This window comes from Hyalella azteca, unplaced genomic scaffold (genome assembly GCF_000764305.2).
Source record: "Hyalella azteca isolate HAZT.00-mixed unplaced genomic scaffold, Hazt_2.0.2 contig9208, whole genome shotgun sequence".
NCBI lineage: Eukaryota > Metazoa > Arthropoda > Malacostraca > Amphipoda > Hyalellidae > Hyalella > Hyalella azteca.
The window spans coordinates 2,959-75,047 of NW_025939285.1; the positions used below are offsets into that span (position 1 = coordinate 2,959).

The 72,089-nt window shown below is 37.7% G+C and overlaps 1 protein-coding gene across 1 annotated transcript; it reads right to left on the reverse strand.

Moving 5' to 3' along the window:
* Positions 1–8,970: 8,970 nt before the first annotated feature.
* On the reverse strand, positions 8,971–37,609 carry LOC108677304. Its single transcript, XM_047881946.1, has 25 exons — positions 35,915–37,609; positions 27,629–27,748; positions 26,153–26,299; positions 25,106–25,274; positions 24,385–24,504; positions 23,721–23,966; positions 22,971–23,042; positions 22,752–22,775; positions 22,225–22,364; positions 21,364–21,586; positions 20,757–20,834; positions 20,341–20,448; positions 18,284–18,413; positions 17,279–17,486; positions 17,013–17,052; positions 16,382–16,470; positions 15,528–15,792; positions 14,628–14,780; positions 14,087–14,219; positions 13,412–13,743; positions 12,862–12,988; positions 12,346–12,479; positions 12,114–12,155; positions 10,804–11,835; positions 8,971–10,264 (listed from the first exon to the last, which is right to left on the reverse strand). The coding sequence occupies exons 1-25, from the start codon at positions 37,513–37,515 to the stop codon at positions 9,113–9,115; spliced, it is 6,885 nt and encodes a 2,294-aa protein (XP_047737902.1). The 5' UTR covers positions 37,516–37,609; the 3' UTR covers positions 8,971–9,112.
* Positions 37,610–72,089: the final 34,480 nt, after the last annotated feature.

A 72,089-nucleotide genomic window follows, 5' to 3' on the forward strand; every position in this document is an offset into this window, starting at 1 on the left:
ATCAAAATCAAGTTAAAATTAAGTTAAAAGTAAGAGTAAATAGTAGCAAATGAAGTGTCAAATAACCAAGCAGCGGTCACCCAACAACGATCAAATCAAAATCAAGTTAAAATTAAGTTAAAATTATAAGTAAATATTTCAGTCTTTGCAAACAGCTCCAACAACGATCAAATCAAAATCAAGTTAAAATTAGGAGTAAATAGTTCAGTCTTTGGCTTTGCGCTTAATTCTTAACGATATATATTTTCGGTATAGATACATCGGAAATTAAATGTATCAACTACATAGATTCGTTAGTTTTCAGCACTGAAAGAATTTGCTACACAAGCATAAATCATATTTATAGTAAGTTGTAGGTCCCGTTTTAACTTAAAAAATGATTTTAATTAAGGTAACTGAAAAACTGAAGAATAGTGAACATTAATTTTTTGTCATTTTTACTGAAAGCTCGAGTTTACCACATTGAACATCTTTTGACTAACTTGCATTAGAAGATTTTCATGTTCAGTGAGATTAGTTTTTTTTATTTTCTGTACATTATGTGACATTACTTTGAAGTTCTTTTTAGAATTAAGAACCACAACTTTTCATCAATGCCACACTTCATAGCTAATATTTATTTTTCATTCTGCCCATCACAAAACTTCAACCAAGAATGCGAACTATCACACTTGAACTCAAACAGAGGATAGAAAGTGTTGAATGTGAACTATCACACTTGAACTCAAACAGAGGATAGAAAGTGTCCTGTAGAGGACAGAAAGTTTCCTGTAGAGGACAGAAAGTGTCCTGTAGAGGACAGAAAGTGTCCTGTAGATGACAGAAAGTGTCCTGTAGAGTACAGAAAGTGTCCTTCTTCTCTAACAAATGAAAATGATGACCGTTGGTTGCAATTGCAGGGGAGCACAGCCAGGGCTTGAAGTTTCTCTACGAGTATGAATGGGAACGTCAAAACTCGAGCCATTACGCAGACTCTAATTTCAATTTGAGGATCGAAACTGTCCCTAAAGTGGAATGACTGCCAGTTTTTATTTCTGCTCCATGCCGGCCTGATATTGCACCTCTCATGACATGGCTTTCAATACGTGCTTGCTCGTGTCTGTCAAAGTTAATGGAATCAGTTTCGATGGAACAGACTGGTGACGGAACAGTTTATAATGTTCCATCTCGATTCGCAACTCACACGCAATTAGTAAATTTGTTCAAAGGAAAATATATATAAAATTAGCAGTTTATGCCAGGTGTAGATGATAATTGCTGAAAACCTGTGAGCATTCATCTTCATTGGAAAATGAGTTCGAGAAAGATCTGTCTCGTGCGTGGTCTGTTGCAAAGAATATGATAAAATAATCATGAATACGATAAAATAAACACGACTTATTAAGCACAAAGTTTTCATTGAGAACAGATGCAGTTATAGGTTTAAATGTAATTCTCAGCAAACAGGCATCCGAAAAAATTAGTGTTGGCGCTTTCGAAATGAGTTTCGCACAGACGTAAACGTCTCCGAACGAACAAATGTTCATGTCCGTCTGTCTCGCCCGAACAGAAAATGTATAAATCTATGCGGAAAATGCGTATGTTGCGCCTTCATCCAACAGTTACAAAAAAAAGGCCTCCCACACTCACCATTCCAAAAAAAAAACAGTTACAATCAAAAAGCACAACCACAGGGCAATGAAGGAAAATGCAATAGTCATAGAATTATTTATAGTATACCTCTCAACTTTCCTATTTGTTAAGTAATTCAATGGCGTTTAAGTTTCCCCACGAACATGTTCCCACTTGAATCTCAGTCAGAATTCTATTTTCCCGCTCCCCTGCAAACACTCAAGCAGCCGTCGTTGGCAATTGCATGATGTCAAACAGGCCGGGGCAAATCGTCAAGACTCGCACCATCACAATTTGCAGAGCTCTCAGCGGCCGCTTCTTTAGCGTTTTATCGCGCTGCTTGTCTCCAAGTCTCAAAGGGATTGTCTAGTACGTATAGTTCAAAAAATCGTCTGGATACTTTGCAGTAAGAGAGTAAATCTGGACTTAGAAACCTGTTAGTACATAGAGGTAATGTAACATCACTAGCTGAAGGCTAATCACTGTTTTGCTAGTATAGATGAAAGGGGCAAATACGTACCTTTATTCACTCGAAAATAAATATCATGACTTCACATGGATGCTAAGAAAAATTTGGTGGTCGAATTATGTAAATATGAACACTGTTGTCAATAAACAATAAATCTCCATTGGTGACTTCATAGATTAAAAGGTGGGTATGGTTCGTAGACAATTTGCAACTATAATACTGCCCAATAGTTAAAGATGGATACCAGAAATGATCGAACTCGTTGAAAAACATATCAGTTATTTTAAAATGTCAGTTTTAGCAAGTTATCGTTAAATTCGCGCATTGTTTACGTCGAAATTATTACATTGTGAGGCTGAACATTGCGTTGTATAAAGCCGTGACTGTGGCCAGTCTAATTGTTGGTCTGAGAAGTCGTTATGAAATAAATTCACTGCATATATATTTTTAAAGTTGATTAATTTTGGCTCATTCAATAACACTAGTAATTCAGTATTTATTTATTATAATATACATTTAATGATTTTTTGTTAACATTAAGAAGAAAGCCTAAAACCTAAAACTAGAGCTTGAGTTAAAAACCTAGGAGCCTAAACGCCGTATTTGTAAATGATTTTCATTAGTATGCCACCCCTGAATAACTAACTGAATTATGAATAAATTTAAAAGAAGTATCACTGACCAGAAAAGTGCTTATTCAAGACAATCTCTGGCCTATTTTGCCATTTGGTGCGAGGCTGCAGCAGGGAAGTTTAGCGGAGGTTTCTACTGAAAGCTTAAAGATTACATGATTCGTAATAGTTCGAGAATGGATTTCATTTTTAATCTCGTTTTATAATCCATAAGTTATAGCTATATTCTCATTAAATTCATAACAGAATAGAGAAAACTGAACGCCAGTTGTTACTTATGTGTTTAATTTTGTAAATAGATCCGTCTCATCGTTCCGTCTATTTCATCATACGAATGACGGGGAAACTCTAATCTCATGTTATTGAATTAATCAAATTTTTAGCAACATTGGATGTTCGATGTCAATTGTGTATTATTCAGGTCCATAACATAGCAAAGCAAAAAAATATATATATCCCAGACATTCCGAAATACACGGCAAAAATGCGCAACCTGGCAATGAAATCTTAGATCCTATTCCCTTTCTTCCAAATTTGTTTTTTGTCTTTTGCAAATCGAGAGGACCGGACGAGGCATGAGAATTGAAGCGCTGCACGGAGATCAATACACAGGCAGGTCATTTGAGAAGCTCGCGACGTCAATCTTTTGTACGTCTTCGGATTGGGAGAGCAATCTCCGCAATGCAGTCGTCATGGCTACTCCTGAGGTGATTTAATTATTCCACTTTCTGACAATGTATTATTTTTTAGAGACATGAATTTTATTCATGAATTTAGCAGAGACATGAATTTTATTCCCAATGAGGTTGTTTTCATAACACAGGTTTGGCTTGTCTTTAGTCTTGATGTGGAATTCATATAACAACTGCTTTTATAATTAAGTAAAATTATAAATAAATATAATGTTCATTTAACTGCCTGTGCATCCTCGTGTTTCACATTTATTAATTCCGCAACTCGGGTGCTCATGTTATGAATGTTTTCATCATGTTATAATATCCTTTTAGTCGACTTTGGGAATTTTTGGAGATTTTTTACTATAAAATAAATGTTGTATGCCCAAGACGAGACTACCATGCAAAAATTGCAGTAGTGAATAGCTAAAGCCAACTCTTATATGTTCCTTCGCGTTTTTTATGTCTAAAATTATTTTGGAAAATCACCCACAATTTACTGTTACATTGGCCGCATACTGTATGTATTTACGTCTGAAAGCCCACTTTAATAATCTAGAAATAATATTGAGAGCAAGCATGGTCGCTTTTCTGGGAGAATAATCAACACATCATTGTCTGCTATCTCAATACAAATGTCGATTCCTTTAGTCAAAAAATTAAAATTGTGTATTATTCACGGTCTGTCTCGATTAATAATATTCTCGATTTGTTTCGAACAAATAAGATTGCACCTATTACGCATACAAAGGATTATTATACCTAACAAAATTGCATCTATTGAACATACCAAGAATTTTCTCATGCCCCAATTAATAATGGGTGATTTTATTAAGTAAGCAATAATCAGTGAGTGCCCTCGAGGCTGCAGGAATATTGGCCGTCGCACTCGGACAGTGACAACAATAATAAATTAATAATAAATAATATATTAATATTTAATAATAATATAATAAATAATAATAAATAATATAATAAATTTCCCAAAGTGAAATTTATTCTGCCTATGTCAGCTACTCAATAATATCCTACTGAAGGTGGATTGTTAATATAGACGAAACTACGATAAAATGTCCGATTCCTTAGACTTAAATGCAGTCAAGAAAGATAGAAATATTAGATGTTATGCAAAAGACAAAAAATAAACAGAAAAGTGAGTAATATGATTAAATAAATTAACCTGCCTGCCTCACTCACCAAAACCTCAGCACATTTGATCCTCCGTACGTTTTCTTTCAATTTGAAGGAAGTGTAGACAGAAACCCTGAGGTTCCAGAAGCTTCAAATGGACATCACAGTTCAAAGGAGAGTTTTAATTAGTACTTTGACAATGAAATGCATTGTCGCTATCGCTTATTGCAAAATTTACCATCGGTTTCGCAAAAAAATTAATTTCATTTACTTACTCTCTAACTGCAACACACGAAACAATTATCCCGTTTATTATTTTGAATAAACTTTCAGAGCGACACTGGAAGCCAGCACCGCGGTGTGGCCACGACGTGCTTGCTCTGAAGCAGTTCAGCGACTGCGGACACTTGTTGCGCTGGGCTATACTTTCAAAACTCGCTAAGTGAACGTAAGTACCTACGCTCTATTTTCTTGTCTATGATTGGTGGATTTGGCGTGAAAGGCGGTCAATGATTGGCTGATGAACTTACGATCTCTTAACTTTTTTGGAAAGTATAGGCCCTGGACAGGTAGACTAGAGCAACGCATGCAACTTAAGCCTTGGTTCTACTTACCTTATTTTGCAAAAGGTTGCATAGTTATTCAAATGTAACGTTACTACATTTTTCCTTTTGTGAATTTGCCCCCAGTAAAAGAAAAAATCAAGGAATGACCTCTTGACTGGTGCACAATTAATGAACCAACTGAAATTAGGATCACAAATTCAGAAAATTCAAGATCTCTGAAATTTCAGAGAATTTTGCACGTTAAAAATTGAATGACTCAAGATCTTCTAAAGAATTCGCTGGCAGATGAGTTCGTGCTCACGGTCAAACCAAAATAAAAAAGTCAAGCCCTTAAAAAAATGGACGTACCAAAATTAATTCACTGGCAGCTACTCAATCATCAAATTGGACGACCCTAGTGCCCACACACTCCACATCAAAGTCAAAACTAAAGTTGAACCTCCATCTTCATATCGGAACAATGATATTTACCTCGACAAGTCCTCGGGTTTTTTGAGCAGTCACTCGTTTTCTTTAAAGACGAGTTCTGGTCTGTGACCAGCAACGCTGACAGCTTCTGCAACACACATACGCAGCGTCCACAGGAACACGGCTGTGACATCGTTCAATGTTTAGTGACGCTAGAATTAGGTGTTTCAGCTATAAGTTTTGCGTCTATCTCTTGTTTCTGTTTCGATGAGATAATGTAAAACGCTGAAAACTTCGGTGTAGTAAAGCAAAGTTGAATAACAACGAGAACTTTTTCGTATCGTTTCTAGAAAAACCATGGCCTTAAGAGTGATCATTGAAAGTGAAATTTCAGTACATTTGTTTAAAGGTTAATTAAGCTATTCGTAGCGCGTGCGCTTTATCTGACATGATTTTTGACGCGTGTACCTCATAGTTGAATTATCGTAATGTAATGTACATTTTTGAAAAAGAATCAGGGAGATACGAAGGTATTGCATAAACAATTTATCTAGAAATGACATGGCGGATTGTTCGGAAACATCATTCATATCAAATAAATGCAATATAATTTATTCAATGAAGCATCTATCAAACCCCCGGGAAATTTCTTGTTGTGATTTTTACCCAGTCTGATACGGTTCCGTTAATGCTGACACGTTGTCTTCTGCCTACTAGGAAATTCCTGATCCATTGGAGTACATTTCCCTCTATTCCCAGTTGAACCGGTTTTTGATTTGTTTGCTTCGGTGTAATAAAACAAAGTTGAACAAAAACGAGAACTTTTTTCAAATCTTTTCTCGAAAAACCATGGCCTAAGACTAAGAGTTTCAGTTGTGTCTGAAAGCGATATTTCAGTACGTTTGTTCACAACTTAAGCTATCCGTAGCGAGTGCGTCTCGGCTGACATGCTTTTTGACTTGTGCACCATATAGTTGAATTATCGTTATATAATGTACATTTTGAGAAAATTTCAGGGAGATAGTATGATATTGCATAAACAAACTATCTAGAAACGATCAGGCGGATTGTTGCAAAATATAATTCATAACAAATAAATGAAATGAAATTAACTCAATGAAGCATCTATCAAACCCCCGGGAAATTTCTTGTTATGACTTGGTAATTCAGAATTGACAATTAATTAGAGAACTGCCTGATGGTTGCTTCCACACTGGGCAAGCAAAATTTTCACACTGGAATAAACCCAAGAGCTCCCAATTTTGGTGTAAGCCTGAGCTAATTTTCGGCCCACAGTTCAATGAGAACTTCTTGCAGAAATTTCGCGATCTCTAGTACCACTAAGTTTCCAAAGTCTGAGTAAATTGTAGAAATTTCTAAAAAATCTGAGTAACAATTTCAAAAGGGTGTTGAAAACTTTCGAACTTTGAGGCTCGAATTTCACATTTCGAAAATTCCGATAAAAAATCAATTGAAACATAAGGAAAATGGCAAAGAGTTATCAAAATTTAATCTTGAAAATTTTGAGAAAAAATCTTCAAGCCGCTTCTGAAGCAGCTGTTCACCTGGAGGCCTACAATAAATATCCAGCAGTAGTTTTATGTTAACGCATTCGAGGACGGAGATTATTTTGATCCTTTAATAAAGGTGCTTGTACAAATGTACATGGGGAAAATAGTGGTGGCCCTTACCAAGTTTGAATGCTAACTATGACTAATTAGCAATTAGTGGTGGCTACTTTTCGAAAGTTATACTGGTCGCTACTGTTGTCGCCGTGGAAAAACACCTCAAACAATCGCAAATACGTTCCATCAATTCACCGTAAGGACAAGCAAACACATCTGAAAGATTATGAGCTGTACTTAATTTCTTTATCTCAAATCTATGTTTGGTATAACTAAAATATAAGGGCTCATGTATAGTAGTTCAAATTGATCTCAAAAGTGTAACAACGATAGAGTTAACGTCACTTCAAGGAGGACTAAAATAATAAAATCTCCTAAGAATACGACACCAAAAAAGTATAAATTACACATGGAAATGGTTTGGTTTCAAAATAATTGCACTCAATTGCAGAGCAATATTACATTAATCTCAACGCACAGCAGGCAGTTAACTCTAGAACTGACTTCACAAATGCGATTAAACACTTTAACTAACAACGAACAAAACATAATTGAGCGATAATCATTGTAAACATTACAAAGCGAGTCTTGGAATACCGTGTATCATTAAAATGATTAAAATATGCAGCTATTATTTGGTTCATGAATAATGCACCTGAAAATATTCGGCTTTGTATTGTAAAAAAATCATAAAGATACACAAAATTAAGTGACCGAACGAAATGTCATATGCTCCATATAAAAAAAACATCACGAGTTAAGTTAAACTGACTTTTTAATACATACGATTGCCTTGGGGACGAATTGATATCCTGCAATATGCTGCAATAAAAAGCGATTTCTTTCGACTGTATTTCCAGGGAAGAGATAACTTCCATTAATCCTCAGTTGAATTGAGATTCAGATGAATTGATTGAGATACAGTTGAATTGATTGAGATTCAGATGAATTTATTGAGACACAGTTGAATTGATATTCAGTTGAATTGAGGTGTACGTTGAATTCAGTTGAGTTGAGTTGTATGATTAAGTAAGGACTTTCCAGGTAGCAGAACCAATAGCAACGGAATGGAAATAATAAATGAAAATTTCAGCAATAGTTCATTATTGTGTCCAGCTCCTGAACGGTCATAATGCAGCTAATCACCCATTTCGAGCGGACCCCGAACACGCTTCAAAAATAGTCGATGAAATTTGAGATGGTATTTGCATCCTGATATAATCGTCAGCAATTCGATGAAAAAAATAAGTTTTTACTCCTACATTACACAATTTTTTCATTGGTAGATTTTTCTCGCTACATGATTATGATGAGAGGAAAATTAACCAACATAAGTACATGCCTGCACAAAACAATTTTAATCATGATATTTCACATGATTTTCACATATATTCGATGAAAAAAATAAAGTTTTTTACTCCTACATTACACAATTTTTTCATTGGTAGATTTTTCTCGCATTCAAGGAAAACACCCGTCGACACATGATTATGATGAGAGGAAAATTAACCAACATAAGTACATGCCTGCACAAGACAATTTTAATCATGATATTTCACATGATTTTCACATATATTAGGAATAACTGATATCATATGTCAGGAGTTATATTAGTACCGTATAAACACACACTCACACACGTCACTGATAGCCATGCCTGACAATCTACAGGATTATTAATTGGGCCAATATATTACTACCTTAAATTGATGTGCTCAACAAGCCTCAACGTCAATGGTGACTACCCGTCACGTCGACAACTCAATTTTACAACCATTTTTCCTGTTTCCATTTCTATTTTTTCTAGATTAAGTACTATGGATGGAGCTGGTCTCCGAAACGTTTTCTATAAAGATATGAATTTTTGTGGACTTTTCTTTGCTTTTAAATTCTTAGTAAGTACTACATTTTTCGTAATATGTGGTCACAGCTGTTCACAGGCTGTGTTTATCGGGTATACACACAAAGATAACCGCAATTGACACATAAAGGGAGTTTAAGAAGGACTAAAGACTCTGAGTGTTCGCATCAAGGCCGTCAATACCCCAGCCAGATTGGTGGCGTGTGTCATCAAGGAATTCATAGAAGGATGATCGAGTCCTCGTCCCGAAGCAGCAAGCGCTGCCCGCACCGTCGTATGATAAGTGCTTGAAACATCTCGCACTTTCACCACGACGTTCTGTGTCTGCAAGGGAGTAGCTGTGTGCTGGACAACTTGCTGAGTAACTTCCACCATGCGCTGTAGCAACGTTACGCAGTTGGACAGACACTGTAGCAGAGTCTCTTCAGATTCCGTGGCAGATTTCACAAACAATTTCGATGCAGTTACAAATTGTCGTGATTCGCTCGTTAGAACATCTTTCGCCGCCTGAAATTTGGATTCGTTCTTTTGAGCATTACCGGTTTTCTGGGCTTCTGCACAAATAGCCGCTAGTTTGGTTAGGCTTTTAATAGAAGATAATACTACAGAAGTCACTTGTTTAAAAGCTTCTCGTGATGCAGGAGCCATGGCCTCAATATCCTCAGACTCGTCCAAAGAATCTTGATCAAAGCTTCCCGAGTCTAAAGAATCATCTAAATCATTCGAATTTGACACTAATTTTCCGTTAGAAAGCTTGGATTTCGGCGAGAGCTTGGGACTCGATGTCTGCAAAGGCCCATTCGTATCGTTGACACCATTTCTAAGCACGGGGGAGTCTGGCTTGCTTCCGTTCACAGACAACACGCGATTAGAAGATCCATTTTCTATCCTGTTCGGCGAAGAGATAGGAGGTAAAGGTCGATTTAAGAAAGGATTCAATTTGGTTGGAGAATTTCTATCTGCAGAAGTCGAAGTGGGACTAGCGACAGTGGTTGTAGAAACTGGCGACGTTAGAGATGGTGGAGGAACGGGAGGTTTGTATCCAGGACTCTGAGATGGGGGTAGTGATCGGGTGGAAGTCCCGTTACTGGCGCAGGTCAACTGATCGGGGCGGGGAGGTGCGGGTCTCGTAGATCTAGACGGAAGCGCTGGTGGGGTTAGCTCTTCCTTACCAGCCCCGTCAGCATCGCTCTTTGTACGACTGCTACCAGATACGTGCAACATACGACGACGGGGAGAGGGTGAACGACCGCTTTTACTATTCAGTGGTTGTGGGCGTGGATTGTCCTGAGAACGACAGAATAGAAGTAAAATTAAAAAGAGTTAATGTTTGCGTTCAGACGATAGAACGCGGTTGAAAATTAGAATAATGTTTACGCTACCATAGAACATGAAACGTAGAAGTAGGTACAGAAAATACCATAATTAGCAATAATTAGGCAAAAAATAAAAGACAAAGGCACATGGCGTTTACACACTGCCACGAGCCCTTGTAAAACGTTCGATATAGCAATGCCAAAAATCTGCCGTTAACAAACAGCAACTCAAAAGCAACTACAACAGAACTCTGTGAAGCCAGTTCAGGCAGAGAACGTTATGCGCTACAACGAATGATTGGTTTGACCTTAACCGAATAAAAGAATCAATAGTAAAGAGCATCTACGAAAATTCTGATTTATTACAATAATTTCTCAAAAAATTTATTGTTGAGTATTTTCCATCAGAAGTATGAGAAAAAATCAGATTAAATTCTACAACGAACAATCTTTAGGAATAAAAGCAGTCAATATCAAAATGTGGAAACAAAATTTTGAGGACTGAATTACCTGAGAGACGCTACGAGGCAGAGGAGGCTTCATAGCAGAAGGTCTGCTCGCAGTGTTTCTAGGAGGCAGCTCAGGAGGAGGCTCATCTTCCAAGCTCTTTAGCGAGGCGCTCTTGACTGTCACTAAACTAGAGGAAGAGGTAAGGGAATCGTTGCTGGACCTAACGCTTTGTTTAGACGGTGATCCGTTCAGTGCTCTTGCTTGTCTCAGATCTTCCGACGAAACCGAGCCATCTGATCTACCATTAACTGATGGGGAACTTCTTGCTATATCACCATGCGAAGCTGATTTTGATAAGCTATTGTATGATGATGAAAAAGACTGGTCTCTATTTGTTCTGTAGCTGGCAGATGCTGAGGGAGGAGGTGAAATAGGCGACTTTAAACCTGTCACCGGCAAGCGTGGAGGCGGAGAAGGAGGCGTAGACTCGACGTCGCTTCTACCAGTGTTCGGGAAAGATTGTTGTCTTGGTAAACTGGCCAATCTTTGACAGCTGCTGCCAGTGATATTAGAATTGAAATTTCGTATTCTCGACGAGACGGAAGGCGAAATGGATTCCGAAGCTTTTTCATTTGGTGAGTGATTTTGTTCGTTTTGAGATCTTTTGCTTGAATTAAAAGTTTTGAACATTTGGTCGTTTTCTTCGAGTGCTTGTGCAAGTCGCACGTCAAGTTCACTTGGTGGGTTCGAATTCTCGGAACGCAGGCTGTCGTAGCCTGAAGAGTCGGCGGGAGAAAGTTGTTTTTCGCTCATTTTTCGAGGGTTGCCAGCTATTCTATAGCCGTTATTGAGAGAAACATTAGGCGTTGTCACAGATAAGGAATTATCAGAGTTTACAGATCCAACATTAACATTAATTTGACCTCTACTTAGAGTAGACCATTGCTTCTGAGCTTCAAAATGCTTTTGAAGAGACGCTACTTTTCCGCTGGGTAGAGTAGAACACATTTTGGTGTTTGGAAGGACTTCGGTGACGTCCAAGTCTTTTTCTGTTTCTCTGGATCCACCCAAGAGTCCATCGTCACCAACGACCTAAATTTCATAATTCCTTTTAAATTCGGCTTTTAAAATCAAATTAAATTACTATTCAAATTCATGCATTCGTCATTATTAAAAAATGTATTGATAGTATGGAAAGCGAATCAAGGATACAAGCAGCTCACAATGCTAACTAAATGGATGCAACTAACGTAAAAACGAGTTCATCTAAACAAACAATTTTTGCAAATGGGTACTAAACCACGAAGAAGAGAAATAAACTAGTAAAACTACCAAGACTACTTAATAAATAAAATCGCATATTCACTCACTCTAATAATGCCTGCTTTTGCCTCGTATAGGCGTTTGATTATGTCTGATGACCGATTGTTTTGAATGGATGCAACTAACGTAAAAACAAGTTCATCTAACCAAAAAATTTCTGCAAATGGGTACTAAACCACGAAGAAGATATCTAAACTACCAAGACCACTTAATAAATAAAACTAAAAATTCACTCACTCTAATAATGCCTGCTTTTGCCTCGTATAGGCGTTTGATTATGTCTGATGAACGATTGTTTCCGTTGGACGCTGGCGGCGGCGGGATTATAAAGGCAGACAAGTCGTAACCCGACCCCACCGCCTCGTGCGCTGCAGCTGCCAGCTGAGCCGCTCGCGTTTTCTGCAACTGATAAATTTTGTTATGAAGAATTCATGGGACACTATCCACGCACTAAGATGGAGCTGTGCATGAGGAATCAATAAAAATTGAGGAATCAACTGATAAATTTTTGAATTATTGAGGAGAAAAGATGATACTGAGTTGATTAGTTCGGGATATATTGAACGGTGAAAAAATACGAGGCTAAAGTTGAAAACGCGTCTTTTGCAAGGCTTGTCATGATTTGAAACGTTTATGCCCCATGCCTATGTGATTCACAGCCTTCTCATTAAACTCATCCAACTTGTGGTTAGCTACAAGATTTTACGCTATGAATGAGACGGATATTCTTATGGTCGATAAAATAAAAATGGTGCTTCTTAAAACACACGAACAAACGTCATCAGAGATGATCACCTGAGGGGAGAGCTGAGGATGAACTTTTCTCCAAAGCGAGCAGTTCTTTCTCGAGAGTTTGCCGGTCAGCGAAGGGTGTGGGAGGCGTGCTGATCTGAGACACGGGGAGCAGCTTTGGGGCACCGTCCTGTACAACAGGAATGTTACAAAATTATTGAGTAAAGCTCCCATCTCTCACCGAGCTAATCTAACTTCGGTTCAGACGAACATTACGCAAAATGCTCGTATGTGGCCTACTTTTTGTCAGAGAACGAAAGGGGGCGTTGTGTAAAAAATCTCAGTAATACGAGTATTCATGATAAAAATATATCAATCCTGCCAAAGGAATTAAATGTTTTCGTTGGGTTCCTCTAGCATCATATATTTAGAGGAATGATGGTAAGGCTATACAACACGGAAACAGAAAAAAAGTGATGTTAGCCATATAGATTCCTATATAAAGACATGTTTTACTCCTTTCAGTCAGTTAAGTTAAAGCACAAAATAATGTTCTAAGTCGGGACACAAGAACAAAATACAATAGATACCGACATGCACAGAAACAACAAACCTCATCAGGAGTGATTGGAGGAGGGATCATTGTGAGGTCGATAATATCAGGGTCGAGATACAGAGTTCCTTCAGCGAAGGTGTAGGGAAGTCCGGAATTATCTTCGAGTTTTCTGATGAGGGAGCGCAGGTCGTCCTGGCGAGCCTGTGCCGTGATGGGTAAGTTGTCGGGTGAGTGCAGCCCGAAGGAGGAGAAGCTCGTCTTGATGTCGCCTGACGAAGGTCTTGAAGCGTCGCTGGTTTTACGCGACGACAACTCGGCGGGCGAGGGAGTCGGGGAGGCCGTTTGGGCAGCGGGACTTGAGTTGAAGTTCTGGTTCACAGATATCGCACCTGCGGGAAATAATGATGTACAGAAAGCGCTTCCCATTTGGGCAATAAAATGATTAGAAATTATGCTAAAACAATTGGTGAAAATCTCTCAAATATCTAAAAAGCGTTTTACAATAACAAAGTTAAATGATTAGATAATTTTACAATCGGTCCATTGTTCTTGTAGGATGGACTACAATATTACGGCCGAACATAACTAAATAACACTGAAAAATGATATAGATAGAAAATTCTCATTAGATGGACGTATGTTTCAGCTGGTGGTAACATTCAGGCTGCAAAAAAGTGAATATAAACTAGAATACGGAACCAGATTTCAGAAATGCCAGGGTTTACGTATTACCTGGCCTGTGTGCAGGGCTGTGGGACGGAGTGCTCATGCTGTCGCTGTCACTGCCAGAGCCTCTCTGCTGCTGTTGCTGTTGATTATGTTGCTGCACCGAATATTCTTGAGAGTCTTCAATCAGCTTCTGGCCCTGCAATGAACACAAACATTGTTTCTAGAATGTCGGCCAATACAACTTATAATAAACGAAATATTGCATGAAATGCAATTGATACAAGCCTCCTCGAGAAATGTCTCTCCTGATATTATTAATTTTAAGATGGGGCAGTAGAAGCACTCTATACAACATGCAGCTTATGTTTATACGATATCGCTAAAAATACATCCTTCTTTATAATAACCACGTTCTGTAAAAACTACTCTAACAACTTCGAGAAGAAGAGGCATTAAATTGCGTTAGTCGGCAAAACTTGACGTGACGGAATACAAAATACATCCTTATTTATTGGAGTCCCGTTCTGTAAACATTACTCTAACTACTTCGAGAAAGAAGAGGCATTAAATTTGTGTTAGTCATCAAAACATGACGGAAGTTCACCTGAGTGAGTAGCAGCAAGGAGTCGGAGTGCTTGAGTCTGCCGTACTGGTTTCCGTCGGAGCGGACGCTCTCAGCGTCAGTGGTCTCTCCGTCACTCGCTGCAGCCTCTGCCTCACTTGCCTGCTGCTGCAACTCTGCCACGCGTCTTGTCATCTGATGAGAAAAAAATATAACTCAGTACTCACTGCAGTGAGTGACAGAGAGCGTATTTTCTCGTCGAAGAAAACATGAAGTCACGGACGGACAGACAGACGGACGGACATGGCGAGCACAATAGTGCATTTTTTTCATAAATGAGAAAATGCGCTAAAAATATAAGCAATCAACATGGAGACAAATTAATCAATAAATTAGTGGCACTGAAGTTAACGGACATGAATCAAAATTTGAAAATTCCTTTGCTCACCAAATATGCAGGGAAAGAGAAGTATAAATTTTGTTAATCAACGTGACACACAGAAAATACGTAAACGGCAATGAACACGGCCGCTCTTTATTATTTGATATAATCCAACAATAGATACCTATAACGATCAACAAAAAATATTACAAGCACAAAATTTGGTTACGATCGTTCGCTACAACACTCAGAAATCTACCTTCCAATAAATTTAATAGAAATTTCAGTAATAAATTGTTAGATATTAATTTATTGAACATATGTTTAAAGCATCGATATAAAAAATTCGTGCACAGAATTATTTAACAACATGAAAGGTTCATAAAACCATCTATTCGCTCGTTAATTTAAAATGAATATTAGGAAATTAAATCTTTAATATTTAAATACCAAACATGACTGCATAAACCTGGGAACATAAATGTAAATATGATATTCTCGTAGGTCAAAAATGCAGCCTTGTAAACTTATCAATGTCGGAGCTCACGATCTATAAGTACCTCGGCACCAGCGTTCCTGGCTTCGAACAGCGTATCACCATCGCAGCGGCTAAAAAGTACCTTCTTGGTACCAGGATCCAGAGCACCACCACGTGCAGTGGCCGTGTATCCACAAGTTGCGGTAAGTGTGGTACCATTGATGCCTGATATGTTGGTACCACTGCTGTGAGTGCCAGAGTTGTTCATAGCAATGCCAGTGGACCGAGAAGGAATGCCAGAGCCGACGATGGTTCCTACATCTGACGTGTTGTCGTACACAGAATTCCTGCCGTAAAATTCAATACGTTGAATTTCACCACTTGTTGAATTTCTACAAGTGATGCGGTTTTAGGCTGGAGTGCCAATACTTCGAATAGTACGATAAATTGAAATGATTTGCATAAAATTATATTAAGAGTAATTAAAAAGTAGAACGATTATTTTTGCTGCGTTTGGTTATATTTTACATTGTTAATTTTATCTGTTAGGTTTGGTTCATCTATATCTATATATAGATATAGATATATACTATATCTATGTATAGATATAGTATATATCAACCATATATATATATATATAGTTTATATATAACTATATAAACTATATCTATATATAGATATAGTATATATCAACTATATATATACAGTTGATATATATATATATCAACTATAACATATATATAATTTATATATAACTATATAAACTATATCTATATATAGATATAGTATATATCAACTATATATATACAGTTGATATATATATATCAACTATAACTATATATATAGTTTATATATACCTATATAAACTATATCTATATATAGATATAGTTTGGTTCATCTATATCTATATATCTTTCATCTATATCGGGTTCTCACGTTTTGTTCATGTTAGAGTCAAGTTCTGACTTGAAGGTGGCGCTGCTGTTGTCGTCTAGACAGAGGCCAGGGATAACTCCATTTGGAACCTGAAAATTATAGAAAATTCTAATGAGTTATTTCTTATAAAGTTTTTACGGTGCAGCAACATAAAATTCTTTGGATATTGATTATATTTAGTTGGATTTATTATATCACTCTCCGTTTCATACAGCAAATATTATTTACCAGTTGCGTTTGATTCATTATTTCACTTATTATATAAAACAAATATTATTTACCAGTTGCCATTATGCCGTGCATTAGAATATTTGTGTATGCCACATTCTTATTTCAATATTTTATAACCTAACAAAAAACTGATCAGAAAATTGAATACGTAAAAATTACAAAAATTGCAGCTAAAAAATTAGAAAAACCAGCTGAAAAATCGACCACAAACACAAAAATAACTCAGTACTCACTGCAGTGAGTGACAGAGAGCACATTTTCTCGTGGACGAAAACGTGAAGTCATGAACGGACAGACAGACGGACGGACGGACGGACGGCCATGATGAGCACAATAGCGCCAATTTTCCATAAATGAGAAAATGCGCTAAAAATATGATTGGTTTTACTGGAATTCGTACCTTGTACCCCGGCGGAGGTTTTTGGTAGGGAGGCGCGACGCTGATCAAATAAGTAAAAAATAAAAAAATTGTATAGTTGAATGAACATTTTAAAAACCAGATGGAAAAACGACCACAAACACAAAAATATGATTGGTTTTACTGGAATTTGTACCTTATACCCCGGCGGAGGTTTTTGGTAGGGAGGCGCGACGCTGATCAAATAAGTAAAAAATAAAAAAATTGTATAGTTGAATGAACATTTGAAAAACCAGCTGACTATCAACCACAAACACAAAAATATGATTTGTTTTACTGGAATTTGTACCTTGTACCCCGGCGGAGGTTTTTGGTAGGGAGGCGCGACGCTGAGGTCCACAATTCTGTCGGGGACTTCGCCTCGCGTGTCGTCAGCTGCCGACGAGACGTCGTCAGACGTGGTAGCGTAGCTCCATGCCGACGTCTGCACGCGATGCTTCGCGTGGTACGGCGGAGCTGTGCAATAAATAACACCAGATGTGTATAAATGCAACAAATAATAACTATTATTCAACAAGTATTTACTAAATAACACCAGATGTGTATAAATGCAAGAAATAATAACTTATATTCAACAAGTATTTACTAAATAACACCAGATGTGTATAAATGCAAGAAATAATAACTATTTATATTCAATAAATATTTACTACAGAAGTACTGATACCATTGTGATTACAATTTCTAAGGGGTGCTCTGCTATTTATTTTCGAATCTGCTATTTATTTTCGAAACTGAGTATGTCAATGAAATTTCATCATATGAAATTTTACAAATAATAAAAATGATAACAATTTTCACATTTTTACGTGTATTTGAAGAAGGACGATGTATACAAAATATGTGTGGTGAGTTGTTAATATTAATTTAACATATTTTATTAAAACTTCAATCATTTTTTGCGTTTGTTCTTTAGTTGTTATTTAATATAAATGTAATTTTTCTCTGTAAAAAGTATTTTAGAATTATGGATTGAGTTGAGATTTTGAGATTTTTGCTGAGATTTTCAAAGTTGAGATTTTCAAGCACCAAAACGCTTGACTACGATGCTGAGAAATACAGCATGGAAGTATCGGAACATCAATACAGAATACAACGGAGCATTAATACAGAGTACAATTTAATAAATGAAAGAAATTGGTTTAAATCTTGGGTAAATGAGGAAATTAAAAATGAACTGATTCTAGAAAATCTCTGGTTTGTCACTATGCAATTTATTCATATGAATAAAGGCACAAAGACTCAAGGCTTACCCTGATCAGGGCAGAACTGGTCCCTGAGATGCTGCACAGGCAATGCCTTCTCAGCGAGCAGCGCGTAGTAGCCGCGCAGCACCAGCACCAGCTCCTCTGCGTCGCGCTCCTCCAGCGTCACGCTCAACTTCTGAGCAAAATACGCATTTCAGAGCATCAGAGCAATTGCTTTTCTGAGCAAAATGCCTCACGCTCAGCTTCTGAGCAAAATACCATTTTATTAAAAGCGTCACGCTCACCTTCTGAGCAAAATACGCATTTCAGAGCATCAGAGCAATTGCTTTTCTGAGCAAAATACCTCACGCTTAGCTTCTGAGCAAAATACGCTTCTATTAAGAGCATCACGCTCAACTTCTGAGCAAAATACCCTTTTTTATTATAAGCGTCACGCTCAGCTTCTGAGCAAAATGCCCTTTTTTATTATAAGCGTCACGCTCAGCTTCTGAGCAAAATACGCTTTTATTTAGAGCCTGTCTCTTATACACATCTAGATGTGTATAAGAGACAGCGCTCAGCTTCTGAGCAAAATACCCTTTTATTTAGAGCGTCACGCTCAGCTTCTGAGCAAAATACCCTTTTATTTAGAGCGTCACGATCAGCTTCTGAGCAAAATACCCTTTTTTATTATAGCGTCACGCTCCGCTTCTGAGCAAAATACCCTTTTTTATTATAGCGTCACGCTTAACTGCTGAGCAAAATACTCTTTTATTTTCAGAGTTCTGCTTAGCTACTGAGTGAATTACTTTATTAGTTTAAGCTAACTTTGAGGTTCAGAGTAAATTAATTTATTATTTTCAGCTCTCGCTGAGCTTCCGCAAGAAACATTTTATTTTCTCAACGTCCCGACGAACTTCTGCACGAATTGCATCACAAAGTTCAAAGAAGCGCTGAGCTTCTGAACAAACTAATTTATAAATATTCATACCACGCTAAACATTTGAACGAATTACTTAATAAAATTCAACAAAACAAGCTGAGCTTCTGAACAAATTACTTCATAAAATTCAACAAAACGCTGAGCTTCTGAATGAATTACTTCATAAAATTCAACAAAACGATGAGATTCTGAATGAATTACTTCATAAAATTCAACAAAACGCTGAGCTTCTAATAAATTACTTCATAAAATTCAACAAAACGCTGAGCTTCTGAATGAATTGCTTAATAAAATTCAACAAAACAAGCTGAGCTTCTGAACAAATTACTTCATAAAATTCAACAAAACGATGAGCTTTTTAATACATTGTAACGAACACCAACCGTAAATTCAGAGTTACATTTATTGTGTGAGAATACAAATTGATTTTTACTTCAGAAATGCTTTTCAGCCTTGCTCAGTGCAACAAATTGAAAAATTTCCGCTGGTTTTTACTTCACTCTACAAGTTATATTTATTTCGATGTATCTTTCTAATTTGTGGATCTATTAAAGCCGCAATAAATGTGATACATAACTTAACCCTTAACCGTCGCGTCGTATGTCACTCTCCGGGAACATAACTTTCAACTTAAATTATACGTAAACTATTGAGTGTAGCAACCTGAGGACGTTTGTATGCAACAGAGAACATTATAAAGTTGTCGTACGTGGCGGCAACCATCAGTGCAAGTCATTTTGCGCTCACTAGTTTTTCTCAACGTCCCGACGAACTTCTGCACGAATTGCATCACAAAGTTCAAAGAAGCGCTGAGCTTCTGAACAAACTAATTTATAAATATTCATAACACGCTGAGCATAAGAACGAATTGGTTAATAAAATTCTACAAAACGATGAGCTTCTTAATACGTTGTAACAAACACTAACCGAAAATTCAGTTACTTTTATTGTGCCGGAATACAAATTGATTTTTACATCAGAAATGCTTTTCAGCTTTGCTCAGTGCAACGAATTGAAAATTTTTCGTTAGTTTTAACTGCACCGCATAAATTTGATTTCATTGGATGTACCTTCCCAATTCGTGGATTGATTAAAGTTACAGTAACTGTAAATGGTTCTATAACTTGAAAAAACGGTTCATATATCCAATAGAACGAGGCAGGATGTGTGAAGTACATACCTCTTTGTCAGGATCCTTAAGAGCGATGTCGACCTTAAGGCTTATGTTGTCCTCTTCTCTGGACACGACCAGGCCGGTGATCTGGTCGATGTCGCACAGCGCTTCAGGCTGATAAATACATCATTATTACCTCGCTACGATTTATTTTAATCTGACAATATTTCTGGAATAGTTAAGTTGTATCCGCTTAGCTTGCTACGATTTATTTTATTCTGACAACATTTTCGGAATAGTTTATTCGTATCCGATCGCATGATCCAAGAAAACCGTCTGATATACAGTAAATGACTTGATAATCAATGTTGAGATGCAATAAGTTGGAGAGATGAGAGAAGAAATTAACAATCGGTTAATTCAATACGATGGCTCTGCCTGTTGAGAGGCAATATTTTACTGAACAATCGCTAGATCCTCACCATAGCATTTCTGATGCCTGTGATCTGACTGATGCCAAAGCGAGGGCTTATCAGGATTACGCTCTCTTGATTGGCCTCCTGGGCGACACGAGGAAAAAATAAATTAAGACAATTTTTCATCAAATCAGAAAAAAAGAAACAAGTATTAATGCAACATGGGTTTGTTTGGCGAGCAGCAAATTTGTTAAACAAAAACTCAATTTGAATATAGGTTTACAATCATTCTTCATTTTACGAACGACTGAGAAGAAGTACATTAATTAGGTATTATGCACAATTTTAATTTGAAATCGGCACCGAATCGATACTGTACATTGCGGGTAGATTTTGCGTTTCCTGCAGTTCTGCCGATCCCGATTCAAATTATCGGTAAATTCCAAATGCCTACAAATTAGTATGTAAAGTGACTTATTTAAATTGTCATTTATTTATCGGTATCATTTAAATTACCTCTAATTGGTGGTCACACTAACCATGACGCATCCGCTGAAGCATTTTGCTCCATAAGATGGAAGCTCGCCGATTATTTTAAGATAGTGCAGCTTAAAAATTACCTCTAATTAAATTACCTCTAATTAAATTACCTCTAATTGGTGGTCACACTAACCATGACGCATCCGCTGAAGCATTTTGCTCCATAAGATGGAAGTTCGCCGATTATTTTAAGATAGTGCAGCTTGGGCTGCAGTGCCGGCACATTCTTCTGACCCGCAGAGGCCGCGGCACCCGCCTGCACCTTCAGGAGATGCGACAGCAGCTTCCGTAGCTCCTTCCTTCTCATGCCGTCCAGTAAACTGGGCGGTAGAAATCTTTCCAGGCCAAACTCTCGTCTGGAAGTAAATGAATTTATTCAGAGATTAAAAGGCAAAGCTGAATTTTCTTGAACAAAAAGTTTATTCAGAGATTAAAAGGCTTGGCTAAGCAACCAGTGGACAGGTTCAAAGCTGAATTTTCTTGAACAAAAATATAATCGAAAGAACGAAAACTAAATGGAAAAATAAAACACATTATAACTAATTTCGGTTGATGACTGATGGGGTAACGGAAAATTATTCATACAAGAAAAAAACAAACAACGGATAAATGTGCTGTCATAGAAAATTAATCCAACGAGCAAACGAATTCAATCGAAAAAGCTAGAGAACTTGTTATGTTTGAAACGGAACAACAAGTTGAAAACTCAAAAGAAATCTGAGTCAACATAAACTTAAAGCATCTTGCGGAAATGCATGTTAAATTTGATCAGCATTTAAATTTAAACGTAGCTAAATGATTATACTGATTGTTAATGTTAATTACGAGACGAGTGAGATTTAATTTAGTTTGAAGAGTCAACTTAACACATCTTGTGGAAATGAATCTTAAATTTGGTCAGCACTTAAATCTTGATTTACGAAGCTAAATGATTATACTGATTGTTAATGTTAATTACGAGTGAGATGTAATATAGTTTGAAGAAGTCACTCACTCGACGGTCTTGACGCTAATCTTGCTGCTGGCGACGCCGTTGGTGATGGAGTGTTGCTGGATGTGCAGCGCCGCTAAACGAAGAGCCACGTCGCTCTTCAGCTCCGGGGAGAAGCGCTCCTGTACCACGTCGTTGCAGCACTGCACGATATAATATTTTTTAATTATCTTTTAAATAAAAATATTTTTTTAATCACCACGTTGTTGCAGCACTGCACGATAAAATAAAATATTTTATTATTTCTTAAATAAAAATATTTTTTAATCATCTCATGCAGCTGAACAAGTGAATAATGGTTGCTGCGCTGTTAAAGTATGGTAGACAGAACAACGGACCTGATGGTAGACAGAACCACAGACCTGATGGTAGACAGAACCACGGACCTGATGGTAGACAGAACCACAGACCTGATGGTAGACAGAACCACTGACCTGATGGTAGACAGAACCACGGACCTGATGGTAGACAGAACCACGGACCTGATGGTAGACAGAACCGCGGACCTGATGGTAGACAGAACCACAGACCTGATGGTAGACAGAACCACGGACCTGATGGTAGACAGAACCACGGACCAGGGGCCATACTTTCAAAATTCGCTAAGTAAACGTAAGTACTTACGTGCTATTTTCTTGTCTATGATTGGTGGATTTGGCTTGAAAGGCCGTCAATGATTGGCCGATGAACTTACGATCTCTTAACTTTCTTTGAAAGTATGGGACCTGATGGTAGACAGAACCACAGACCTGATGGTAGACAGAACCACGGACCTGATGGTAGACAGAACCACGGACCTGATGGTAGACAGAACCACGGACCTGATGGTAGACAGAACCACGGNTAGATAAAATTAAATATTGTTTCAGAACGGAATTACAAAGTGACGAAACAACAATTTTGTCAATTTTCAAAAAAATTATTCAGTTAGTTATTTATTTAATTATTTATTTAGTTATTAAAGTTATTTACTTATATAGTTAGTTATTTGAAGATTCACTTATTTTCTAAAGCAAAAAAGAACAAGGATATTTTTCGTTATACTGAAAGAGCAAGAGAAATTGATAGTACAACGAACTGAGAGACTTAAATTAATTTTTCCAGACACCGAAAGCTAAAATTGAATGCAACCGATGAAATTCGTAGTGAAATTACCGAGAAAATTTCTAGTTTCACCAAATAGTTCTAAAATTCCCACAGTAAAAATATTAATATTACTATATTGGTCGCTAAAATCGGAATTATGGATAAACTTATTATTTAGTATAGTATAGTATAGTATAGTATAGTATAGTATATTATAGTATAGTATAGTATAGTATAGTATATTATAGTATAGTATAGTATGGTATAGTACCGGTATAGTATGGTATTGTATAGTATAATATAGTACAGTATCTTTGGCATTGAAGAATAGGCCTGTCGCGATTCTTGTACTTTTCTCGACTAGTACTTTAGATACAATACGTGTACATTTTTCAATGTAAATCCTAACCCACCCTTGTCAAAGTCTCGGCAGGGTCGAGAATAGTGAGCTTGTTCCTGCGCAGACTCTTGACATGCTCGACGACGAGAGAGAAATACCCAGGGCACTTGATGCCCAGCTTCTGATGTAAGCTGTCGAGCACGTCACCCACGGTGGTGCTTGAGTCGTACTTGAATGATTTCGTTTGGCCATTTTCCAGGAAGACTTTGAGGACGTTGGGCATGAACGGCGTCGTGGACTCGGAAGAGCTCAGGTTCGGCTGCAAATCATAATTTTATGTTAACAGTGGTATAAAAAAATCGCAATTTTTTCAGGGATAATGCTGAAAATATTTATTAGGACCATGATGAAAATTCGAAGATGCTAGAAAACTTAGTGCTATCATTTTTTTGCTACAGTATGACCATTTTTGTACGGCTAGTCAATATTTCTGATAACATTTTCAGATCGAAACAAGATCAAATACGACAACAAGATTAACGACTGCATTAAGTGCGAAATAAATAAAAAACTTTGTTATCATGTATAATTACGTCAGGCAAGCAGTATTCATTATGATGACGATCAGTGTAAAGTCACCTCAAATTGTATTACCGGTAATTATATGATAACAATGTATTATGTGAAAATATATTAATTATATGAAAAATTCTTTTGTTCGCTTATTTTCAACTTACAACTTCAGCGGTGCCGACCGTGCCGTTGATATGGACGCTCTCAGCAAAGCGCACCCGTGAAGGGTTGCTCTTGAGCCGCTGCTTCTTCGCCGCACTCAGCAGGGCAGACTTCCGAGCCGACTACCATTCAAGTCCAAAAAATTGTAATTAGAATACAAGCGGTGGAAAAAAGCTATCTGCATAACATTATGAATAATTTGTAAAAAATAATTCAAAGAGACACCTAATTTAATTCAAGGAGAAACCTAATTCGGCACGCACTGAACGTCTGATAGCATTGCTCACTTATTTATAGCTTACTTTATTATTTATACAGAAAAAGAGAGCCCATTTATTAGTGAGGGGAGAATGTGATGGGACCTTCATCCTTCGGTTGAAATTGAATACGAGCGAAGAGGGGCAGTTGCTCCGCATTTTTGTGCAGGAACCTAACGAGATTAATGGAAGCAATTCTTTCATTCCCTTATGATAGACTCACGTTATCGAGAGGCGGCGTTAGACTTACGTTATCTAGAGGCGGCGTTAGATTCACGTTATCGAGAGGCGGCGTTAGACTCACGTTATCTAGAGGCGGCGTTAGACTCACGTTATCGAGAGGCGGCGTTAGACTCACGTTATCGAGAGGCGGCGTTAGACTCACGTTATCGAGAGGCGGCGTTAGACTCACGTTATCGAGAGGCGGCGTTAGACTCACGTTATCGAGAGGCGGCGTTAGACTCACGTTATCTAGAGGCGGCTGTGTGACGGTGAGAGTTACGGTTTCCTTGCAGGACCTGACGAGCTGGATGACGTGGTCCCGTGGCGCCTTCTTCACGTCCTCGCCGTTGATCTCCAAGATTTGATCGCCGGGCAGCAGCAGATCTTCGCTTGGCCCGCCCTCAGTCACGAACCTGTAAGCCAACAAGTGAATTACGAGAAGTCTACCGTCCAAAAAACTTGCTTTCTAAAGCAAACGAGAATCTCTTGCAAATTGGTCATCATATCAAAATTCGATCATGATATGAATACGGGGTCACAGACTTATCTGCAAGCGGAAAGATTAAATTTTTTAATAGTGCTGATGAAGAGTGTGCACTTTTCGAAAAAGCGTGGGAAACTTTCATGTAAATTAGATGTGGATCTGATTGCGGAATTTGAATACTGGCTTGCTAAGACAGCACTGTCCGCATCAGATCGAAAAGACTTCACTTAGTGTTATACAAGGCAGCCACAACGCAAATGGCGAACAATTCTTGCAAATCAGGCAATGGGAGTGCAAAGATTGGAGGCTACGATAACAGATGGCATGAGCTCTGTAGGATAGCAAGCCGAAGCTCTGATTGTAACCAATAATGGAGTCCAAGCTATCCTCTGTCTGATAAGCAGTGCCGCCGATATCTGCCGTTTTCTCCACAGATTTCCGATATTGAACTGTTAGCGAGAGATCCCAGGCCCTTGCCGCCTCACACAATGCATCGATCGATGGGGTTGTGCTAACAGCACAGGCAAGGGAATGATCAGATTTTCAAGACAAAGGCGATATCCAAGCAAACGGAAGTGCAATAAATTTAAAATTATAACTATTAACTGGGGTATTAATTTATTTGGAAGTTAAAAAAGTGTCGGCAAACTTCTTGCCACTTACTTCAGAATAAAAAATTAATAACATTAAAAAATTTCCTTATAGTTTGGAATAACTAAAATGTTAATATGGCGAATATAATAATAATCACATAATCAATAATCACTGAATGACAAATTTATAATGATTATTTTAATAGGCGCTAACCTGACGATGACTGGTTTCTCAGACCCGGCGACGAACCCGAAGCCCATGTCCTGGTGACGCGACAGGGTTACGGTGCGGGGCTTAGGAGGTTCCTCCAGCGGGTCATCCTTGCGAGGGTCGGAGTACGTTGTAGTCTTGTTTAAATGGCTGGAAATTAAAGAGATAATTAGAGCAAAAAATGTTTAAATGACTGGAAATTATATAGATATTTAGAGCAAAAAATGTTTAAATGACTGGAAATTAAAGAGATATTTAGAGCAAAAAAATGTTTAAATGACTGAAAATTAAAGAGATATTTCGAGCAAAAATGTTTAAATGACGAAATTATACAGATATTTAGAGCAAAAAATGTTGAAATGACTGGAAATTATACAGATATTTAGAGCAAAAAATGTTTAAATGACTGGAAATTATAAAGAGATATTTAGAGCAAAAAATGTTTAAATGACTGGAAATTATGCAGATATTTGGAGCAAAAAATGTTTAAATGACTGGAAATTAAAGAGATATTTAGAGCAAAAAATGTTTAAATGACTGGAAATTATATAGATAGTTAGAGCAAAAAATGATTAAATGACTGGAAATTATATAGATATTTAGAGCAAAAAATGTTTAAATGACTGGAAATTATAGAGGTATTTAGAAAAAAAATGTTTAAATGACTGGAAATTAAAGAGATATTTACAGCAAAATTCATTAAGATATTTGTGTCTAAAGCTACAAAACCAAATCGAAGATTTAAAATTCTCTGATCAAGGAAATGAAATAAAATGGTCAGAGCTTACTATTTGAATGAATAAAATTCAAGCCTCTTTAATCCCATGACATAGGCCAAATTTTTAAAGAAACTATGTGGAATGTTGATGCGTATGAGCGCTAAGATTAAATAAGTTAAAGTATTCAGACTTCAACGAAGTCTAAATACATCAACCAGCTCAGCGTATATGATCAAGTCACTGTTGAAAAGAAATGAACTGGCATATTTCTATATCTATTTTTCGACTGAAAGCAAAAGTTCGTTCACCGAAATGTATTGCTGTTCGCCTTGTAATGTATTGTGTAAAACTGTATCAACAGTAAAGCTGTTCTGAGCGAACAGACACAACCTAATCACTGTTTACTCGAATTAATTATCTCTTTAGATGTACACGGAACAGTAGTTTAGTAGTTCATTAAATATACGATTATGTGATTTAATTTAGGATATTATTGGTCCAGAAGTAGGGGAACATGCGACAGATAAAATTTGGTGGTTTGCGTGAAAAAAGAGATATTCAGTGTGAACTCGTTCGTATGTGTAACAGTATGATGGTCAGCGAAATTGTATATCTATACAGGATTTCCATTATACTCCTGTGACCACTTGATGAATTTTTTCGTGGGTGTAATTAAGTGTGAAACCAAAACGTCACTCTTGATGTTTGAAACCAAAGCATCACATCAAATGTGTATGCAAGAAAGAGTAGCAGCACTCACTTGATGAAGTAAGTCTTGCCGTGCTTGTCGGTGGCCTCCTCCCAGCCATAAGGTAACACGGCGCCGCCACACCTCCAGTTCTCCAGGGGCGGCAGCCATGACGAGGTGCCCGCTGCATGGCTGTAGAGAAAATAGTTATACAATCGATTCAAGTAATTTTATGTACGGAATTATTAATTTGATATTATTGAACAGGTATAATAAATAATATGATAGATGGAAGTACCTATAAAATTTTGGCGCAATAAATTTTTTGAATGTACCTAAATGTGAAAGCATGACTGACGAAATTGTCGAGCAATGTCTTTTTCAGAGAATCGTTAGAGTTAGAAAGGTGAATAACTTTGCACACTCTGTTCATGACGTAATTCACGAACACAAAGTTTACCTTCAAAATTTAACAATAAATACTGTTTCTAAAAATATGAATATGTGATAAATGAGAGGAAAATTCAATTTCTAAAACGTTCAAAAGAACGTCCCTTTGGTCTAGTGACCCTGGTAACTCAACCAATATTTCTCTCTCCCATCGCTTCTTTTCTACAACACAACAAATATCGACAATTACAAACATGGATCCACTACTAAAACGCACAAACGTTCATCCAGAAAAAGATGTAGACAATGCATACAACAATAGGAAATGGACAGCCAGAGTGACAATAACGTGCTTCACGACTCAGAAAGAAGCAAGGCGCTTTGAAGAGACACAGCAGCCTTACGCGACGAGATACCGCACGCTACCTTCAGCGAGCGACTAAAAAGGCCCAGCACAGACCATTTTCTGTGCTTTTCTCAGGAAGCTCATCATTGGAAAACTGACAAAATGCGGCTGTGGTGGTGGTGGTGGTGTCTGTGGTGGTGGTGGTGAAGATTGAAGTGAATGCTGATGCCGGCGACGCAGCGAAACTCGTAACACTTGCCGCATTTCATTAAATTTGCTTCGCTGAAAATTTCGCTGAAGGCGTGTGAATAAAGCATTTATATGAATAGCCGGACTTGAAATTGTCAATTTCCTGCCTACTTATTTCAAAATAAATGTAAACAGATGACGCTCCAAATAACGTTCGATTTAATAGAGTATGCTAGATATTTGATATAGAGTAAGCTCTCAAAGATTGCATTGATGATAAAATTCGCTAAGTAATACATACTTCCATTAACTAAATAAATAGCCGTAAAAAACTCATGGCGAACATTTTTAGTACTGGAAGGGCAGAGCAAAAGAGATTCGATCATATTTCGTTCAGGTCTGATCTACTATGTTCAGGTCTGTGTCATTTGGAATTACCCCTTTAACAGCTTCAAAAATCATGGTTATTTCTGCATAAAAAGATCGCACAAAAACGACTTTCGCTTCCAGCACACATTATCGATGGGAAGGTGGGGCGATTTGGCAAAAATAAATTAATCAATAATTTCAATACTAGCATAATGAGCTAGCTTAAAATAGAGCAATTGCTTTGCTGAATTTCCTCGCTACACTCGCAATTTCAATTATTTTTCTCTTTAAAATTTTTCATGACTTTGTAAATATTTTGGCATCTATAACGCAAATACTGTTATTCAAAATTCAACAATAATACTATAATATATAATAACAATATAATATATTATAATAATAATATAATATAATAATATAATATAACAATAATTATTTCATAATATTTTTCTTCTAACAAGGTTGTATTAACCGCAATTGACGCCGCCTCTCTGATCGTTTTATTACTTTAAAGGTAACCGAATGAAAGTAAAATTTATTCCAAGACTTTTAGAAAATGGGTCAGTGCAATACTAAAGTTTAGAGAAGAATTGAGATTCGCTAGTCTTGAGAAAAAATAATTCTCTACGACGGAAGTATTGAATCGAGAACACATCCACTAAACTATATCTATTTTTCGACTGAAAGCAAAAGTTCGTTTACCAAAATGTATTCTGTTCGCCGAAAAGTATTGCTGTTTGCCTTATTGGGCGCCGTAACCATCGTATTCATTGGTAATAAATGCCGCATTTTGATATTAAATGCTATGATAAGTTAACAGTAGTACACTAGAGAATATAGTGCAATTACAAACAACGATTATATTTTTTATATAGTTGGTTTCATAACGAATATCGTTTTATTGGATTATAATAACAAATACATAATTACACATCAAATATACATATGAGTTCAGAAAAACATGAACATGCAAGTCTTCAAGATTTTCACTTCATATGGAAACTATTACCTATGTTTATTTATATTTATTTTTAACTATTTATTATTAGAAAATAAATATTTTCTTTAAATCAAATATTAGCAAAAGCAGCTTAAACTTTAGGATGATTTCAATGAGGGTTCGAAATTACACGACGCATGGTATACACATAATGTTAGTTCCAGCTAAGTGACGGGAGTGAGCGTCGAATTAAAGGCATTCATGTGATGAGCTGTGATTATTCATAACCCGTCCGTAAGGCCAGTCTAGTCAAGAAAAGTACAAGAATCGGTGACAGGCCTATCCAGGCCTATTTATTTAATGCCGAAGATACTATACTATACTACTATACTATAACTTTTTAATTCGATTTACCAACGCATTTCTGAATGATGCTGTAATTTATACAATAAAGCTGTTCTAAGCGTACAGAAACAACCTAATCACTGTTTACTCGAATTAATTATCTCTTTAGATGTACACGGAACAGTAGTTTAGTAGTTCATTAAATATACGATTATGTGATTTGATTTAGGGTATTATTGGTCCAGAAGTAGGGGAACATGCGACAGATAAAATTTGGTGGTTTGCGTGAAAAAAGAGATATTCAGTGTGAACTCGTTCGTATGTGTTTTCTACAACACAACAAATATCGACAATTACAAACATGGATCCACTACTAAAACGCACAAACGTTCATCCAGAAAAAGATGTAGACAATGCATACAACAATAGGAAATGGACAGCCAGAGTGACAATAACGTGCTTCACGACTCAGAAAGAAGCAAGGCGCTTTGAAGAGACACAGCAGCCTTACGCGACGAGATACCGCACGCTACCTTCAGCGAGCGACTAAAAAGGCCCAGCACAGACCATTTTCTGTGCTTTTCTCAGGAAGCTCATCATTGGAAAACTGACAAAATGCGGCTGTGGTGGTGGTGGTGGTGTCTGTGGTGGTGGTGGTGAAGATTGAAGTGAATGCTGATGCCGGCGACGCAGCGAAACTCGTAACACTTGCCGCATTTCATTAAATTTGCTTCGCTGAAAATTTCGCTGAAGGCGTGTGAATAAAGCATTTATATGAATAGCCGGACTTGAAATTGTCAATTTCCTGCCTACTTATTTCAAAATAAATGTAAACAGATGACGCTCCAAATAACGTTCGATTTAATAGAGTATGCTAGATATTTGATATAGAGTAAGCTCTCAAAGATTGCATTGATGATAAAATTCGCTAAGTAATACATACTTCCATTAACTAAATAAATAGCCGTAAAAAACTCATGGCGAACATTTTTAGTACTGGAAGGGCAGAGCAAAAGAGATTCGATCATATTTCGTTCAGGTCTGATCTACTATGTTCAGGTCTGTGTCATTTGGAATTACCCCTTTAACAGCTTCAAAAATCATGGTTATTTCTGCATAAAAAGATCGCACAAAAACGACTTTCGCTTCCAGCACACATTATCGATGGGAAGGTGGGGCGATTTGGCAAAAATAAATTAATCAATAATTTCAATACTAGCATAATGAGCTAGCTTAAAATAGAGCAATTGCTTTGCTGAATTTCCTCGCTACACTCGCAATTTCAATTATTTTTCTCTTTAAAATTTTTCATGACTTTGTAAATATTTTGGCATCTATAACGCAAATACTGTTATTCAAAATTCAACAATAATACTATAATATATAATAACAATATAATATATTATAATAATAATATAATATAATAATATAATATAACAATAATTATTTCATAATATTTTTCTTCTAACAAGGTTGTATTAACCGCAATTGACGCCGCCTCTCTGATCGTTTTATTACTTTAAAGGTAACCGAATGAAAGTAAAATTTATTCCAAGACTTTTAGAAAATGGGTCAGTGCAATACTAAAGTTTAGAGAAGAATTGAGATTCGCTAGTCTTGAGAAAAAATAATTCTCTACGACGGAAGTATTGAATCGAGAACACATCCACTAACTGAAAGCCGGACGATGAGGAGCCTGAAGTTGAATAATTCATCACGAAGTTTTATGCTTCCGTGCTTGTGATGGTCAAGACAACGATTCTAGTTAGCTAAAGTTCTTGGAAAACAGCAGTTTAAAGCAGCGGTGCTAGACATTCATCGATTAGGGTTTACGATGCACTTAAAGCTGTTAAGTCGACCGAGTACTCGAGCCCGAATTTTATGGAAAATGTGACGAACTTAGAAAAAAACGACGCTCATATCGTTTAAGTGAAGAAGAGTGAAGGCATGGAGGAGATCTAAGGAATTTCAATAGCAATGGTTAGACAATGTTGGTAAGACATGAATCATTTAGGACTACTAACAGATTACCGGCACAAAAAGAATCTATAATATTAGGATTCATTACGTCATTCATTACGAACAAGATAACAATAGGTCCAATTGCTCTGATTCAATTACCCAGTGGATTTATCAAAACCAAACAGAATTTTAGCAATACATTGAAAGTTAAAATATTCCCTTAAGATTAAAAACGAATGATCGCTGGAATTTCACGAGCATTTGGAAACCCGGGAAAAAACGAGCTATAGAATTTTTCAAAACTCCTCCATAAAGCCGCCGAAACACAAAGTCATCGCAAAGAAAAACTCTTCCTCGGGCAATGAGGGAGGCATAACAATTCTACGGTATCGTTCACAGAGCTCGTCTAAAACAGAACAATCGAGTCGGAACGGAGCCGGGCCTGAGATAGACGTTAGAGTTCTGTTGGTGAACACGAGCGGCCGGCTTAAACGCCTTTAACGATGTTGACTCGGCTTGTGCGCTCGGAATTCAAAATTAAATGGCAGGCACTTTCCAAACGTAGGAAAACACACTATAAGAATTCATTTACAGTATACTAAATTTTGGGCCTGAACAGTAAAAACAAGTGTAAATGAAATTCGTGGTGAAGATTATTAAAAATAAAGTTTAAAAAGTGTGCGCTGCGCAATGAAAATGCTCTACGGAACACACGCTCTGAAAAATGGATTGTTCATACTCTTCAAATACTGACACATTTTCTGTACAAAGAGGGCCCACACATGAACAAAAACAAAAAATGCATCGATATTTGGACAAAGCATCACTAATTTCACTGAATGCAGCTAGCGTGCGCCGTACTTAGACGCATGACGCAGCGCCATCGAGACGAGCGCCGCGCTGCTGGCGTGCGCTGACGTGCGTATACACCAGCGTACGCACGTGCGTAAGTGCGGCAAAGCGTACGCTGACGTACGTGCGCCTGACCATGCCGTCCGTGGGTCGCATTGAGGCACAACTATAAGCTCACTGTTCTGTTTTCATATCTAAAAATATAATCAACAGGCAACTCTCAATTAACGCGCAAGTGTTGTTATGGAAGAGTAGCTGTGTGTATGTAGCCAATGAGTTGGAATATTTATATCATCTTAATTCGGATATTAAACATGCAATTTCAAAATTTTTCAATTTAGGCACTGAATGTGCAAGGACGTTTTTAACATTTTTGAAAGACTCAGCTGAGTGTGAAAAGAACGTGCCACCGTTCAGCTAAAACAACTAAATTCTTGAGACACCAAAAAAATTATAGTGACAGTAAATAAGAAATCAGTGTGGTATCAAAGCTCGGCGTTTCTCAGTGAACTCTTCCGGCCGGCATCGTGCAGAACACGTATGTTTATTTCTAGCCATCGTAGTCGTCTCGACTCGGCGATAACGCGAGAGCAAAGCGCTCCATTTGACAGCTGCGGTCGTCGCTGTGGGCGTCAGTGCTGCACATTGAGCGACTCAAAGCGTTATTAATAGCTCCGTTGATGAGCACATAACAAATATACCTATTTTTTCGCATTTTCTCGCAAAATTTCACAAGTAAAAATAATTTTTTTTATCAACTTCATTGTGGCACTCCATTTGACAGCTGCGGTCGTCGCTGTGGGCGTCGCTGCTGCACATTGAGCGACTCAAAGCGTTATTAATAGCTCTGTTGATGAGCACATATAACAAATATAACTATTTTTCTCGCAAAATTTCACAGGTAAATAAGCACATAACAAATATAACTATTTTTTCCGCATTTTCTCGCAAAATTTCACAAGTAAAAATTATTGTTTTGATCAACATCATTGTGATAAATTACCAGAATATCATGAGTAAGCTCTCATATGGAAATTTATTCAAAATTATCATTATAATTTTGTGTCAACACATCTCGGCACAGTCAACTTCATCATCGAATTAAGGTGTGAGTACAGAATTAAACACTGAACGCTTACAAAAGTCAGCTTTGAATAAAAATTTCTAGTGATCGCACACTCATATATGCTATGTTCTCTCTGGACAATGCCGGCCAATCCACACACCATTGCACAGAATTGATGATAGGCCGTTCACTAATTGAGTTACTAGGCCAGGGCAATTCAATTTTTCGGGTTGCGTTGATTGCCAAGAGATGAAGTCGCTTCTGTACTTGCATCAAAGGGATGGATACATCAACATGACAAAAAAAAAGTATCTATTTTTTGTATCATAATGCTGATGTCACTGAACATTGTTGAGATAACGTGTTATGAAGGATAATGAAATCCCTGCAATAATATCATTGTAGGGATTTTTACAATCCCCTACGTCATCATACACATTTACATTATATTGATGAAGGGAATGTCAGAAGATGAAAGACGTTCTGACAAGCTCTATGATAATTACAGGCAAGATATTTATTTCCCTATTATTTGTTAAGACTTGCATTTGTTTGTTGGGATGCCGGAAGCCGGATTGTGGTTGCGCCTAATCCAATTTCACAGCTACTCCCATCACATTAGGCTCAAAATGAGTGAAGCCACAAGCCACACAGCTTTTTCTAGGCTATAAGGCAGAAGGCTACCTATTAATACCTTAAATAAGACTATTTAAGTTGCAAGCACTATGAGTTCATGTTTCATGTTAAAACCCTAATTACGGATCTGATTTTACATAGAACATTTAGGAGCGGGCACACGTCTAACGCCTGTCAGCGGCCTGTGTCTCATTTCTATAAAATTAAATAGTGTTGGGGCACGCGGATCATATAACACGTTCGAATCGAAAAACTACACACACAAAATTTAGTCAGTAAATATACAAATTATTTGTAATTAATTAATACAAGATATCCGTGTCAACCAGCTGTCATTTCATGAAAAAACTTCCTAATTAAGCAATAATTACCAGTGTCACAAAATTATCTCATTATTGCGGACATGAAGCATGCATAATGACAACGAGGCCGGGGCACAATGAGCGATATTTAGCGTGTTTGGGTAGCTAATAAGCGCGCCTCAGACACAGAGATTGGCACAGTGCCATGCGTCAGGGCATTCATAAATGTTGCATGTTATGATACGCTTCATGCGCACCACACACGTCATGCCATGACTTGCAAGCACCGTAGCATACATGCGCACACGTCCCAGTGAATGACCACTGCTAAGGATGTCATTCATAGTACAGATCTTCACTTCTAAGTAAGTTGTATTGTAATTAAATTCAAGATATTTATAGTACAGTAATAAATTATATATTAATCGCGTGATCAACCAATAAAATTTCGACTGAATTTACGTGAAAGATGATATACATTACCAGGGCAACCGGGGTTTCATGGAACCAGTCCATGTATTACGAGTCCCACACGTACCTGTAAAGAGAAAAATATGGGTTTAATTGTTTGTTGAAGGTGATAATTCACATGTTATAATCTCACTAAGTCACAAAGTGTTATCCAGTTATGAAAATAAATTTGAGACCAAGTATTCAATAGGCTCAGTATTGAAGAAAAGAAACGAGCATATAAATTGGTTAAAATGAAGTGGAGATATGGCAACCACGTTCATTTCACCGTAAATGGCAATCGGGCTCCGATAAATGTAGCTAAATAATGATGAAAACAATGAATTTACTAAGCAGATTTCTATAGCGTGAATGACAAACGAAAAACACATTCTGCAGTAATGACAGATGACACAGAAGTCCAAAAAAATATTCCAAGCGATCTAGATTTTTTAATACAAAGTCACATTTTCTTTTCCAAAAAATTAAAAAAAGGAAGACTGTTGGCTACCTTTGACAATGCACAACGTTGGTATACTGTTTCGTAGGAACAATCCACGACGAACTTTGCACAGCAGTTTGTTCTTGAATTTTTCCGATGCTTGAAGCAGGAGTAATTTTCCTGGTCCCTGAAGTGCTTTGTTTACCGAAACTCAGAAACTGACGACCAGAAGTTACCGAGTTTTGTTGGTTGTGATTTAAAGTTCGGCGCATAATATGCGAATTAAAATTTTCGTACGTGTTGATATCGTTACGATTACTGATGGTCTGCGATTTGCCACTTAAATCACCAATTATGGACGGTCTAACTTCAAATTTAGATTCTGGTGAATTAAGGTTGACACATGGAGGTTGCACTCGAGTGCTGCGACCAAAATGTCCTCTAGTTGCTAGAGAATTGTACTGGCCCGCCGTGAGTCTCTGATTGCAGCCAACAATTCGCTTACCAAGAGTGCGTGAGTGGAATTGCTTACAAGGGTCGGCAGCAGGATACAAAGAAGGCTGATACGCCGTTGAAGAATTAATTGATAGACTACTGGGATCGTTCAGGGAATGTTGCAGCGGAAGCACCAGAGGGCGCTTATTTTTCGCTGAATATAATGAGAGACTGGCAGATCCTCTTTGATTGTTGCTAGAGTTATTCACATATTCTCCTGCAATAACCTCTACGGTTTTAGAAACAACGCTATCTGTTTTGGCATCACCCAAGCCAGAATCAACGGCATCATTATGATCCATGCCATTATTTTCTTGATCAGAGGTGACCCACAGTGGAACAAGCGAACTATTTCTTCGACTAGACTCATTATCCGACGTCGCGTTACAACTATCTGCTTCGGACAAGTTTTCATGGACGGTTGAAGCAGCACAGGAAATCTCGGAAAAGTTACAGTCACCGTTTTTTGCCGAGCGTTGGCCAGAACACGATGACTGGCCATGAGGAGGAAGAACATGAGAGGGTGCGAGTGGTCGGTTGGCAGCATCAGAGGGACAAGGGGCTGCTTCACGACCATGCTGGAGTGAGGGAGACGACGGCCTTGCAAAGGGCTTCTCAGGCGTGACTTGAGAGGGACGGTGCAGGCTCAAAGATTGGCTTCGTCGGACAAAAAAACTCGACAGCTTGGAGGAGTTGCCTGAAGATGCAGTCGGTCTTGTGGATGAACAGGATATGACAGGCACAGCCCGGGACGGATGTATTCGATGGGGATTGTGTGACGCAGTCAAGTTTGTGACGGATAAAATTTCTACAGAATTTTCAGTTTCATCGACCGTAGCTGCTGCTTCGTTCTCGATAACCGAAGATGGAACATAACAAGTATTATCTTTAGCGTAACAGTCACCAGATTCTTCGGCATTCATCAAAATCCGTTGGTCTTTCGATATAGAATGTGAACTTGTAGGGACATCTTCAACATTATCTTGAACTGCTGCCACGTCATGGCCGCTTGCAAGAAAGCACGACGCCCTGTCGCTGTCAGCTGAAGAATCAATCGCCTCCAAATTTGAAAGCGGAGACATTTTGGGAGAGGAGCAGCGGTCCTGAGACTTGTTTGTCGAACATTTGCATTTGCTGTGAACGTTCTTGTTGCCCATGATGCCAAAAAGACGCATGGGGAATAACTACAATCCTCCAGGTGAAAATAGAAGCAAAGTTCTCTTAAAATATGAATTCAATCATCACTCTCATTGAGTGAGGTTTTTATAAAAGTATCAAAATTCTGTAAAAAAACTAGTATTATTTTTGTTCTGATAAGAAAATTTCATTGGAAATACACAAGCTGTAAAAATATATGTTAAATATATTTTATATTTATTAATATATGAAACATTGAAACATATATATAAATATATGTTTTATTTAGCCTAATAAGTTTTGTGGAATGGAAGAAACCGTATTTCATACAAACATTCAAATAAAAAAATTCACTTTAATACCGTCCCAATCAGAGTTCCAGCTTGCAGTTTCTAGTGCGGGTAAGTGAAAGGTTAGGGCTAAACTCCGTGGAGTTTCATGCGTCACAGTCTGCTATAAGACCAGCCCTGGACAAGGGAAGGGAGGTTCGGAGAAGGGAGCGTCTCAGTAAAGTGATAGTCTTGAAGGCTGGGACCGACGCGGCTGGGATAAAAGTGTCAGTATTGAATAGCCCCGTAACAGCTGCGAGAGATCAGCGATACTGACGCCCGGATAAAGGAGCCCAAGGGAAAACACTTAGGAAAAACTGAAGCAAATCGAATTTGTTGACTGCACAACGCGAGCGAGATGAAGAAGGATGAAAAAAGTAGAGGAAGGAATTAAAATGATGGAAACATGATGAGAATTACGACGTGAACGAATGGATGCACTGCAAGTAACTACAGTAACGTAGCGCATCGATTGCGGGCACATCTGGGCACATGTTAGCGGCCTCGGTTGCCAAAGCACCGCCCGTCGAACGTACTCTAAACTTTCACTCGTCACTCCCACAATTGATCGTGTTCTAAATCGTGAAAACGTGATAAGTTAGTATGACAAGTTCGCACATGGTGAATTCAGGGTTTGCGATTGTAGGAATTATTATCATTGTTAACTCATCAACATACTACTTTACACATAAATGAGTGACGTGAAAGTTGTCGGCAAACTTGCACTACGAATTAGTAGATTTTGGTAGCAATACAATAAATATTATTAAATGTAAGCCGTATATATTGTCAAATTCGAATGGAAAATCTCGATATTCAAAAGCTGGATTAATTAGTCGTGTATATTTTTACACGAATCATGTGTTTTACACAAACCCTGTATATTTTAACACGAATATTGCTGAAGGTCTCGTATATTTTAACACGCCTGCCACTTTCAGTGGCTTGCGACTCAGTTTATTGGCATCAATGAAGCAGCATGTCAAGAGCCAAGTAAGTTAAGTTTTGAAACACAATAAGTCTTGACCGCGGAAATCTTTCTATTAGAATATACGACTGAACTGTTCGCAAGTCTGCCGACCCAATGTATTGCAATAAAAATCGAGTTCTCCCCGAGACCAATCGGTGCAACGACCGCACTGATGCGAGATCGAATGCATCGTTTCAGGATTACCGTGGAAGCGCATGGATTGGATAGAGGATTAGACGGATCTGTAACTGCACGAGATGAGAAATTAAGTACGCATGACAATACTTGTAAAATTATATTGTTGAAAGAGTGAAGTGAAATAATAAAAATATGAACTCAAATCTCACACGGAATGTAACGCAATATATTTCAATTGTGTCTCTCATAAAATAAAAAAAACGCAAGAAAACAAGTTGCGAACTTGAAGTTCGCGTTGGGCAAAATTTTTCGCTCTGGTAAGGTGCAGGTGAAAAAGATACCTGATATAAATTAGGAAAAAAATCCAAGATAAATCATTCGTTTACACTGTTACATCTAGCGCAGAATTTAATGTAACTTCATTATTTTAGATCAGTCGCAGAACAGAAACTTGAGCAATGAGAGAGAATTGTTCATTAATTTATTGTCATCGATCGCATACAAAGTGAGGAAAAACCCCACAATCCTTACCAAACCAAGTGACTCAAATTATATCATAAAATTTTTTTTAAAGAAAACATCAACGTTATCACAAAATTTATCTATTTATCAAAATTTTCCCATCTTTTCTTTTCTCTGATGCAAATATTTTTATTTCGGAAGAAGAGCATCCTAGAGAAACAAAATAATTATTACACAGTATATATTGACTAGGCGCAAGTACGGACTAGCCAGACTCAAGAGTATGGATGGCAGGAGGGGGTGAGAATGTAGTTAATATATATAGGAAAGTTTGTTTAATGAAGCAGCTCTGTATACGGGGGGAGCTCGAGAGTTATAGTTACTCGCCACGATGCCATTTGCTTAAGCGAAGCAGCAGGTGGCAAGTCCCTGCTTCTCGGCGAGCAATATAATGGCAAACAGGGAGAAAAAATCCAGTGATTTATGGCAGACCGAAGCAGGCATTATTGCCGACCGGTTTCTATAGTGCGTCCAAAACACGAAAAGCTAGTATTTTCACCAATTATATATAAAATCCAATTAATTATGTAGGCATTTAATTAAAAAAATGCCCGTTGCACAAATTTAGACTTCTAATAAAATGAAGTGAGTTTTCAAGAAAAAAAAAACGGAGGAAGTAAGGACGTAACAGTATTGAGTAAGAAAAATCAATAAGAAACAAGAAATAGCGTGGTCTTACCAGCGAGGATTTCTTCAACAGGGAAAAGGCAAGCAGAAGATTGCAACGAGGATACATTTAGGTCCAGTTTACAGGAACGAGGTAAACCAAACAGTATGGATATACTGTAAATGGTTTAGGCGGACTACAATGACTTTATAAACGAGATAAAATAATAGGATGTTTCAATGTAAAAGGAAGTGCTGAAATTAAGGCTAAAAGGGCGAATCGACCGACGTAACAGTTTGAATTGAACGACTCTCATGTTTTAATGAACAAATCATTAATTACAAATCAGAGAAAAAAGTATCGGAACAATGCTAAAATATAATATAGAATTTTATTCGACCATTACAAGCAAAAGTAGACTTAAGAACGATTTATTTTCGGCCTCAAAGTGTCGTCAGTATTTTAACGCTACAAAAGAAGGTTTTCTTGCCAATGAATACTGACTTGTGTGATTAACGAGCGGGACAGTGGCATACAATTGAGACATCTGGAGCTCACGTTATACGATGTTCGATATTACATAAATCATATATGGGGGAAGAAGGGATACCGGGCCATGGGCCGTCGAATGACCCCCGAAAATTTTAATACAAATTTCAATGTAAATGTTATATTAAGTTATTTACAACCTACTATGCGCTTCGGACGTAAGGCGGTCACGTAATGAACATGATTGATCCAGGTAAATCCTATAAAATAGGCAAAAGCAAAAGTGCTTCCTTTCGAGGCTCCATCGAAAGGAAACTTCTACCATCTTTTGACGTACTACTTGAGTCAATATATAATTACGATAAAATAGCTTTTTGCTTCTAGAACTAATGCCCAACAAATATAAGTCTATGAAAAGATTAAATATAAATAAAAAAAGATTAAATAATCAATAAAAAGATTAAATAATAGCTGTTTGCAGTTATGCTCCGTTTACATTTCATGTCATTTTTCAAACACTAATATTGAAGAGGATACTGCACGAGAAGAGCACAGCAGTGCAGGCATGTGTCGTGTAAATACCACTGCATGCACGGGGTGTTCACTTCACTTGACATTAACAAAAATAAAGGCCAAGGCAATCGATATATATAGCAGACGATCGCCTCAACAGTAACAGCCATCAGTAACCAAACAGCTACTGGCCAGACAATTGACAAATGTTGCATCTTCCACTGGGAGCTGTTTTCGGAGACATCAGTAACCAAACAGCTACTGGCCAGACAATTGACAAATGTTGCATCTTCCACTGGGAGGCTGTTTTCGGAGACATCATCATCATTTTGAGAAAAAAAGCGACTCTGAACATTAATTACCCAAACAATACACTGTACAGGACGATGTAACCCCAGAAGTTTGATATTTTCTAAAATGTGTTTTTTCAATTTCGTCGAGACGCCCTTTCGACATACCGGCAGCCAATGAATGCGAAATGGTCGCTCCAATTGAGAACAGGACAGGCCAGTGAACGAAATACCGACGAGAAGGCGATTTGAACAATCAGCAAATAAATCCCGTCAAACTTGTAACCATAATTAAATTAGGGAAACATTAATATGAGCGTCGTCTCCCTTTTCTTCAAAGAATATAAGGAAAATCAACTGAACATTAATTGAAGAATTATGAAGAAACTCTTCCAAAAATTGAAATCGAATCAATAGAAAATCTTCGTGAGTTTTATGTAGTAACGAAAATCAATCAAGTAGTTTTTCGAAAGGACGAAGAAAATCATGGAGCGTTTCATTTGTTTCACGTAGAAGCATAATAATATTCCCAGCAAGTTATTGTTCCGGCCCTCTAATTAATTGCAGCGTGTGGAAAACTGTAATCTTACGCCCCTTAGTAAAAAAAACTGCATTAGCACTTCAACTTGTGAGACACAGTGTTATTGTAATAGTTACCAGTGCACCCCTTAAACAACTAATTGCGAGTAATAACAAATTGACAAGCTTTCTAAATATTTTTTAAAATCCAAATTTGATACAAGCAATGTTATTTTAACGGTTAGAAAGGGTATCGCTAATCCAAATGCGATTTGCAATGGAACGTTAGCATTGAATTTTTTCTCGGTATATCTGAAAAGACACAAGAAAGATATGTCATGGGATTTATTTTTACAAGGAAACCCATTTATTTGAACATTTATTGATTTATTTTATGCGAGGAGATCATTATCGACTTTCAATATGATCGCTCAGCATTCTGAGAGATATTATTCACCAACTTTCCTTCCGTTGAGCGTGACTTTTGCCTTTCATGAGCGATCAAAAGAACGCGCCAGCGTCGTAGTTTGCCCCCCAAAAGGCTTTTGTTTCCAGTGAAGGCACTCGATCATATCCGGGATTTGGGGGGATAGCGGTTATTTCAGGAACACCAAAGCCATATCCCAACAACGATAAATTTTGTTCAACGAGAAGTCGTCCTAAATGGAGAGCCCCGGACAAACCTTTTTCGATTTCAAAAGAAATCATACAACTTAGAGCTACTATAGTTACAAAAAAAGCTCAAGTGAGCGATTGTATGTACGCCTTCACTACAGTTTACAATGGAAGGAAAACCACATTGTATTACCACGACTCATAAGTACTGATAATTAGATTATCTATGTTCACAAGGTGCGATAAGGCTTAAATACAAATCCAAACGTTTAACACGCAAGTAGGAATTGAACTAGTGCGCATTTTTGTTCTTCCATCGCATGAAAAAGAGACGCTCAAGTACTAAAATGAGTGCGAAAACAGAAGTTCTGCTGATGAGTTTTAAGCAATAATTCTGACGTGACAGAGAAAGAGAGGCACAAGTTTCTAAATGAGTTGTGAGGGAACCCAAGTTCTCGCATGGGTTAGAAAGAGGCTAAGTTCTGCCGTTAGGGGAGACACAAGTATAGCAGAGAAGCACACTGACGACCGACCAACACTCCCTCACATTTATTGCAATACATGGCCTCAGCTGTTGCTCCATGCTTATGAGTGCCACACACCGACGACTGCCATGTTTGCTGGCCATAAAGTTTCGGCGACACTGAAACCACGTGATTCTGTTCTAGTTATTTGAAATGTATGGTTAATTCTGATGAAATATCAACGTGTTAAATTAAATTAAATATGAACTGTATTAAAAATCAATTACCGTGCCTTGATGCTCGTTATGTTTGTGAAATTTATCACCGGAATTTCGAGGGAAGAAAAGTAAGAATCATGCATAGGGAACAAGGAAATTTCTACGATGCTCTTAAATCAAACAATACAAAACATCGCTCAGTCGTGAGTGTAATTTTAACGGGTGACCATTTCCTGTATATTGGAAAAAAATTAAATTTATCGATAAAAAAACAGGGATAATATTTCTTCATATTGAGCAGACGCTAAAATTGGCAAAGTTGTCAACATTTTTTAGCGACGAGCGAATTCTCAGCAACGTCTTACCTCACCGCTTTTGCAGACTCAGTTATAACTATTTTTTGTGTCTAAAATTCACTTATGAACAATCTTTGTTTATTGAAAACGTCATAATTGAAAAAATTTCTGGCACGACAGCACTGTTGTGGTATGCATCTTCAACCAAAATTAGAATAAGATAACCATTGAATTTTATTTTCTAACACAGCAACAACAAACGTTAGAGATATTAATTTAAACAGCACCAGGCGATAAAAATTAAAGAAACGAGAAAAATTTGATAACATTTCGCCCTTAAAATCCACAACAGAAGTCACCTTTATTTTCTCACAGCCAAACTATTCAGAGGATCCGTCAGGGAAAATTACAATCTAAAATCTCCATCTGAGGGAAGTTGTCACAACTTCGGCAATAAATATATGGTTCGACAGCGCGCGGTGAATGCCTAGCGGCGATGAGCAATTTGGCCTAGTTCAAAATCGAGGATTCGGATGGAACTCAAACAATACGGCAAATCCAATGAACAAGTGGATAATTAATTTCATGCAGGAAGATCCATAATTTTTCGGAAATCCCGACGATTTTTTGTTACAAAAATTAGATATTTTTTCGTCTCACTCTCACGAGCCACTGAGGTCTAACGAGACTGACAAGAAAATTGAATCTTCAGTCAAAAGTAAACAGGCTTTTAGTAAAAAATATGGTCTAACCTTGATAGCTAAATTCTTTACATAAGATTTAAAAAAAAAAAAAATTTTTTTCTTGTACGTCACTTCACAATACTCATGCACGTTTTTAAACATTTGCAATCTTCACATCTTGGCCCGACCCTCTGTATGAATTACACCGGCCTTCTATGGATGCAAAATTATCAGGCTCAATTCTAAATTCTGAGATCTGCATAAGGCAGTTAAATTTGATGGCGAATAAGCAATAGATCTGACAAGGAAGAAAGTTACGGAACAAGAATAATTTAGCGTTCTGAACTGGGAGGCAGAATTGGGCCAAGCAAGATAATGGTCGACAACAGACCAGGGCAGATATCTTAACTTTGGCAATGCTATAGACGTGCTTCCTGCGCGATATGAATCACCGGTAAAAGCCAGACGGCCGACCAATGTAATTTAGTGGCTACATATATAACGCGGAATATTTTCACTGTGGTAAAGCAACAGTGCTAGGCCACCCTATAATTTTCCGCTCTCCGTCCTACCAGCAAGTCAGAGAGTGAAAAGCGGTGCATCATTTGTCGGGACGTTCCACATATAATGGAAAATGATTCAAAACGAGAGCAATAAAATGCAACGCTACCAATGAATTCTGAACTATCGGTTGGAAAAAGTTTCACCTAACAGACCGAAGATAAAATTCGAGTTTGAGTAAGAGAGATTAAGCAACATACTATATATTGCGTAACCTAAAAAGAAATTGAAAATGCTATATACAGGATCTTAATAAAATCACAGCATTAGATTCTGAACTCGAAGAAAACACGGTTTATGAAATTTTATTAAATCCGAGCAAGGGAAAATATTTCTTAAGAAATAAATTAACTCAATTAGTTTTTAATGACTTTCTCTAGTGCAAATATCGGAGAAAAAAGAAGAATACGACTAAAAAAACGACAGCAGTGACACAAAGTGATGTACATCACTTCTGATGCTGGAAAGCGCAAAGGAACAACAACTTTGAAGCCTTGTAAATTTTCGTAACTGAAAGAAAAATGTCAGCGTATTTTGTCACGGCGGGTGTTTGTCGGTCCTGAAGTAAAGTAAAGTAAAGGGCGATAAAAAATCTTTAGAGATGCCAGCTCGGACAACTTAGTTGATGGCTGGGAAAAGCAGAGCAGCAAAGTAAGAGTACACTGAGTGCCCTGCCAGTGTAAGAGATGATGGACAAACAGGAGTAAAAACGAGGGTAGTTTACATCATTTGAATTATTTACAATATGATATAATATCGATGTTATTGCGAAGAATGAACTAAAAAATCGGAGGAACGCTATAACAACCATCATGAGCAAATGATGTAATACATTAATAACGTAATCCAGAGTGTTGTGCTAATTGATGTTAGCAGAAGTAACAAAAATATCATGATAAGAGCCAGTTACAAAATCAAAACAATTTCAGCAACATCGCGGGAGCAGAAGCATCATCAGTGCAGCTGATGATGATCAACATCACGACGATGATGTTACTGATGTTGATGATGATCAGCATCATCACAGCAGTAACATCATGAGAGCCACCACATCATCAAAGCCACTAGCACTCGAACAAACACCGCCTGGAGCCACGGCGATGGAAGCGCAGAGCAAAGACAGGCGAGAATAGCACCAAGTAGCCATGGAGTAGCACCAAGTACACATGGAATAGCACCAAGTATCTATGGAGTAGCACCAAGTATACTGTACATGGAGTAGCACCAAGTATCTATGGAATAGCACCAAGTATACTGTACATGGAGTAGCACCAAGTAAACATGGAAAAGCACCAAGTAGCCATGGAGTAGCACCAAGTATGCATGGAATGGCACCAAGTAGCCATGGAGTAGCACCAAGTTTCTATGGAATATCGCCCATTATACATGGAGTAGCAGCAAGTACACATGGAATAGCACCAAGAATGTACGAAATAGCACCAAGTATCCAAGGGACTTGTATTGGATGGCGTGCGTCATTACGATTCGATAACAAGACCGCAGCTATATTCATAGTTAAAAATACGTATTAGAATTATTATTATTATTGATATTATTTATCAATATTAATAATAATAATATTGATATTATTAGAAAGAATATGTACTAAGTGAAAAGTTGGCTTCATAAATGCACTAAAGTAATTTTGCTTTAAATGCGATAATTGTATGGTTTGATGATAGGAAAAAATAGTGCTCAATCTGAATTACGACAGTTCAGTAAATATGATCTATCACGCTGACTTAATATCCTTCATCCCCTGAACTTGAAGCCTTGGAAATTTTTGCATCATACTTTATTAAGTGAATCATGCGTGCAGTAACAGCAAGGGGACGTACTGTGCTGTGCCTGTGCGAATACCGAGGATCTTAGTTCAGTAATCTTCTGATGAATGTATCACTAAAAAAATCCTCAGCCATAAAGACATAGTTGAAAGAACCTTGTCGTGCAAGTGATCAACTGACGCTATGTTAATAGTACGAACATTAGCATAAACTACCTCAAGAGATACAGAAATAGTGAGAATATTTATCAATATTATGGCGTAAACAGAAAGATCGTCTATAAGTCTGTACTTGGTTCGGTACAGAAAGTATCTCGGCCGCAGCATCCACGGAAGACAACAGCGATGGCTATTTTCGGATGACCACACACAATTGATGTTCGTCCATATTGGGCAACGTAAGTTTTATGGTCGCCAGTAATCTCGAGGTAAACAAGGGGGTGAAAGTAAGGCATGCAAGCAACCGCTGGGCACTGAATTTACCAATAAGATGAGGCAAACTAAACAAGCAAGAAAAGTGTCGAAAAAATTAAATATATATTATAAATTTACAATTTTAATTTACAGAGCACATGGCAACGCCATCTTTACTTGTATTCACATCATTAATGTTCCCTTTATTAAGCCTGTTTCCAACTTCAGTTAAGTTTTCTCGGCTCTATACATTATTTTAAGAATAAAAAATTATTGATCGCTCGAAGCAAGAGCCAACTCGACAATATGAATTTAGTTGCCGCCTTCTTCCTTTCTCAAAGCCATTTCCAGATCATTGCCTTGAGGTATCTTGGCGCTTAGGTACAGACGAGCTTCAGCCGATTTCCCGATGGTCATATCGCTGGTGATTGAAGAGAATTGTCTGACTGTATTTGATGCAATAGAACCTAGTTATATGCTTGGAAAACTCGTGTTGAAAAGACAGCTGCAGGTTATGAACATTTTATTAGCGAGTTCATGGAGGAAATAAAGGAACAGCTTTTATAAGGACAGGGTGCAATAATTTTACAACCGCATTGCAATACATGAATGAATCCTTAGACTATTCCCCTTTAAATTTGGGAATTGATGTTTATAATTCAAAAAAATTTTCATATTGGACATTTTAAGAAATAACAGAGACGAGGGTATTGAACAGAAAAAATCGACAAACTTGCCACGAAAATAAGATTTTAACGTGTTTAAACTAGCTTAAATTTATAATTTGTTTAATAAATAACTTTTACAACAAAATAAAGTGAGTCTTGTGCCGCTATCGTAACTGCGGTCAGCCTTAACAAAGGCCTTCCAGTAAACAGGGCAGAGGCAGACGACGGCCGCAAAGAAGGAGTAAGAAGACACAGGATTATTCCATTAAAGAACTGCCCGATAAATATCGTGACATCGCGGCGTGCTGACAAGTTACGAGTCACAAGAATAACCGAAAGACAACACCTTCAGTTTTTTGTTCGCTGAAAATACCAAACCTTCAGAGTTTATGCCTTAAAACATTTACGAGCATTTTAAGTCGGCCATAGACAAACATGGACGCCACACACGCTGCACAAAAAAGATTTGACCGCCCGCAAAGTCCTAAACACTGCGATTTATTTTTTCTATCTATAAAGGCACATAATTAAATTTCGAGGTAAAAATGGACATTAATTATGACAGATTTCGGCATGGTACACACAACGGCCGAGGCGTTGAAAATAGAGAAATTTGCAGACTCTCAGAAGCTTTAATAAAGAACCGAAAAATACGTCGAATTGTAGATATTCTGCCCGCACTGCTACAGAAGATGTTCCAAAATTGAACAGGCTCCGCTGAAAGCCCGTCACAGAACAGCGCTCGAAAAAATGGTAGATTAGTTTTATAAAAAAAAAACTACAACTTGAAAAGCAAAACCGTGGCTGCCCAGGGAAAAAAAGTAAGGTCGATTTCCCTTATGAAACCCAAATGGATAAAAAAAAATCTCAGCCATATGTATATAAACCACTGATAATAGAAGCTGTGACTGAGAAGCAGCTCGGTTGTATTTAGTGCACGAGAAAAGTTTTGATTAATTCAAGCACTGCAATGAACATGAATCCATCGCTAACATTAAATTGGAAATCAGAACAATTAAGGGTTTATCCGATACTAAATTGAACACGCTAGCGTTTGGTTACTGGGATTCAGCCGCAAGTTTTCGTAAGAATTAGAAAATTACGAGTTGCAATGAAGTTGTCGTACTAATGCCATGTTTTTTGCGATCCTTAGGTTATGCTTGGATAGTTGCGAATTTTTGTGCATGCATGAGAAGGCTAATTAATTTTGAAATCTTATTGACTAAAATTTTGATAGCAATTTTCTTCGTGTAAACAGTGTTTTTTCGGTTTGTTTTGCAAATTGTAATCATGAGGGTAGAATTTATTTACAAATCCACATGATTAAGCGATTAACACGTTGTGTGGATGATTGTATCGATCAACTATTATAATGCCGGGGAATTTTGTAGTCTGCATTTATCGCTAACTCTATGTGAAAGGATGTGAATTTGTTATAGGTTCTTTAGATAGGCAGATTACTTAATGAAAATAGATCTGAGACAAAGAGAGACGATGCATGCAACATGAGCTTAGTTCTTCTTATATGATAAAAAAGTCGATAACGTTGTTAACAAGTTGAATTGTTGTAGGCTGAATTATTGTTATTATTTTTTATTGTCGGCTATATATAGTGAGTTTTCTATAATACTACTAACAAGTACATGGTTATTTTTATTACTGCATGATTAGGCTGAACGTAAAGGCTTTCACCAAAATTCATAGAAGTAGCTTGATGATTTTTTATACAATTTTTATCGATTTCATCACTTCTACAATGAAATTATCTATTCATTGTTGAAGAATCTCATTCAGAGAGAAACTCTTCACAGAATCTGGTGGCTATTCAATTATGGGCTGATAGGTTGTTGAGATCATATATAGTACAAACTATTGCAATTTGTCCACTTTTGAAGTTATGATTAAATCAACCATTCAGGCGATCACGATATTTTGCGCTTTAAAACCTGTTGCATGACATAAAATTTCCCATCAGATGGACATAAACATGCATTATTGATTTAACGAGGGACAATGCAATTCCTATATCAAAGGCTTCCCCAAAAACAGGTTAATCAACAGAATCGTTGAAGGGTATACATACATCAAGCACATCAACAAATGCGGTTTGGGACATAGTATTTGTGCAAATTAGCATTTACTGTAACTTGGAAAGTGCACGAGTGAAAACAAAATTTTGCATTGAAGTAAATATACATTACTATTTGAATTACAATTAGATTTTGTAGCTCTATATTCGAAGTAATTATGAACGGTTGCATGGAATTCGATTCGAGTAATCTTCGTCCATTTCTTACAAATGATTTTCTTATTAGCGGAACGACTTTCGCGTTAAATCGACTGAGCTTGCAGTCGATAAAGATGCGATTTGGAAGTGCAATAGATGTCCCCGAGGCACCAATGGCAGACGCAACAGACGAGACGCAAGTTAAATCAAGTCATTTAAGTTTCGAAGGCGACTTCGAGAGGAAAAAAAAAGATTCGTGAGAGGTATACCCCGTATTTTTGTAGGGGCGTTTAGCACATAAAATATTACAATGAGAAAGGAAGATTCACAAGGTATTTTCATGAATTAGATTGCGTAGATAAAATATTCTTAAACAACCTTACTGTAAGCACGTTATAAACACGATCACTCCAGCTAGATTCAAACTGTGGTTTAAATATTATTAAAGGTAGGCAAACAGTGCGTTTGTAACGTTGAAAGTTAAAGGAGCGCCATCAGGCTCAGCTGTCGCGTGGGAGCTGGGATCCTTTGGACGTTGAGAGCTAATTCGTTTGACTGAAGCTCAGGCGAACTCGTCTCTCTATATAGCTTCAAGTTGGAGCTGACCAGCGCTGTGTATATAACATACTCGTATATAAACCCGATAAAATAATTCAAGAAAACTCTGAAAATGAATTGAGCTAGGGAACGTAAATAAGCGTTTAAATCGAGGCATTAGTAAAAGACTATACAACATATTCTATACAATGAAAATATACTCTCAGATCGAGGTCACACCTAAGGTGTATGACGCCCGACTACATCATCCAGCAATGAAACGTTAATATACGCTCAGGTCGATCAAGATCTTGATGACGGTTTATACACTAAACTTGCAGTGCCGCTCGTGAGTGAGTAAATGTACATGCGCAACCTTCTCAGTTATACAAACACTAATGAAAAAGTAATATATTGGCCAAGAACAATAATTGACTGATGACGTGTGAAAATAAATACTTGCAAATGACAGTAATTACAAGCATCAGTTGACCCAGAAGTATCAATTCAATTGTTTTCAAATTATTACATCAGCGTGTGCATGCATAATACCAACCGAAACTTCGGAACATGAAATGAACTTTCCATATATGACGCATCGAAAGCGGATAAACAAAAACAAAAACGAATTCTTATGAAAATTCGAGTAAAGAAGCATTATCAGACGAAGCTAGAAATCCCCCGATGTCCAGTCTTTGCTACAAAAACAGGAAGCTGCCCCTCGTAGCAGACAGTAATTGGAGAAATCAGCGAAAAAATAACCAATTCTCGAGCTTGAAAAAATACTACGTGGCATAACCACGACGCAGTGAGATTAAGTGAGCATGCAAGTCTGTAAAGAGGTAAAAAAAAGTACACCGAGGAAGTTTTATAGTCTATTTGTCGGAAAAATTGCATTGCAGGTCCAATTCGCTGAGAAAAACGTTCGAAACTAGATTAGAACGTACAAGTTTAAATACTAATAGAAAATCATTGTTTAAGTAACAAAAATGTGAAAATTGTGAGTTCAGCATTTCTGAGCAGCGTAGATGAAACAAACATTTAGAAGATCTCAATTCCAATTACGACAAACATAAACTCGGAATCGAAAATTTTACAATCTGCAGGTCTAAAAATTCATTCAAAATAAAACAAATGCCCCAAAACTTTTCCCACATGTGAAGGGATTCGGCAGTTAAATTTTAAACAATGAAAGTGGTTAAGTAAGAACATAATTTACACTCGAGCGTCTCCATACCATTGAGAAAGTTTATGATATGCCGCAAATTCAAGGCAATCAAAGGAGCCTCGGAAGTTCTTTCTTCATTAAAGACAAAACCTTTCAATAAGCTTAGACAAATAAATTAAGTGATGGCAATATTGGAACAGAAAACACATGGAGGAGCCATTATCTGCGCGCCGGGGCGACGTGATGGCCATACAAAGCCTTTGCCGAGCAATTAGTTCCCTCGTTGCCATCGCTGCGAAGAGCCTTTGAGGGACCTTCCTAAATGACGAAACTAGGCCCCTCGAGTGTCTAGGAAGGAAGGCAATTAGCAGCTCAATTCGCCATGTCTAAGTCGACAATTTAGGAGAGCCTAGAACTTATTTAATACAGCGAAAATTTAGCGCTTCAACCGAACAGGCTTCCTATATGACCAGACACAGATTTTGTTCCGAAATTACGAAATATTCACAGATTTGCTAATATATGAATTAAGTAATGAATGCCAAAAATTCTTTAGGTGAAATTAATAATTATAATTGAATTTAATAGAAAAGAAGGTCAGGCATCAGATCGCCTGCCGATATAGTTTGTAGACGGCTGGTGCTCGGAAAAGCATGTTCAGTCATTTTGTGTCAAATCATTAGAACAACAATTTAAGTAAATTTTTACATATAGAAAAAATTAATGTGCCTAAAGATAAAATCAAACCTTAAAGTACTACTTTTTAGATAAAACAGTTAATCATCAACCGTGTATACGAAATCCGAAGGTAATATTTATTCAGCGATAATATTTCACGCATGAATTGTCAAGTAAGAGGATTTTTCATCAATTCCTGCTTATTTCAGACTCGGTGAGCGGCACTCAATAGTCGCCCTTAGAAATTGCGGGGAATCTGGGCCTATACTTTCAAAAAAATTTAAGACATCGTAAGTTCATCAGCCAATAATTGACGGCCTTTTAAGCAAAATCCACCAATCATGGACAAGAAAATAGAGCGTAAGTACTTACGTTCACTTAGCGATTTTTGAAAGTATGGCCCCTGGGCAATTGATTTGTCGTAACGCATGAACGAACAAACTTATCCTTCACTCAGTGAACTTTTCAAGCACTCAAGTCCCCTTGAGTTGCAATAATGATGAGATATTGCACTGATTAGACAGAAGTTTTTTAACATTACAGTATTCCAGACTTATTCGGAGACTGTCAAATATTAGAATGATAATTCTAATAGAATATAAGTGAGCATTTTAGTTTCATTTGAGAAATTCCACCTGAGGGTACAAAATGAAATATGACAATGAAATAAATGTGGGACTACGTTTAAAAGATACATTCAAAGTATGTATGCAAGAAAAGGACTGTTTAAATACATAACGAATTCCATAATCTGACAAGCTTCAATAAATGTCAGTATGATGAGAAGGGGGAAGCAAAAAATGTTACTTCAGGTCGAAAAGAAGAGAAAGCAGCTGCCGATCAGAGAGGTCTCAGAGACCGAATCAATAGTTTTGAGTGGAGAGAAGTGGAGCGGTACAAAGAGTCAAGTTTCGGGCAGCTTACCGATCGATCTTTTCGAGAAAAACGAGGAAAATAAATCACAGGGTTGTAGCTACAAGAAGATTGAAGCGCCGCCTCCGATCTTAAAAAAATGTACAGGTAGACTGTATCGATATTTTCACGTATTTTCAATTATATTCAATCCTAGAAACGCCATGAGTCCGAAAGTGTAAAAAATATATACCTCAGAAAATACGCTTCTTCTTCTTTACAAGCCTTGTACCTAACTAACGGTGCAGAATTAAACCAGGAGTTGGAAGTTTTTTTTGGAAAAAAAGGAGCATGGGAGCTTTTTTGAAGCGACAAAAAAATTCTGGAGCTCAAGTTACAAGAGCCGTCGACAAAATAAATGTGCAAGACCATCATTCTGAAAAATATGCCGAGGCACTGTAATTTGATACACGAAGAGCGGACGCTTATAGGAAGGAACTTTAAGTGCAGATTTACATCAAGTAAGCTGATTTGTGAAGGTGAAAAACCACTTCAGAACAACATCTCGTTTCTGAATATATGCTGATATAGACATATTTTAAAACGTAACGCTCACTTGAATGAAACATTATAATGAATGTTATATATTAATAAAATAGAGGAATCACATTACAACATAAAAAGTAAAGATAGAGTACAATTTTCCGTTAATAACAAAATTAAATTAACTGAGCCGAATTATTAACAACGAGAAAGTTAATCGAAAGAAGTAGCATATGATGGAAATCAATTCCTGTTCTAACAAAAATGTTCAGTTGCTAGATTTGCAAAAAAAAATTGTGTGTACATATGTGAGTACTAATTTCACATCAGAAATTCAATGCAGGGCCCTCGATACTACGATAGCGCTGCATTGCAGAGCTAGAAGACTGCATTGACCACAAACGTCGAGTCAAAGCCCAAACCAAACAAAACCCCTCACTTTTAAAAATGAAGCACAAAGGTTTTATAATCGCTTCGAAATTCGTACGACTTTCGCAGAGAAAGTATAATAATATAGCGATGTAGAAAAAAAAAACGAACGTCTTGCTCTCGCGCAGTGATACGTTGATGTATTAGACAAAAACGAAAGCATATATGGAGTTTTAGAACGACTACTAGCTCGTGCAATAATGGTTTTGATTTTAATATATACGATACGACAAAATTAAACTTTTTTACATTCCCACGATGTGGGGAACTGTAACAACATAATTATACTTTATTCCTTGGTTAGACCCTATCTGAAGACAAAACTATAAAACAGCCTCGGGTAATTCCACTAGAAAGGCAGCAATTTGAGTCTGTGAGCACGTCGCTCAGTTCAATCGAGTATCGAGTTCACAGTGCGGCAGCGCATTCCGTAGGCAGGCCGAATTAATTTTTCAGCGAGAGCAAGAGCAGTGAGGCCGATTTCTCGCAAGCTGCGAGGGCAAATTGAAGTCCAACAAGAAAAAATGACGAACAATTTACAATTTCCTAAGCAAGGCACACTGTCAGGCTTTTGCAGGCGAAAAAGGCCCACGCTCCGTGCCACCTCATTTGTATGCAATGTTTTTTTTTAGATTCTGCTTTATTTTGTGCCCACGAATGAGTTTTATTTGTATTTATTCGCACTGGAACAATGTGTACGCCATTCATAGATCGTAGCACAATGTATAACATGAGGAAGTCATTTTATATTAGGTTTGATTTCTAATTTTTGCACAAATTCATTCTATGAAGGCTGAAACCTTGGATATCTGACCGTCAAATAAGTGAAATTGATTCTGTTATTTTTTGTAGAAACCGGCCATTGGGCGCAGCAATGCAATTATAGCGACATGCTCGAGAGGATACGCATCAGGATGCGACTGTCGCAAAAAACTGTAATATTTTAGGTAGCAAAGGAAGGGAGAAACGACATCCTACTTTTGTCGCACGCGAAACGAAAGATATTCGAGCATTCTGTGCGATGAGGCCTGACAGTTCGAAAATCAGTGATGAAAAGTTTTCATTCACCAATGAAACCAACCAATCGCATTAGACGATCGAGTGAAATCAACAGCAAAAATTCTAGTAAGAAGTTAAGGATTTTTGGATATAGGCAGAGGTGATTGGAATACTATGCGAGAAAATATGTTTGTGTCGCAGAATGAAGTTAGAAGAAGAAATTTTGAATGTAATTTTCAGTGAAATTAAAATGATACTCTTAAAGGAAGTGGTAATGTCAAGAAAAATAACGTGAAAAAAAATCATTGCAATAAAGCGATTTCCGAAACAAACCATTCGCTGGGTGTTCGAAAGAAGGCATGTGACAATATTTTAAAAACATATAAAATTTGCAGGAATACGAACAGCTGGAAGTAATAGGTAACGACAACCACTGAAATACCGTTGACATTTAACATTAACATAAACTTGAATGTTCTTGATTGGAACCGGGCAACACAAGTCAACAGACGTGCCGATCTCCGTGTTCGACAATCAATGGAATCAACATGAACAATGCCGACGGTTGAAACTAGTCAACGGAAGCGCTTACAAATGCCACGCATGCGCACCACACACTGAATAAAACAGGCTACGCATGCATGTTCACACACTGCACACTAATATAACGCTCATTCTTAGTGTCTTCTTTAATAATGTAAAAATTCAAATGCACAGAAAATACAGTAATTAAATAAAGTTAACGAATGGGGAACGAAAAAAAAATTATATCGAAAAATTAGCCAAAATATATCAAATTCAAGGTGGAAGAGCGCGGAGACACAATTAAGTATAGGAGATCCGACGCGGCCAATCAGCCATATCACGGCCAATATCAGCGATACCATAATAAACTTCAACGACTGGTTTCTGAATAATAAGTAATAATTAGATGCTAATGAAAGCAAGGTATATAGAAATTGAATTTTGCCGAATGATTAAAACAATAAATTGGATTATTAATTTTAATAGACAAGAAATTGCGCATTAAAACGGCTTTAATATGGAAGACAACAACTGAGTATGATGATCAATAGCTGGGATTAAGGTAAAAATTAAGAGTATGTAGATAAACCAATACTTGGAACGGTAACTACGTGCATTGAAACCTCAAAAAAAAACACTTAATCCTAATTAACGTATTGCCTACTTTCCGGAAACATATGAAAGGGGGCATCATGACGATCGTTGAACATAAACAATGGCAGACTGGTTAGAAATTTTCCCTTTACACTTTTCCATGCGTAAAAACAACAGATATTTTACTGAGTTATCAATTAAAAAATATCTAGCGGCTAAATGAGTCTAAGATCAAAATTTTACTCGCATCTCATTAGCATTATTTCTAATGCTTGAAGGGCATGAAAAACTTCCCTTAAGAGATTGTTATTTTTTGGCTGAAAATAGTCTATTGCGATTAATTAAAAAAATATTCTAGTAAACGACACTAAAATCGATGATGGTCATCGGAATCAACACATAAACTAATTAAATTAAACCTTTAAAGTTCCTGAAAATATTATATTGCAATTTATTCAAAAAATACTTAGTGTACGATACTAAAATCGATGAAGGTCATCAGAATCAACACAAAACTAATTATATTAAATATTTAAAGTCCCAGCGATAGTCCCTTTGCCGTGCACTGCAATGGAACGGACGTCGTGGCAGCCTGCATTAATAATACGACATGAGCAAGGATCGATGCTTCGCCATTGTTCGATTAAATTACGATGATTTAGTGAATTATTTGAACAACAAGAACTTGCAACTTGCATGCAAAATATGTAGGTCATCGCATCATGACATTGTCATGATCATAATTCTTATATTATAATTAGGGCTGATAATAGACTGATAATATCCGCTAATAGGCTGATACTCCTATTAGCGGAGTCGAATAAATATTAAAAATCGCCATGATTTGTGGCAAAATATTAACCACTGACGGAACATTTTCTTTGTGATATAACAATTTCTATGACTTCTCAACAATAATAACTAATACTATTTCTTTTTATTAGCGACAAATTCACACGAAAAATAAGTTTTGCATGGTGTTTTACATAACGCTTATTTTGTAATAATTATCAGCCTTGCCCTCATAATTACAATAGTAATAATTATCATCGTTATCCGCTATTAATCGTTGCAATAATCATCATCATAATCCGCAGGCTGAACTATTTGTAAATTAAACTATTCAGGAGTAATTCATACCAGAAACCGAAAGAGTATGGCAATGATAAAAAAATGATCATAACATAAAACAATCAGAGTTATTTTTTCGATTACTGCATGGAAAAATATCAATTGATTAAGTTTACAATTTAAAAGTTGAATATAAAAAGTCAGTTTCTCACACAAAAATGATATATTTATTTTGTTGGCTAGCACATCTCACTGCAGAGCATTAATACTTTTTCTTGTGTCTCTGTTCTTAGCCACCACAAGAACAATATTCGCAGGGGTTATAAATATAAGGTTATATAAATATAAAGGTTATATAAATATAAGGCAGTCGCCGTCTTTATAATATCAATGGTAGTCGCACGGTGTGAAGACTTGCGTACGCGCACACCACGTTCATTAGTCGCTCGTAGTTTCCCCATGAACATATGCGAGAAAATATAAAAAATATTTTCAGAATCTCTCATGTTACGCGAGAAACTCAAAGTATTTCACAAGGACCAAATACGGTGGTCAGATACGACAAAGATACAACAAGAATAAGCGAGCACAAATGGTGGCACCCCTCCCCTCATGAGGGCTCGGCCAACACTGAATGACCCTCGCCACGAGAGGGGAAAGAGATGCTCTACCACCCCTTCTTTCTCCCTCGCTGCTTCCCCTCATTTTCGGACGTCGAGTATTTGCAATTACTTTAGCAATTTGTCCTATTTGTCAATACTATTACTATTACTATTATATTACTAATAGTAATATAATTACTATTGCAATTTGTCCGATGCCTCAACACGAGCAGTATTGGTTAGAAACTTGAGAAATATTACGTTGTATACTTTCGACATCGTTTTCAAATGAATAACTGCGTGTGAAATATTAATATGAAACACGATGATAGACAATCCGTCCAGACTAAAACTTGATTCAGAATCGCAATCATTTCGACGAATATACATTAAAAATTTCCAGACCATATGGTAAAACTACTTCGTATCGATCGCTACATAAAATTTCGAGATGTTAATTCTCCATGCCGAAGATAAAACTAAATATTTAATCTTTAATCATAAGCTTGCGTTTAAAAATACGATCAGAAGCCTCTGGGGCCATACTTTCAAAACTCGCTAAGTGAACGTAAGTACATACGCTCAATTTTCTTGCATATGATTGGTGGATTTTGCTTGAAAGGCCGTCAATGATTGGCTGATGAACTTACGATCTCTTAACTTTTTTGAAAGTATAGTGAACGTAAGTACTTACGATCTATTTTCTAGTCTATGATTGGTGGATTTTGCTTGAAAGGCCGTCAATGATTGGCTGATGAACTTACGATCTCTTAACTTTTTTTTAAGTATGGCCCCAGGCGGCACATACCTCGAGCCTGTCAGCACAGCGTAGACAAGCAAGACGTACGGCGGCAACCGCAACACAGGCTGGTGGTGTGCTGCGCACGTACGCGGTACACGACTTCCGCTGAGACCTTCGGGGGGACGAGGGGGCAGTGAGGGGAGACGAGGGGGCAGTGAGGGGAGACGAGGGGGCAGTGTGGGGAGACGAGGGAGAGGGTAAGGGATGGCAATGAGAAGATATATGAGTGAAAAAAGACGAAATAAAGTGAGAATGAAGAAGAAATGAAGGGCGAAAGAAAATGATGAAAGGAAGTGAGAAAGAAGAAGAATGGAAGGGTGAAAGAAAATTATGAAAGGAAGTGAGAAAGAAGAAGAAAGGAAGGGTTAAAAAAATGACGAAAGGAAGTGAGAAAGAAGAAGAGAGGAAGGGTTCAAAAAATGATGAAAAGAAGTGAGAAAGAAGAAGAAGAAAGGACGGGTGACTGAAAATGATGAAATAAAGTGAGAAAGAAGAAGAAAGGACGTGTAACAGAAAATTATGAATGAACGGCAGAAAGAAGAAGAAGAAAGGACGTGTGACAGAAAATTATGAATGAACGGCAGTGAGAAAGAAGAAGAGAGGAATGGTGGCAGAAATGAGAGGAAGAGAAATAGACGAGCCCAGTTCATTATACCCGTAAAATGTGCGGGCGAGAAAAAAAAATAAAAAGAAATAAAAACAACAAAGGAATCGAGCGACGTACGTTAAAATAAATGTAATGAAGACATTGAGCCAGTAGGGGACAGAAATAAAAATGAAAACAAAATAGAAAAGAAAACAAAATAAAAAGATAATGGGAGTGAGGGTCGGAAGCATCGCGAGGCTTCGCTATCAAAGACGAGGCAGGCGACCGCGCCGCAGGCGGGTAAGAGACGACAGTAACTGCCTGCCTTTATGGGAGTTATTCATTGCGCTTACAGGCACCAATTAAAGGCATCGCGCTTACAAGCATCGCTCTTACAGGCACCAATTAAAGGCATCGCGCTTACAGGCACCAATTAAAGGCACCGCGCTTACAGGCATCGCTCTTACAGGCACCAATTAAAGGCATCGCGCTTACAGGCATCGCTCTTACAGGCACCAATTAAAGGCATCGCGCTTACAGGCATCGCTCTTACAGGCACCAATCATCAGGCAATAAGTCCAGCAGCTATCTCAATCAATCGTCAGTTATGGAAAGATCGGGGTTTAAACGCCGGATCCCTTGTGAATCAAGTCACGAAAAATTAAAAAATCGGCAACAGGCCATGGGCCTATTTCTTCAACGCCGACACTTCTATTGTATTCCATAACTTTCATCTTGGGTGCTCTGCTTGTGAGGCTATAACTCGTGATTTGAGGCTTTCCTTCGCTCCGGCTTTCCACGCAACACTAATCAACGAACCTTATATAGCATTCCGCATATTTCTTCCGGCGAACTCTACTCTAAAATTAGAAACAAAACTTAAAATAATTAATACATTTTTAAACAAATTTTATCGCCTCTCATTACATCATAAATAACAAACGATTTCTATCCTCTACAAACCAAATAAATGAACACTAGAATCACTTACGCAAATCGATTAAGAGAATTTAAACACAATTGCCCTACGATAGTTCAAAATATCTTGCTTAGTAAAGAGTATTTTAGTATTGAGTATTTAGTACGGGATTGTATTTTATTGAGTATTGAGTATTTTAGTACGGGATGAATTTATAAACAAATAACTTTATGGAAAAACAATAACGTTCGCAGGATGTAAACATAAGCTGAAAAAATATGTTTATAAAATTACCTATGCGGATAATTAAAGAACTAAGTACAGCGGCAAAAAGCACAATTTGAAAACCAGTTATTTTCAGCGCAAAAATATCGTTCATGATTGTGTTCTAAGCAAGCAGCGAAGTGCTTTAGTCAGCCTGCGATACCCTCGAATTTTCAATTTTCTTTTAATCTCGCCTTCGTTTTCTTTAATCATTAGAAAACAAGTGAGGGAAATGGTCGGGTGAGGTGGTTTAGCGTTTGAGGCTTCCGTGTCTGCAGTTAAGTTTACAATTTAATATATATTAAAATTAAACAAATTAATTAAAATTTATTCAATTCATTTGTAAATTATCATTTAAAATTCAGCTCATTATCATGAGCTGTTGCAATATCTATAATTCACTACTAAAAATAAACATCAAATTTCAATCCTTGTTTTGAGTAGCAAAATTTTGGTAAGAGTTATCATTTTCCTTGTCACTGCATTTTCATCATCGTTCCAGAAATTGTCGCCCCAATATCAACTATCAACTTCCTATTTACTTTTCACTATTAACGGCCTTCATGAATACAACTCACGGACTCATAATGACCATTCATCAAACTCACTATCTACAACAGCGATTTTCCCGTTCCTACGACAATTTCACCATTAAAGTCCCTTCATTGATGATCATCGTCCTTCTCCTTATGATGACCATCGTCATAGCCCCCATACTTATCATCGTCCTTGTCCCATCAAACTAGCTTTCAACAACAGCGATTTTCCCGTTCCTATGACTTTTTCACCATTAAAGTCCCTTTAATGATCATCGTCCTCGTCCCTATGATGCCCATCGTCATAGCCCCCATACTAATCATCGTCCAAGTCCCTATAACGATCATTATCCTCGTGCCCACAATCACCATAACACAACCAGGATCATTACCCTCAGCCGCAGGTCATGAAGGGAGAAGGTGGTGGGAGAGGCGGCCACAATTTAGGCGGAGTCTCCATCCATCAGCGCTGCAATATCGCATTCTATCGACACAAAATTCGCCTGGGCTCATTTTGCCACGTTTTGGGCGCCTGTTCTGCGATACCCAGTTAAAATTTTGAGCCGAGACCGGCGCCGGGTTTAGCCGGGCTGGTCGCGCTTTAGCAGGATGGAGCCGTGAAACAATAACCGGCCATCTATCCCTAAAACTGCGCTGCGCCATGGCTGATATAGAGACAAAATTCTAGCAGCTGGGCAGGGACGGAACGCTGCGCTGTTTTAGCGCTGGTACTTGGCATTGCCCGGCAGGGAGCTGTACAGAGCAGATACGCAGGCCGTGCATGGGGGGGTTTTGAGAGAGGGAGGAGGGGTAGGGGTTGGAAACAGTGACGAGAGAATGAACTTCATCCTCCTTCTAGTTCATTCGCATAGCACGATATTTTGGGCCAATTTCCGGTGCCATTTGTGATATTTATTTCACGTCAGTATTTTAATACTTCGAATTACGTAAGAATTTTATATGCTCTTCCAGTAATAACACTCTAACAGAAACGTTGAAGGTCATTCACGCTTTGCTAAAGCGAGATCTCAATCAGTTTATCATGAGAAAGTTTTCTAACATGGATATACAGAAAACGCGTTAATAACAGTAAATGTTAGAGCAAAGAAAATACCGTGCACACCTGGGCAGGTACTCAGAAGCTAATTAGCGCTGATACGCGGCTGGCGATATCGTCTCTAAAGCGGACATTTCTGCTCTATCGCTGCTCTGTCGCGTCTCTACGCCGGCTCTGCAGCCGGCGACGGCCTGCTCTATTCCCTGCCCTAAATTTTAACTGGGTAAGAGCGGCACCAGGGCATTAATTTGCAGCACCAGCTCCATGAAAACGCCACCATCGCCTGCCATCAGCTAGACAAGAAGAATTCTTACCCGCCTGCAGGCCGGCATGTCTTAACAACGATGATTTCAAATGATTATGAACGATTTTTCGATAATAGAGTCGTGAAAAAGTCATTAACATAATCAATAACGCGCGCGTTCGATGAAAGTGCAGGCTAATAAATGACTTAAATGAGTTGAATGGCCACAGAAATAAGTTGAGTGGCCACATCATAATCAAGTTGAGAAAAGAAATACATCCACATTTTTCGGCTACACATAAAACACACATTTCCTAGTACTGTATCTCAATAAATTTTTAAAATATAGCACATGATATATTTACGAAGTTTAATGCTCGACGTCCACATAGTCAAAAAATCTGATTAAAAAAAAGAATACAACTACATACTTGAGATTCACAAAACGACTATCTATGTTTAATTGAGCAATGAATGGAACTCATCAAATCAAAACAAAGCGGATGGCATTCCAGATTTAATACTTTTTTACCCACCAGAGATGTCGCGCATTTTTCAACTCATGTATTCGTATAGTGGGACGTGAAGGGCAACTAAGTTCAATCATGCGTGATCCCACGAAGCTGTAGCGGAAACACAAAGCCAGCAAGGCTGAGGCCTTCAAGCCACGTGTTTGCATTTCATTACGGCTCCTGTGAGCTTATTAATGAGCGCGAAGGAATCGAGGCGAGCCAAGTATCAAGCCTAAAGTCGTTCAAACTCCCACTAAAACAATCTCAAGTCAAGCCTCATTCGGGGACTTGAGGTGGCGTCATCAAGGAAGGCTTAGCAAGTTGTACCAGTTTAGAAAGGAGGAGTTCATAAGTGACGTGACAAAAACCTATAGGACTCATCCATGCTATCACAGCTTAAATTGAGCTTCTGTACATTTCGGCGTCACAAAGGCCAAGAAAGTTTACGTTTAAAATTTAATAATAATAGAATAGAAGTGTTGAACTGTTAATGAATGTTTTTTGAGCTTTCCAAGGTGCCCTGGGATTTGACACAATTCAGAGTGCACAGCTATGTAGAATACCCTCTATAATAACCACAGGGACCATTAAATTGGTTCAAGCTTAAAATTGTCAACTATCACTGCCCGTAACAGGCCAGTAAAGAATATTATTTACAATAATCTTAACCACAATAAAAAAACCATGACTGGACAACAATTCAAATAGATGTAAATTTTACACTGCATTCCGTCTTCATTGCAAAGATACATCATAATGTTAGCTGCACGGTAGCCGCTACTCACCAACTCCACTCGATAATCAGGGGCCATACTTTCAAAATTCGTTAAGTGAACGTAAGTACTTACGCTCTATTTACTTGTCTATGATTGGTGGATTTTGCTTGAAAAGCCGTCAATGATTGGCTGATGAACTTACGATCTCTTAACTTTTTTTGAAAGTATAGGCCCAGAGGCGGGTGATCGGTGGTCACTTTACCGCCGTTCGTCTGCCGCTATAAAATTCCACGGCGCTGGTGTATTGCCGATAGATGCAGTCCACAAATTGCAGGAAAGCAATATAGCATCGCTGGCAGCCGCCAATATACAGTCAATCATTGAAATTTGCGAGCAAGGAAGAAATGTCGAGCGCAGTCTTCTGATGCTAAGCTAAATTGCAGCAAACGGCTGGTAAGATAATCGAAAATGTAAAACATTGTGAACAATTAAAGTTCAATAGTGGTTTTCCACTACATTGCTGCGGTTACAGGAAAAGTAGGAAGCCAAGTGCATGACAGCATTTATACGACCTCTTTCTTTGTCATTTAAATGATACATTACAAATAAGTAGCACTAAATTAAATAATACATTGAATGATGCATTAAACAATAATATAATAATAATATAATTTACAATCAATTTTGGAGCAAAAACTAAAAATTAAGATAAGGATTAATTAGAATTAAGATAATTTGATACGAAAAGATAAGAAATTTGTCTTCTAATAGACAACTATGATTTCTCCGACATATGAAAGGGGCTAATAAAGATTGGGCAGGCGCACAAATAAGAATACGAGAGTAAAACTGTACGACATTGCAGCGACAAATAAGAGCCTCATACAGACACCACGCGCATGACGGTGTTTGCTCCGCTTGTAATGTCTCTCACAGATAATTTCAGCAGTAAACAAGGCATGCACATTAATTAAGAAGCATTTGAAGAACGTGCATTGAGTGGCGATCTATGACACCACGCTGCTCACTCATGCGCATGTATGAATACTGTGACGAATAAATATGTAGGGAAGATTCAATCTTTATTTGTACAATTAAAGCAGATACTGTTTTTCAGATCTGATCGAAAGCAACAAGTTACAACTTTACAATTATGTTAAATTGAGATATATAAGTGTCAAAATTTTTGAGCTTCCAGCTTCAAACATTTTTTTGCTTCTTCATCTTAATTGGTTATTTTATCTCATGGTAACGCCAGACGTTGAGTTGAACGGCTGAATAATTTCAAAACTATATACGATAATCACTTGCATAGGCGAAAGACTATGTCATTGTACTTGATTGCTTACGCATGATCTGTAGGCGAACAGTGTTGAGTTTTGCATATATCCATGATTCCTTGTTTTTGACACTTGGTGGATGAAATATAAAAGTTTCAGAAAAAGGTCAGTATCAACTAACTAACCGAGCGTCAGAAGTGACTTATCAAGTTCAGTGTGGATGCAGCTATACAGTGTGTTGAGCCTACACCTACTGCTACACTGAACAGTATATATGGCAGGTCAAAAAGGTTCTGTTCAGAGACGTGCACTCAGAGCATGTGTACAAGCTGAAGCGCTTCGCCACACAAGGCCACACAAGCGTTTAACGTATAACAGGGCATCACTACAACGTCAACCCACGTCATACTCGTCAGACGTGCGATAACACTTGAGTAATAATTCATTCGCTTCGATGGCATCAAGAGCTTCACAAACAGGGAGGCTCGTCTTGAAGTCGACATCGCAGAGACGGCGGGTTTTTGAGACGTACAATTAACGAAATTTTAACACGAGACATTACCGTAATGGAAAAAAGGGGAATCCAACGAACGATAATTCATAAAGTATCGGTAATATTAAAAAAGTATCCAAGTAATAATAGTATCTTTGGAGATATAAGTAATATCTCCAAAAGAAAATAAGTAAATCATGACAGAAATAGGAAGAACACTTTTAGAATAGAAGAAGGCACGGTAATGCAAAAAAATATTTTGGAAACAGAAACAATCATCAATTTCACACATAATGAACTTCCATAGATTTTACTCTATCACAGCAAGCGATGGTACATAATAACAACAGAGATAAGCCTGGCTCACATCACTCACCCTCTCCTGAGCCAGCAACAGCAGCAGGGCGTGTAGTAAGAGGAGGTGTCTGCAGGGAAACGGGCAGTCGCTGGAGGCTGGTAGCCCACGCCGTTGTTCAGTAGCACTTCTTTCATGGAGTTAAACTAATGTTCTCATACACACATAAGTGTACCAAAATAAGATACAAAAACTTAGTTTTTGTTACAGCCGATACGAATTTTTACGACTTTTTGCTAAATTCCCTTCTCAGATTCAAACAAATTATTAGTCAGATATATTTATTTTCTCGAATAGCGCGAAAGATCCCAAAGGCGACATGATTGCCTCTGAAGTAAAGTATAGTTAATATAATAGGATTAAAATGAAACGTGAGCATATTTTCACCACATTACAGAATAACACTACTCAATTTTTCTAAGGAGGACATTAAAAAATATAAATTTTTGATTATTCCAACAATTTTTCTAGGATTTTTACGAGATAAGAGAATTTCACTTCCTTTTCATTAACGGGTAATAATTATATGATTCGATGTTTGAGTAGGTATTTTAAAGACTTACGATGCGATCACAATTGAATTAAATCTTTTCCAACAATTTGATGAGAATTTTATCTCACCGAATTTTTTTCTTTTGCACCAATTACATCTTAACAACTCAATCGTTTAGTATAGTTTTCGTTAGATTTGACCGCAAACGATGGCACGCAACACCGTTCAATGCAGTGCATCTCCATTTAAAAATCGTATAGCATAAGGACTCAAAATTCATGCAATATTCACAGGAATAAAGTCGTTTGGTATTCACATAGATTGAGACAAACACTTCTTCTGCCAGAGGCTAAGTAGGAATTCTAACAGAAAACATCGAATTGTCTACCAAAACTCTTGAAATAAATCGTTCACTGCATCGCTGGAAGAGGAAAAATTCAAATATGACATAAAGATATGGCAGAAGATAAAAAAAAATAAAAGAAAATAAAGCAGATAATAAAAAAAATAATGATCAAACAGAAACTACAGAACTATTTCTGAAACGATTGCGATCACTGATGTAGTTTAAATTACACAACTATATTAAAACAAACTTATATCCAGTACGAACACATGTCATTAAAAAATCCTACAAATTCATTTTCATGAAGAATTCGTAAATATAGTCGGAATGAAAATGGAAATAACAGGCACAAAGTTTGTGTTAGGAACGGAGATTGTCGCAGCTGAATAAGCAATGAAAGACCAACGTCAATGAATAGTTAAATTTAATGCAGTTTATAATTTATATGCATTAAAAAAGTGATAGGGGAATCCGCCATTCAAGAGCTCGGTCAAATAAATATGAAATTAGAATACGAGAACATCGATCGCGCTTGTATCATTTGATAGTCGATAACGAAACCATAGTGAACGCGTTGTAAAACTTCATAACCTCGTCAGGCCATTAGGAAAAGTTTTCTCTAGCTTCAAAGAGTAGATTACATTTTTATTTCTAAAATTATTAGTCAGCAAAATTGCTTTTGTAGTTAATAATAAAATTCATAAAAGTCGGGAGGGAAGAGAGCAGAAACGTCGCGCACTGACAGTCGCAAGGAAGAAGCAGCAGTGCACCGAGCTCTCGATAAAGCCCTCTCTGTTCGACGGTGGACTTGCATCCCAAGCTTTTTACACAGTACACACACTTACGCGGTCGAGGGCATCGTAAATGTCCATTTGATTGTCGCTTGTCTCTATTTTGGGATTTTTAACTCTTCGAGGCGTACACACTTCAGAGTTGTGCTTAATTCATGGGAGATAATTCACTGATGTAACGAATTTACTAGCGGTTGCCGTGTAGTTTAAATCGCTAAAATTGGAGCACATAGCTGAAGATTCGAAATCCGCAGCTTGTTGCGGATATTTTGGTTGGAATTAACGATATGGCCAGGTGTTTGATTACATAAAGATTGGAGTAGTGAGTTGCAGATTCGACACCCAGAAACTTGTAAGGAATCTGCGATGTCCAGAAGCGACGACAGGTCAGACCTGACCTGATCTTCACGTAACACCAATATTTTATATTATCATTATAGAATTGAAATTGTAAAGATAACGTTTGCATTTTATGGTCAACATTTTATTTTAGAGTCAGATTGCAAAATTTTTGTAGCAGAAACAGATGAATTCGTCAGATCAAAACACGAATGCAATTTATTTTAGATAATACAAATGAACACTTTAGAGATCGCAGTTCCTGTAAACAACCTGCATAGAAGAGAACATTGTTATTCTATTCTATGCAACAATACAAAATCATTGGAGCAAAGGGAGTAAAGGAACCGAAGCCTGCAAAAATTCACACACTTCGAACCTCTTCTTCAACAGCCTTAAGGTGACGTGCCGAAAAGATTTGGTCCATCGAGCGGTCTTACAATCCCCTTTGGATGCATGGCGCCCCCATCAACGTAATTTTGTTCATTCAGTCACTGAAATGAAATGGAGAGGATGCGCAGGAAGCCGCTCGGTGTGAAACTTGGTAGGAGTAGTATTCGCAAGGCTGGGATGTCATCGACTCATCGGAAAATTGAATTTCTGAAATTACTCCTAGAAGCGGTGATAATCTCAAAACAAGCTTTGTATAAAGAGTATTGTTACTGCAGTCATAAAAAAATCATAAACTCGGGAACAAAATCAAAATTCCCGAGTAGTTCCGAGTTTGAATGTCCCGAGTAAGAATGAATAATATCACACACAGACTCAGCAAATATCGAAAACCTGTAGTTATTGCAAGTTTATATTGTGATCGACACATGTAACGAGGTAAGAACAAATTTCTTGGCTTTCTTGCTTGAAGGGATCTTTTCTCAGGCAAAGAAGATGAAGGCGTTCATGTGCGGCAGCTGCTGTGAAGGATAAATACCGAGGCTAATGAGGCCTTAGAGTCTTTCCAGCAAAACATCTGATCAAGACGAAGACGATTCGTTGACGTAAATAACAAAGACTTAAAAGTCTAGGCCTTGCGAGAAGCTCCTAAAATTTCAAGTTGAACGTAAAGTGCCATATTTTGCTCAAACTCTCAGACTCAGAGCCAAAGTTTCTGGTGCGCATTAATAAAGAACCTCGTCCAACTTCAAAAACGAGCCTAAGTCAAGAAAAAATAGAGGGCTCAATGGCAACAAAGTTGTTGCCTTTAATGAGAGTCGCTGGGGCGTTACGGTGCCTCAACTTGCGATCAAAACCCGATTTTTTAAAGCAGATTCGGCAAAATGTTAATAAGGGAACTAATTTGCATTCGATTTATTTCGCCGCGTGTGAAGCGGAATGTTTCTTTATTGTGATATCCCTTGGGTATACTCAATGTCAAGAACAAGAGACATAGCCAGAACAAAATCAGTATAACCAGCAAATTGCAAAACCAAGAACTAGTGCAACAAATGAGAAATCAAGGCATTGAGCAAAAAATTAATAATGGAAATATGCAACTAAAACGTCCTCCATACGACACTGTGCCAACTGAGCCTGATTTTTCAGCAACTTAACATCATGTGCTGGCCCCTTGATGAATGCCAACAGAGGCCAACTCTACACATGAAGCAAGAAAGGCGCAGCACCAGCAGGCTCGTCAGGAGCAGCTGGTCTCGGTCTGACGAGAGCTGTTTGCTGCTTGTCACTCGCAAGACCACCCGTAGGAAAAAACCAAAGAAATCGTTACTCAATTGAGAGAAGGTAAGGAAGGAAGGCCTTAAATTGCTTCATGGGTTAATATAAAAAAATACACGTTCGTGGAGATTAGTATGAGTGCTAGTTACTGATTCACAGACAAATGTACTCAAAAAAAACTTCTGAAAAATGACGTTTCTTTGTGTAGATTTTAAAAAATGAAATCAGTGACGATTTTGTTTTGTCGTAACGTCAGTAAATGCAAATATTTCTGCTACAATGAATGAAAATTCGTAGATAAAAAAAGTTCAAACAAAGTTTTAACAGTAATGTGGTTTGCGTCAAAGTGAAAATATTTAGTATGATTTCATTAGTTGCATTGCTGCTTAGTTGCATTGCTCTAAGTCCAATAGTTTAAGATTAAACACTTCTCACAAAGTTTCAGCAAAATTAATTTATTAAATTAAGACGCATGGTATCATTAAGCGAAGCAGTATCTTAAGACCCGATAATAGGAAGCGATACAGAAAATGACGTAAAAATGAAAAGTATTTTCGAAAGGGTTTCCACTTCTTGTGGACGAGCGGGCGGTGCCGGAAGATGACAAGTCGTTGTGTTCAAAAGAACTGAGGAAAATAAACAAATTATCAGCGGCGGTGCGTGCCGATCTGAAGCCGCTCCACGAACACCCATCGTTTTCTTTCAAAAAAGGCTGCAAAAAATAGAGCCTTTCCGAGGCGCAAGGTAATGTAAACAGAGGCGAAGCGACCAGGCTTTGTTTAAAGCAAGGAATAATAAGTGTCGACGTTGCAGCGTGGATGGCGTAGAACGGAGGCCTTATGACGCGAGTAGACATGGCCGATTCGCTTTTTTAGAGCACGTAGTATGATGAGCTTCAGTTTCTATATGGGCTTCATGTGGCGTCACTACAGGAGGCCTATGCATAAATAAAAGTTCACGTTTTGAACCTTGCTTGAAAATCCGAATTTTTACAAGTAATGCTGAAGGCAGAAAGCTACGAGAAGGCTGCACATTTTATAAGCTTTTATCGGAAGTGCAGCTATTACTTGTTCTCGGCTCTCCACATGAATATGCCAAATAATATGAGCAAAACAGAAGCCGTACGTCACAAAGACCACATTCACATTGAATAACTTCTCTAGGCACAGTCTGAATACCTAAACGTTTTCGATAGATAACCAGATCAAGTATTGTTTAGAAGGCCAACGAAGCGCAAGCGATGTTTGAACTTGTGACCAAGAACGCATGTTTGGAGGCTGAGCTAAAATTGAAGTCAGATATGCAGATCGAGCGTTCGAGAACAGACTGAGATTCTTACTCAATCAGTTATGTACGACAATTGACGAAATGGAAATAACAGCTAATTCGAAAATTTACGGTGAAAATAAAAAATATATTTGCACTGAAAAAAGTTGAAGGGTCCACGAAAAACACAGGCGTCACAACAATTGAAGATTATTGAATAATATCAAGATGTTACTGATTGAACGACGCAGGAAAAGATTCAATTTAGAAAATTACAGGATCAGATTTTGCACTGTTTTTGCATTTACTATGCAAAATTTGACCCTCAAGCGCTATCATCCAAGATAACTAACTAAAATGTGGGTATGTGACATTTGATTTTCTATATTACCGACGCTTTAAACACAGTATAAGATCTGTAATTATTCAATGCTTGTTCACTCGTCTCTTAAAGAGCATATAGTAGCCCTTGAAATTATTTACAATTTATTGTTCTTTGTGAGGTCAATCTTTGCACAACTATAAATTATCAGAAGTTGGTCCAGTAAACGGAACAATTACAGAACGAACATCTCCGGTGAACACACGCATTAACCTATTCTTATGGGATGCAAGAAACAAAGATATAATTGAAACCTCCGTCAAATCATTCAAAGTGACAAATTTAGAGAAAAATTCAAATTTGCCGCAATCAAATGCATCAACACGATCCAACATAGTGCACATCACAACATGAAATTTTGATACTTAGATTTGATGGTTGCAAACAAATCACGGCACAAATAAATATGGCCCATGTACGGATGATCGAAATAAATATAGCTGATTAAACGTAAAAAGATTGGACGCTATCAAGACGTCTCTTCATACTACGGGTGATTGAAACAAATACCGGAACGGTCTAAGATTGAACGCTATCAAGACGTCTCTTCATAAACTGAAACATAAAACTATGAGTGATGTAATGTTAAGTTCCCGCAAGAGTTAACCGAAGCATTCAACTATGAGTGATGTAATGTTAAGTTTCACAAGAATTAACCGAAGCATTTAACTATGAGTGATATGTCAAGTTCCCGCAAGAGTTAGCCAGTGTCACACTCGACCAGCCAGCCTCAGCGTGGCACTGCATGGCAAAGCCAACGCGGTGCAGCTACCCGCCTCGCAGCGCCTCAAGCGGAGCTCAGGATGTGACGACACAGAGAACCTCACAAGCTTCGTGTATGAGAGCTGCACCCGCACACACAGCACATCTGCAACACAAACAACGTAGACACAACCACCCACATTGTTCGCAGAGCTTAACACGCACACACAGCACAACAGCCTTGCAACACAAACAACACGAACACAACCAAGTGGTTAGCAGAACTAAACACGTACATCCAACACACTAGCCTTGCAACACATACAGCATGAACACAACCAAGTGGTTCGCAGAACTAAACATGCTCTCACATCACACTAGCCATGCAACACGAACAACATGAACACAACCACTCACATTGTTCGCAGAGCTTAGCACGCACACACAACACACCAGCCTTGCAACACAAACAGCACGAACACAAACACACAACACACCAGCCTTGCAACACAAACAGCACGAACACAAACACCCAACACACCAGCCTTGCAACACAA

Coding starts and splice junctions, on each gene's coding strand:
- LOC108677304 (XM_047881946.1), bottom strand. CDS start 37,515: ATGCGTCTTTTTGGCATCATGGGCAACAAGAACGTTCACAGCAAATGC. Junction 27,749..35,914: donor AACGTTGTGCATTGTCAAAG/GTAGCCAACAGT, acceptor TTTTCTCTACAG/CCATGCAGCGGGCACCTCGT. Junction 23,043..23,720: donor CTGCCGAGACTTTGACAAGG/GTGGGTTAGGAT, acceptor GTCTACCATCAG/GTCCGTGGTTCTGTCTACCA.